The sequence below is a fragment of the Panthera pardus genome, unplaced genomic scaffold (genome assembly GCF_024362965.1).
Source record: "Panthera pardus isolate Hobbes unplaced genomic scaffold, ASM2436296v1 HiC_scaffold_20, whole genome shotgun sequence".
In the NCBI taxonomy this organism is placed as follows: domain Eukaryota; kingdom Metazoa; phylum Chordata; class Mammalia; order Carnivora; family Felidae; genus Panthera; species Panthera pardus.
Window position 1 is genome coordinate 60,284,186 of NW_026526766.1, and position 60,948 is coordinate 60,345,133.

Here is a 60,948-nt window from a genome sequence, read left to right on the forward strand (position 1 = left end):
CGGGCTGTGAATGGAGAGGAGACCACAGGTGCAGGGCTCAGGAAAAAGGCCTTGGTAGATGGGAGCTGGGCCTGGGACAGAAGCCTAACCAACACTGGGGAGGCACTGTCACCCAGGAAGACACACCCTGCATGCATAGGACCCTAGCTCCTCAGGGACCCAGGAGGGGGGCTGGCCCTGCAGAGACATCCAAGGAAACAGAATCCACGGATGTCCCACACCGGGTAGGCCCTAGTGATGGGACACCCTGGAGACCTGGGCCCACCCAGGAAGTTGGTTACTGGGAATCATTAAGCTTCCAAAGCTTGTCAATTAATTCTAATGTTTATATTGTTTTATATAGACAAAATTTAAGGAATGTTCAAGGTTACCCTAGAAGACAGCATTCTTGCTCGTCTATGTGCTAAAGTGCTCTGTGGAAGAAGCAAGAAAGGGCTGGCATCCCTGGGTATGTGCTCATGAGGGGATGACCCAACCAAAGGCTTCCCAGCAGACGATGTTCTGATGGCGAGACCGAAGCCCAGAGAGGGGAAGGGACTTGCCCAGCACAACGTGGTGATGGGGCTCACGGGCTGGACCACCACGCCATGGCCATCCATCCTCCTGGGGGCCTGTCAGCCAAGAGGGAAAAAGGGCTTTGGGGAGGGCAGGTGGCCAAGTCAGGCCTCGCCCTCCACCTCGTCCTCACTGGCGCAGTCCTCCGGCACCACTGGGGCTTGTGAGTTCCGAGTCTCCAAGTACTCGGCCTTCAGCCGCTCCAGCTCACGCAGCTCAGGCTCCAGCCGCTCCCGGTGGGCTGTCCGCAGCTGCCGCAGCTGTTTCATAGGAAAAGGGTTCATGTCGTTGAAGGCGATGTTCATCAGCTTCCTGCAGGGGAGAGCACAGTCAGCCCAGAGCCCAGCGCCCCACTGGGCCTACACTCACCCGGCCTTCCCAGGCACCCTGGCATTCATTCTGTCCATGTGGCTGAGGCCCTGGCCCCCACCTGCAGGGAGCTCACCTTCCCAGAAGGAAACAGTGAATAAGAAGCCAACTTCCACCCAGAGTGATGTGTACTGGGGCAGGAGAAAGCTTAGGACTATGGGAGCTCTAACCCAGTAAGGAAAGGTTGGTCAAGGAAGGCTTCTTGGAAGAGGTGACATGTGAGCTGAGTTTTGAAGAATGAGTAGAAGTTGGCCAGGCAAATGTGGTGGTGGTGCAGGTGGCAGGAAGGCCGTCTAAGCAGAAGAAACTGCAAGACCAAAAAGCCCAGAGGTGGCTGTTGTCCTAGGAACTCAAATAATTCTGTTTGGCAGGATTGTAGGGCATGGCAAGTATTAGGGGCAGGAAAAGGTGGGAAGGAAATGAAATTGCATGGAGGCTTTGAATGCCATGTTAAGGGGCAGACAGACCACTGAGGCAGTGGAACGTCCCTAAAGTTTTCTAAGCCGTAACGGAGCATCAGCAGCCCTAACGAATCGGCACTCAGCAAACACCAGCATACCCTCTGCTACGTGTCCTGGGGGCATGTGAGGGTGGGAGGACTGCTGGACCGGCAGGGGTGGGGGCAGAAAAGGGTTCTCACTGGCTGTTGCAAATGGTCTTGGTGAAGAAGCGCAGGTACTGGTAGATCTCTAGGCCATCGTGCAGCCTCAGGATCTCCTCCTCGTTGTACTTGAAAATGGCCAAGGCATAGCGGAATACCACCTGGGGGCAAAGCGGGGGGCTCAGGTGGGGCACGGGGGGGGGGCAGGCAGGTAATCCCCAGGGGGAGGAGAACCCACACACCCAGACAGTGTGGGGCTCCCAGGACAGGCTTCAGGGTTGAAAGCCTGGAGGCAACATGTGTGCAAGGAGGCCAAAGGGGGTGGGCAGACTGTGGACCCCAAGGGGAGAGAGCACAGCTTGGAATCCGGAGATGGGGACGGAGTTCTGGCTCTGTCCTGACTTGTCCCGGGACCCTGGGTGAGCTGCTACCCTGTTGGGCCTGAGGGGGGTGATACTGTCTCTACATGGGGCATCAGCAGGAATTGACTGGACTAACAGATCCAAAGGTGCTCTGTAATCTGCGGTGTGGTATGTCATCAACCACCATGCGGACACTGGGGTGGGGTGTGGGGAGGGCCTGCCTAGGGTCTCCTAGAAAGGCGAGGGGCAAAGCTGGGACCACACCCAAATGGGGGGGGGGAGAGAAGGGGGGACCCACATGACTGGATGGGCAGTGGATGGAATAGGGATGGGCCTCCCGGATCATGGTCGTGCCTCCTCCCTAGGGAAAGGAAATCCCCCCAACTTCTCTTCTCCTCACGTGTGCAAAACACTTCAGTTTACAAAGCCATGCTCCCACGAGGGGTCCTCAACAGCCCTGACAGGGGAGCACCGTCTTCCCATTCTCCGGGGGCGGAACTGAGCCCAAGAGGGCCTTGCTCGGGACTGTCCTGCTCACCCCTGGCAGCGCCCCACCTTGATGCCCTCATACAGGAAGGCGTCCCAGACCCGGAGAAGGATGTTGCTGATGAGACTGTCTGCAAAGACCACGAGGAACCAGTTGAAGGTGATGAAGGAGAGATCCACGCGGTGCTGCGCCAGGTGAGCCATCAGCCTGGGCAGCTTCTCCGAAAGTAGGTCCTGGAGCACCCGCTGGTCCACCTGGGAGCCGGGAGACAGGGCTCGTTGGCCGCCACCCTAGGGAAGGGGCCGCCGCCCTCCCTAGAGAGCCAGTCCACACACAGTCGTGGAGTCACCCCCCACCGGCCCGGGGGCGCGAGTGCCTGGACGAGCCGGAGCCCTCCGTGGCCAGGAGACGGGCACGCGGCACACCGCTCTGCTGCTCCCAGCACAGGCAGGCAGTCTTCCGAGCTGGAGCGCTGGGCTTTGACGCGGAGGTCTCTGTGGGCTACGTTCTTGGCCAGTGAACCTGAAGCCCTCCTGAACCTGAGGCCAAGCAGTTCAGGCTTGTATTGGCCTCAACGCTACATCCATTTGGGGTCTGACACGCAAGGTGCTCGGTGCGTCCAGCTCCAGACCTCGGGTAACTCACTGAGCCTAAGGAGCCACTGAACCTGAAGGACTCCTAGATCAACGGATGTGACGTCTGGGATTTGTCTCACCGGGGATGGGTGGGAGTAGAGACGGAACAGCACCTGGGTGCCTGTGTTGATAATTATTCAAACTAGGTCATAGATACATGGAGGTTCATATACTATTTTCTCTATTTTTTGTACATTCAAAATTTTCTTTCTTTTTTTTTTTTAACTTTTACATTTCATGAGACAGTGGAGCAAAGTGAGGTTTTTGCATTTGAAATTTTCTATACAGAGAGAGAGAGAGAGAGAGAGAGAGAGAAACCTTCCAACAACCCCACCACAGTACACTGGTTACACAACACACCTTGATTTCGGAGGTGTTAAAACATGAAAATAAAATATGGAACATTTCCCAGCCTGTCTTTCGGCAAGTGGTGCCTTGTGATAGAGTTCTGACCAATAAGGTATAACCAGCAACTGCTGGGCGGGAGCTGTTTGTAGGGGAGACAGCCCTTGCCTTCTACCCTCTGCTTCTTCCAGAGCTGGACCATGGCTTCAGTGCCAGAGGTGGTGCGGCTGTCTTGTGACCACGAGGGTACAGCCATCTTGTGACCATGAGCAGGGGGCTGAAAGCAATATGCCAGGGATGGCAAAGCAGAGAGCTTGAAGGGGACTTCAAGAAAGAAGGAAGGAAGGAAGGAAGGAAGGAAGGAAAGAAAGAAAGAAAGAAAGAAAGAAAGAAAGAAAGAAAGAAAGAAACAGACCAACCATTCCTAGTGACATCGTGTCACCACTGGAATAACAAGTCTGTCCCGTGGGCAGGGCCCCAACAACTCTAAAGGGCCATCACCTCACCAGAGCCTCCCAGGAGTCCCAGGGAGGGGTTACTGGCCCCTGTACAGAGGGAGAAATGGAGGCCTGAGAGGTTCCTGATTTTTCTGATTCACTGGCTTGAAGGAACCACTCAAGGAGCACCAACCTGTGTGGCCTCCAAGTCCCATCTGCCCCTGCTCTGCTCACCTGGGATGATGTGAGTGTCTTGCTGTAGTAGTCAGCTGGCATGATGGTCTCCACAATGGCCACCAGGCACCAGAAGGCACACTCCTCTTCCTCCAGGACCAGCAGAGCAATGGCCGCTAGCCTGGAAGGGGAAGAAAGGAGGCTTAGGGTGATGTGCAGAAGTCACAGCCAGGCAGAGGGTGGCAGAGGTCGCTTCCCGGATCCCAGGGGGTTGTCGTGTCTAACCCTAACCAGTCTAGTGTTCTGGCACCTGGGGTGAGAGGAACTTGCTTTTGGGGACTACACAGGGATTTCCAGACCAATGGGGAGATCTGAGTCTCTAGGGAGGGGCTCTGGAGTCCTGTTGCCTAGGTGTGATTCTGCACCTGCTGCTTCCTTGCTGGAAGCAAGTTCCTAAACCTCTTTGAGCCTCAACCTCTTCATAATAATCACAGGACTATTATGAGGGTGAATGACATTAACAAGAGATGAATGCCCAGCATAGCACCTGACATGTAGTGGAGCACTTTATGAATGTTAGTTATCCTTATCTTAATATCCACAGGCTTTGAGACCTTGGCAAGTGTGCTAACCTCTCTGAGCCTTACTTTGATCATCTGTAAAGTGGGATTAACAATCTCTACCTCCTAGGGCTGTGAGGCATTTTGAGCAAGAAGACAGAATTACAGTGTCTTGCTAACCGTCTGGCATATAGCAGGTGCTCATTACACAAAATTCTTTCTCTCATTTGCTTCCCCTTCCCCTAAAGTTACCATGAAGCTCTAATGAGATCATGGGAAGAAAGGAAAAAGTCCACAGTGCTGAGCAGGGATGTCAGCCTGGAAGAAGTATTGTTTTCTCTACCTCTCCCATCCTTCCTGGCAGGTCTCACCCAGGGCCAATCCAGGAATACATTTTCCAAGATGCAATGGTCTCTCAAGATGCTAGGTGAACACAAGGTCCCAAATTCAAAGATGTTTGGGAAATGCTGCATACTCTAGCCCCTTTTTAGAGGCCAGTGATATACAACATCTTAGTAAAAGCCTCTTAGAAATTCTGCAGTGACAAAACCCCATGTGACCCTAGCCCAGGACTGTCCATTGGGGCTGTAGAGCCCCTTTTGTACAGTGCACCCACTGAACACCCTTAGGGAGATGCCACCTTACAGTATCATGAAGCCTCACACACTTGATGGGCTTAAAAAACACATTTCATTGTCTAGCTATTTATCCTTCTCTGAGCTCTTACAAGATTGGATTCATGACCTCCAACCTCTTCTGAGGTTCATATTGTTTAGAGAAATAAGGCCAATTCTCAAAAGAAAAAAGAAACCCCTTTTCTCTCCCCAATAGATTGGGAAGGAATTTCTTTTCGCTCTGGCTAAACCATCTGTACAAATTCTCCTGAGTCTAAGCTGAGTGGATGAAGAGAAGAGTCAAAGGTCTTTTTGGAAATAGGAAGCTCTGCCCTCTCAGAGCTGGGGAAGGGGTGCCTTCTGAGGTCATTTAGTTCAGGGATAGCAAACGTGTGAAACACGGGCCACCACTCTTTAGTCTATGCCCAGAGCAGACATAACTAATCAATCATGACACCATTCCCTTTGTCTATGCCCAGGGCAGACATAACTAATTCATCATTGTTCTCTTTCCCACTGACTCTGGAGGCTGCCTCAGAAACTCTCACCAGAGAAGGCTCTAGACAGATGCTTCCTACTGGTCATCCTGGGTCTAGATAAACTTATTGCAGAGATGGGAAGACCCGAGTCCTGGAAAGGAGAAATGACTTGCTCAGGGTCACACAGTCAGCTGGTGGTAGAGTGGCTCCCAAAGTCCCAGGCTGGTGTTCTCTCCACCCTACCCCATTCCACTGGAGCCTCAGGACATGCTCAGTCCAGGAGCTGGCTGCTGGCACCAGCTTAGATCTCTCTACACATTAAAAAGATCAGTAATGAGAGGCTGTTGGTACCAATTAGGGCCCACCAAGTGCTCAGGGCTACAACCAGACTCCGACTTAAGGCCTTCAGGCTCAAGTGGGTCTGCAAAGGAAGTAGCATGGTGATGTGGGAAACAGCTACTTTTAAAGCACTCCATTTATGTTCTAAAGGGAAATAGCTTTAACGTTTTTGCCCTAAATCTGCAGTGTATTATTACCATGATACCTGTCATCCTCTAAACAGGTTGATTTGTTGCATAGAAGCAGGGTGTGTCCTCTTTTGACACCATGCATGCAGTTCTATCAGTTGCCACTAGATGGTGGCAGTCAGACAAGTGAAAGGGGCCTGCAAGGTGGGGTTTAAGGGCCGCACTCTCCACGTATGAAGGGGCTCTTCCCATTACAAATAACTTTCGATTTTAAGCAATAATATGGATGTGTGCCTAAACACTAATTATCAGTAAGAAAAAAAGTATTCAGAGAAAGAATTAAAGAAATATTCTTGGGTGTCACCTCCTTCTCCGTCTGTTATTCCTACATACCCTTCCACAGCCTTTGTGCTGCCTCTATCCACACAGGGAACAGTTTCTTTCCTTCTAGGTTTATCTCAAGATCCTTCCCACTATAGGATTTCCCCCGCCCCTTCAGCGCAGATTAGCTGTGCTGTGGTTTAACTCTGAATTCCCAGTAACTGAACATGTATATATGCTCAATTTCACCCAATTTAGGCTGGAAATCAAGTATCAAAAATATCTACCCTTAGGAACCATTCAAATTTGAGTAGGGACGCTGTGAATGTTCATTCTGTGTTAAAGAAATGTCACACACCACCTATTTTGAAAAAAACACCAGAAGGTCTTATGTAAATTTTGCTCGAGTGTATGCGTGTTTAAATTAAATTGAGTCAAAGGGGTGCCTGTGTGGCTCCATCCATTGAGCTTTTGACTTTGGCTCAGGTCGCGATCTCACAGTTCGTGAGTGCCAGCCCCACATTGGACTCTCTGCTGTCAGTGCAGAGCCCGCTTCAAATCCTCTGTCCCCCTCTCTGTGCCCCTCCCCCACTCACACACACTCTCTCTCTCTCTCTCTCTCTCTCAAAAATAAACCTTAAAAAAAAAACTTTAAAAATAAATAGAGTCAAAACTTGCTTTGGGAAATATCTGAGATTACATAACCTCTATCGGGATAGCTAAGGGCATCCATGAGAGTCCTCCACAGTCCTGAAGGGGGCAGCCCTACCAGTCACCACCCCCCCTCCACCCCCAATCCCTTATCTCCTGCTGTTGCACCAGAAGCAGAACCGACTCCAGGCTGGCCCGGCTGCATTCTTTCCTTTGGGAATTTAGGCCTGCGGCAAGAGGGTATCGACAAGTGGGATGACTTGCTGACAAAGCTCCAGACTCAGGGGCTGAGTTCTCCGTTCTGAACAGAACAGCCTCAATGGGCCTTAAATGTCCAAAGAATGATGGACCGAGGCTGGTCTGCTGAAAGCAAGAGAGTCCAGAGACTGTGAGGCCCCATAAAGGCTGCAGAAGAGTAGGGTGTGGTGCTGCACAGTGTCGGGACCTGGCCCCACGGACTATGGCGCGATTGGCACCCCTGGGGTTGTGTGGTGCTGTGGCCCTGCTAGAGACAGGAGATGCCGCGGTTTCTAATGACCATGGGGTCTCGTCCTCTCTTTTCTTTTCCTGGTTGTTAGGAGCTTCCCTGTAACATTTACAAATTCTCTTTCTCTTGGGTTCCTCTGAATGGATTTTGTCTGAAGCAAATGAGCCTTGACCCACAGTTCTGCAATGTGTGAGCTGAGCTGTGCACACTACAAAATCCCAGGAGACCATTCCCGATGCTTCCTACATGGGTGGCCCCACCCTGAGCACAGATCAAAGCAGAGAGCACGGCATGAGGAGCTACCGCGGTCTTGAACCTGTCCTTGTCCCCATCTTGAACATGTCCATATTGTCCTCATCTGTACAGTGGGAATCAAGCCTCCTGGGCTCCCCTCTCCATGTTCCTGGGAGACTCCAAAGAGACAGAGAGGTGCTCTAGAGAACAAGGGCTGTGCCCTCACTAGAGCCATGACACTCACCTGTTGAGGCCCTGGCAGTAGCCGATGGTGGGGTTTTGCCAGGAGAAGGCCAGCAGCACCCGGCGTAGCTTGTCGGGGTAGCTGGAGGCGGGGCAGGTGAAGTGCTTGTTGTTGGGGAAGGTGCGGTTCAGGTCCAGCTCAATTTGGCGGGCTGCAGGGTGCTCGTGAACCTGACCCCGGCTCAGCAGCTCCTGGTAGCGGCCGGGGCTCCACAGGTGCTGGACGCGGAGGTGGACCAGCCACCTCCAGACACGCGGCCGGTGCTCTCGGGGCACACCTGCCCGCAGCAGCTGCTTGAGCTCGACCGAGGGCGTGAGATCACCCAGGGCAGCCCAACGCTCCCGAAGAGGCCGCTCCACAGCCTCATGGGCCAGCAGGTGGTGGGAGTGCACCTCTAGTGCCTGGATCTTGGCCAGCAGCTTCAGGTCTTCCATCTCGTAGTTGGGCACCGTCAGGAAGCCATACTCGTCATACTCGCTGTCAGCAAAAATGCACATTAGCAACACCTTGCAGAGTCCTTCCCTGGAGAAGGGGCAGTGGGCAGGGGCTGGACCCCAGGCAAGGTTCTTGCCGGGGCTTCACTGCGGGTTAGCCATGCAGCTTTGGGCAGGTGACTTCAGTTCTCCGAACTTCAGTTTGCTCATCTGTACCAGGGGTAGGATTCCTGCTCTGCCCCATGGAGACCCATTGACATTGACATCCCCTGTTGTAAAATGCTGGGGGCCTAGACAGTGTCTGGGACATGGTAAGTGCATAGTAAGTGGATTCTGTGAAGATATAAAGAACCCTCTTCTTACCCCATGAGGCCTTAGGCTCAAGGAGTCCTGCACTGCTGATATAGAATCCCACTCCCACGAGACAGTAAGCCCAAGGATGGATGGGGAACAGACAGCATCACTGACAAGCAAGATGGGTGAGCTGGGGATCCATTCCACATAGCTTTTCGTTGATCTAACATTTATTTGCCCTGTGTGCTCTGCATGTGCGGTCTCATTTGGTCCTACTGATCCTGCAAAGCAGCAATCTTAGCCCACATCTGATGGAGGCTGTATATGTGGCCCAGAAAGGTAAAGTGACTTGTCCAAGGTCACATGGTGACACGGCCAGGGGTGGCTCCAAAGCCTGGGCTCCTTCCACCGAGCCTCCCAGCCTCGGGGGCCTTTGGACCCCAGCCACAGCCCCTTTTGTTATATTTAACTGCCCATGTCCACTGGGCTCAGCAAGGGCTTTGCTTGGGGAAGGCAGCTGGCTTGTCTCTCCTCCTCCCCTCTCTGACAAGTATCTCTGGGAGCCTGGAGAAGTGGAGAAAACAGAGCTTCAGAGGCAGACCCAGGTCAGCTGCACTAGTATGCTGCATGGCCTTGGGGAAGGGGCTGCCTCCTCTGAGCCTACGCCACCTCGTCTTACAGCTGGGGTGTAAGTGTAAGTGACGCCACCTCAGCCGTAAGAGGGGGCTCATCGCAACCACATGCTCAATACCTGAAGATATGAGAAAGTAAGGGATGCACAGTGCTCGTACACGGTCAGCAGGAACCAGCAGCAGAGCAGCTGGGGCTCCCCAGGTCAGGCAGACCAAGACCTTCCCTTGCTGCCTGCGGGGCTCACCTGACAGGGCTCAGCTCCATGCCTTCTGCCGAGGCCTCGCTGGCCTCCCACTGCAGTGCCTCCTGGATGAGCTGCCTCAGCAGCTCTGAGCAGTCATTCGCCTCGCCCCCCATGGTCTCCTGCAGCCTCCGCAGCCCCGCCAGGTACTTGCTCTCTACCTGGCAGTTCTTGGCTTGGAGGTAGGCACACTGTGGAGGGAGGGGTGGGGCTGTCAGGCCACCTGGTTGGGCTTGGGCCACCCTAGAGGCCTGAGCAGCTACAGGCAGCAAAGCTCTTCTCCCATCTCATCTTGCATCCCCTCCCCACCCCCCAGCCCATCGTATAAGGGAAAGGAGATGGGCCCCAAACCCAAGGGTTTATAGCAAGGCAGTGAAGGCTTCAGGCAAGAGAGCCAGGCCCAGGGCTGGGCTGGATTCAGAAGAAAGAGAGGAAAGGTGGACAGGGGCAGTGCAGGTTCTTGCATAGCCTGCAGTCCCATCCTGGTTCGGCCACTGCTGGCTGGGTGAGCTACGGCAAGTTACTTAACTGCTCTGTGCCCTAGCTTGTTCATTTAACCAATGGAACTCATATGGATTCTGGTGAGGATTACATGAGCTGATGTGTGTAAAGTCCCTCTCAGGGCACCTAGCCTAGAGCAGTTCTCTGCAGGTGGTATTACTGAGCAGCACCCAGGAGATGGCCATGAGGCTCCGGACACTGCCCTTGGGCCTCCTGCTGCCACAACACTGGCTCCTTCCATTCCTGCTACGCATCATTCTCTCCCATCGGTGGCCTTCCTGCACGCTCCCTGCCCCTCCCTGCCCGTCTTGAACTTTTGTATTTCTATTTACACAAACTGAGTGTTCTGAACAAGTCTCGTCACTTTCCTAGGCCCATTTTCCTTCTTTGTAAGCTGGACAGGAAAAATCGACCTCATAGTATTGCTGTGACCTCTGGGCCAGCCTGGCTCCTGTTTCATCCTGGGGTGGCAGAGTGGGAGCTTCCTGGCCAAGGGTGCCCATCTGCTGCACCTCTACCCAGATTACCATCTCCAAACGTTGGCTAAGCACCAACTCCAGGCCATCGGGTGAGCCGGCCCTCCTCCCCAACCCAGGCGGCTCCCACTTCCATGTCCCTCTGCCTGCAAGACTGCTTCCCGAGTCCCCTCCCAGTAGTCTTCCCAGGCACTTCTGAGACCCCCGAATCTCCTGCTCTCCAGCCCACCTCTGTAAGCCCAATGAGCCCCTGGCTTTCTCAAAACATAAATCTGATTGAGCACCACCCCCCACCCCCACCCCCGACTGCCCCACTCAAAACCCTTCTACAACTGCCAGTTTCCTCAGAGAACGTCCCAACATTTCCCCCCTTCAGCCTCACGTCTCCTTTCTCACCTTCCCCCTTCCTCTCAATCCATAGGTCTTGACCATGCTGTCTCTTTTCTTGAAAGGCCTTTCTCCACTGTTTGTCTGGATAACACCAACTCACTTTTAGGACTCAGCTCAAGAAGGCACCTCCACCAGGAAGTCCTCCCTGACTTTCTTTCCTCCTTTGGGCCCCAAAGAATCCTGCGTGCCCAACTGCATCTTGATTGTGTTTGATCCTCACTAGTCTGCACACACCCTCTTTGAAAAGTCTTAGAAGGCCTTTTGTCAGTTCTTCTTTAAATGTTCATTAGAATCCGTCAGTAAAGCCATCAGGTCCAGGGCTTTTCTTTGTTGAGAGATTTCTGATTGCTAACTCAGTCTCCTTACTAGTTATACAGGCTATTCAGGTTTTCTATTTCTTCATGATTTAGTCTTGGTAGGCTTTATGTTTCCAGGGATTTGTCCATTTCATTTGGTGATTCAATTTGTTGGTATACAACTGTTCATAGTACTTTTTTAAAAATTTATTTTTATTTTTTTATTAAAAAATTTTTTTAATGTTTATTTTTGAGAGAGAGAGAGAGAGAGAGAGAGAGAGAGACAGACAGAGAGCGCGAGCATGAGAGCATGAGTGGGGGAGGGGCTGAGAGGAAGACACAGAATCCGAAGCAGGCTCCAAGCTCTGAGCTGTCAGCACAGGGCCCAGCTCGGGGCTCAAACCTACAAGCTGTGAAATCATGACCTGAGCTGAAGTCACATGCTTAACCAACCCAGCCACCCAGGCGCCCCTGTTCATAGTACTCTTATAATCCTTTTTATTTCTGTAAAATCAGTAGTAATGTTCCCACTTTCATTTCTGACTTTGAATTTTCTTTTTTTCCTTAGTTCACTTAGCCCAAGGTTTGTCGATTTTGTTCATCTTTTCAAAAAAATCACTTTTGGTTTCATTGATTTTCTCTATTACTTTTCTGTTATCTATTTCATTTATTTCTGCTCTAATCTTTATTATTTTCTTCTATCAGCCAGCTTGGGTTTAGTTCTTCTAGTTCCTCAAGTTGTAAAGTTAGGCTGTTGATTTGAGATCTTTCTTGTTTTTTAAAGAAAGTGTTTATAGCTATAAATTCCCTCCTCAGCTCAGAGCCTGGAGTCTGCTTTGGATTCTGTCTCACTCTCTCTCTGCCCCTCCCTGCTCATGCTCTGTCTCTCTTGCTGTCAAAAATAAACATAAAAAAAAATTTCTTCCTCAGCATGGCTTTTGCTGTGTCCCGTAAGTTTTGACATGTCTTCTTTTTCATTTGCCTTTAAGTATTTTCGAATTTCCCTTGTAATTTCTTCTTTGATTCATTGTTTCAAAGTATGTTGCTTAATTTCTACAAGTTTGTGAATTTTCCAGTTTGACTTCTGTTTTTGGTTTCTAGCTTCATCCCATTCCAGTTGGAGAAGATACCTGTCTCCTTAAATCTACTGAGATATAATTTGTGGCCTAACATATGGTTTGTCCTGGAAAATGAGGAGAATGCATGTGCTGTTGTTGCTGGGTAGAGTGTTCTGTGTTATACCTGTTAGATCTAGTTGGTGTATTGTGTTGTTCAAGGCCACTAGTTCCTTACTTATCATCTGTCTGGTTATTTTACCCATTACCGAGAGTGGGGTACTAAAATTTACAACTATTATTGTAGAATTATCTATTTCTCCCTTCAGTTCTGTCATTTTTGGTTCCTATAGTTTGCTGGTCTGGTATCAAGTATATAAATGTTTATAATTGCTGTATCTTCTCACTGTCTTGAACCTTTTATTAACATATAATGTCTTTCTTGGTCTCTTGTAACTTTAAAAACTTTAAAGTCACTCCAGTCTGATATTAGCAAAGCCACCCTGCTCTCTGTTGGTTATTATTTCATGGAATATCTTTTTCCAACCTTTCATTTTCAATCTATTTGTGTCTCTGAATATAAAGCGAGTCTCCTGTACACAGCATATAGTTGGATCATTTTTTTTTAATCCATTTTGTCAAACTCTTTTAATTGGAGAGTTTAACCCATTTACATTTAAAGTAATTATTGATAAGGGATGTCTGTCCTTTTGCTATTTATTTGCTGACTTATACCATTTTTGTCCCTTGTTTCCTGCATTACTGTGTTTTTTGTGGTGAAATGTTTAAATTCCTGTTCTGTTTCCTTTTGTGTATATTCTATAGCTTCTTTCTTTATGGTTACCATGGGGATTAATTTAAAATTCTAAAGTTATAACATTCTAATTTGAATTTATATCAGCTTAACTTCAATAACATGCAGAAACTCTGTTCCTTTATAGTTCCATCCCTACCCTTTTGGTTGTTGATGTCACCAAATTACATCTTTATACATCGTGAGCCCCAAAACATAATGTAATGATTCTTTTAAATGCAAAATTAGGTAGAAAACAAAATGTGGAGTTATAAACCAAAGTTGTAATAATACTAGCTTTTAGATTAATCATTAAAAAAATGTATTAGTCTCTTAAATCATATAGAAAACAAAAGTGGAATTATAAACCATTTTTACCATAATACTAGGTTTTATAATTGCCCATGTATTTACCTCTACTGAGATTTGTATACCTTCAAACACCTCTGAGTTACTGCCTAGTGTACCTCCATTGCACCCCGCAGGACTGTGCAAGCACTTCTTGTGGGCAGATCTAATGGGAATGAAGTTTCTCAACTTTCGTTTCTCTGAATTTCTCCCTCATTTTTGGAAGAAGGTTTTGCCAGATATAAATTCTTTTGCTTTGCTTTTTGTTTGTCTTTGTTTTTAGCATTTTGGCCTCCAAGGTTTCTGATGAGAAATCTGCTCATAATCTTCTTGAGAATTCCTTGTATGTGATGAGTTACTTCTCTTTCTGCTTGCAAGCAGTTGCTTTGTATTTGGCATTCAAAAGATTGATAGTAATGTGTCTCAGTGTAGATCTCTTGGAATTTATTTTACTTGATGTTTGTTGAGCTTCTTGGACATTTTTATTCATGTCTTTCATCAAATTTGGGAAATTTTCAGCCTTTATTCACATATTCTCTCTGCCCCTCTCTCTCTCTCTCTTCTCCTTCTGGGACTCCCCTGCTATAATGGGTATGTTGGTCTGCTTAATGGTGTCTCACACATCACTTAGGCTCTGTTCACTTTTCTTCCATCTTTTTTTCTTTCTGTTTCTCAGACTTAATAATTTTCACTATCTTATTTTCAAGTCCACTGATTCCTTCTGCCTGCTTGAATCTACCTCTGAATCCCTCTAGTGGATTTTTCATTTTGGGTATTGTTCTTTTCAATTCCAGAATTTCTTCTTGATTTCTTTGTAGGTTTTCTATCTCTTTATTGATATTTCTTTTTTCTTCATACATTGCTTTCTTGACTCTCTACATCTTCTTTTCGTTCTCTGAACATCTTTAAGACAACTGTTTTAAAATCTTTGTCTAGTATTATCTAGCATCAGGTCTTTGTCAGGGGCAGTTTCTACTAATTTATGTTTTTCCTTTGAATGGGCCATACTTTTATATATCTTTGTACGCCTTGTGATTATTATGTTGAAAACTAGACATCTGAATCTAATAATGTGGTAGTAGTGGAATCAGATTCTCCCAATTTAAGAAAAAATTGTTTTTGTTTTTTGGCTGTTATAGGCTGTCTCTGGGCCAAGAGAGGTCATCTCTTTTCTGAGTCTTTCCCTGGGTATGCATGGCCACTTTCTAATTTCCTCATCTATGCAGTTGTGTTTGAATGTCTAGTCTTCAAGCTCTAGCTCCCAAAAGGGGAAAAGAGAAAAATGAAGTGGGGCAGCCCTTTGAATCCTCTGGCAGTTACTCTAGCCCGGAGGGGAGGTACAACAATGGCCGCCTGTCCCTTCCTCTGTACTTCTGTGATCAGAAGCAGCAATCAGAGCACAGATGCCTGAGGCAGAAAGGCAGTTTTTAAATGGCACAGTCCAGAGGCAGGGCAGGCAGGTGATAAGGACAGAGCGATACAGGGCGGAGAAGGTAAGGGACTGAAGGGTGACTGGGCATGTAGACGGACTCTGCCTCTTACCTTCATCAGGAGGGCCCTCTCCTTCTCAGCCACCCTTCTCCAGATCTTTGTGACTTGGTGGATCTCGGAGTTTAGGAAGCGGTTCTGGGTCCGATATGCTTCTATGTCATCCTGGAGAAGAGAGCAAAACATCTGATGAATTGCCATCTCCCTGATCCTCACCCTCCGCATGAGCTGTTGGTGCCAACACTTCCTTCCTTTAGAAATTTCTAATGACAACAGAAAAGAAAGTCTTCAAGAAGTAGTATTACAGACAGTCCCCTTCTCTAGTCTTGATCTCACATGATACAGTAGAGAGAGCATCAAGTCTGGAGTTCACGTCTTGGCTCTGACTTCCTGGATGCGAGGCTTCACTGAACAACTGTGACCCTCTGTTTTGTCATCTGTAAAAGGGGCAAATACTAACTATTCCACTAGGCAGCTGGGAGACTATGTGAGGTAACACGTCTCATAACATTAAGTACAGAGACCAGGGGCGCCTGGGTGGCTCAGTCAGTTAAGCACCCGACTTCAGCTCAGGTCATGATCTCACGGTTAGTGGGTTCGAGCCCTGCATCAGGCTCTGTGCTGACAGCTCAGAGCCTGGAGCCTGCTTTGGATTCTGTGTCTCCCTCTCTCTGTTCCTCCCCTGCTCGCACTTTGTCTCTCTCTCTCTCAAAAATAAAGATTAAAAAAATTAAAAAAAAAAAAGTACAGAGACCAAAACAAACATCCAAGTAGTGTTTGTTTTAAAAATAAACATATGTTGGGGCGCCTGGGTGGCGCAGTCGGTTAAGCGTCCGACTTCAGCCAGGTCACGATCTCGCGGTCCGTGAGTTCGAGCCCCGCGTCAGGCTCTGGGCTGATGGCTCGGAGCCTGGAGCCTGTTTCCGATTCTGTGTCTCCCTCTCTCTCTGCCCCTCCCCCGTTCATGCTCTGTCTCTCTCTGTCCCAAAAATAAATAAAAAACGTTGAAAAAAAAATTAAAAAAAATAAAAAATAAAAAAAAATAAACATATGTTGCTGTTATATATTTGCAATCATACTGAACAATTTTGGGTGGAAAATTTTTATTTAAGTCACTTTGTAAATATGCAGTTGACCCTTCAACAACACTGGGGTTTGGGCACCAACCCCCCTGCATAGTTAAAAATCTGTGTATAACTTTTGACTCCCTCCAAATTTAACTGCTAATAACCTGCTGTTGACCAAAGTCTTACTGATAACATAAAGAGCACCTATTTCATATGCCATGTGTATTATATACCGTATTCTTACAATAAAGTAAGCTAGAGAAAATACATTTACATTACTATACTGTATTTATCAGAAAAAATCTGCCTGTAAGTGGACCCATGCAATTCAAATCCGTGTTGTTCAAGGGTCTACTGTACTTTTCTATGTTGCTACATAAACTTCCCAATGATCATTCTTAATGTCTGATGACTATTCTGTTGGGTGAATTTATTATAACATAGTTATAATCCCTCTGTTATTTTTTATTTGAGTCCTGAGTGTTTTTTGGTTTGTTTTTGATTATGAATAATGCTGTGATGCACATCTCTGAGCCTAGAGTTTTCCTTTTGCAAGCTGTCCAGTGACAGAATATGATCATGCTGCTGCGGCATTCGAGGAGAAGCTGGCCAAACGCTGGGGAGGTTCAAGCAGGAGTCTGAGCCTCAGAAAGGAGCAGACACAGCACTGGCTCTCAACCTTCATTCTGCTGGGATGGACATTACAGAAGCAATGGACAGCACACGCTCACAGCTATACCTACCAATTCCAGGACATTCACTAGCTGAAACTCAACCCCTTTTGCTCCCACTCTAGCAATGTGCTGGGCTGTAGGTGAATGTGAGAGACACTATTGCGGGCATGACTTTGGATAGGCCCTGATTTATCTGGAAATTAAGAGCATCACGCCTGTGATGCCCTTGGCACCTCATTATCAGGGATGTGTCACTTGTGCACAGCTCACAGGCCATCCTGACCCTCCCTGGGTGGGCCTGCATTCTGGCCAAGATCCTTCCCAGCCCAGAAGCTCCAATTCATACCCAGGCTCTACTGCCTTCTCCCTAGATGGTTGACACAGTGGGAGGGCCACACACTCCCAGGGCTCCTTAGCTGGAAATCAAAGCCCCAGGCTGACTGCATCCCTTGGCCTGTCACCACTCAGCTGGGCTCTCTGGCTCTCCGTGGGGTCTCTAACCCCAGACACGCCTGCTTTCGCACCCCCCCCCCCCCCCCCCCGTGTCCAGGGTGCAAGGCTGTGTGTACTCAGGCTGAGTTTGCTTCTGCTCTCTCTGCCTGGCCTGGACCCAGGTAGTTCCAACTCCCAGCCTGTACTTCCTCTTACACTCCAACTGTGTCTGTCCTACAGCAAACTCTGGGCTCCCTTTTCTCAGGGGGTGCCAGCTGCTGTTTTGCACAAGTGTCCACCTGCTTCTTCTCCATGACCCCCATTTCCTTATCCTTATGTGGAGGGGCAGTGAGCTCGGTGTGAATCTGCATGTTTGCAGCATGAGGACCAACCTCCTGTGAGCATCAGAATTCTCCAGGGCTGCTCTCGCTGCCCGCAATATTCTTCCGTTTTGGTGTCCGGAGATTTGGTAGACTTAGGAACACAGAGGCTGTGTGGGCTCCCTGCACCATCATCACCCCCTGCCTCCACCCCGCACTGAGCACACCATCCCATTCAATCCCTCCAGTGGTCCTGAAAGTCTCAGAGGCTCTGAAAAGGACAAGCCCGTTGCCTGAGGTCACACAGCTGTACTAGACAGGGTGTGACTGAGCCCAGGGCTGTCGGATTCGGATTCGAAAGCCAAGTCCAAGCACTGTACTTACTGCCTAGACATTCCCTATGCTCTGTCCCCGCTGCAATCCACCCGGACGCCAAAACTCTAGTCCGTCCTTCAAGGGTTGGGATCAGTAGTCTGGCTGAGCGTGCATACGCTTGTCTGACCTCTCCGGCTCAAGTTTAATCACAACACATCAAAGATGCAGGCGTTGCCGAGTGCCGGCGTTGCCTGGTGGTCAGGGGGTGGACTCTGGGGCCGTGCTGCCTGGATATAAACCCTGCCTCCACCGCTGAGCCCCAGCACAAGTGCCTCATCCCCTCATCTGGAAGTCAGAGTAACAGTGCTGCCTCAGGCACTGCTGGGAGTCAGTGCTGCAAAGGCTGAGGATGGTGGGCCAAGTGGTGAATACAAAGCAGGCGTCACCTCCCTGTCCAGGCTCTCACCCCCTGCCTTCCTCCTGCGTTCTGCTGAGACGCTTCCCACTGCTGCTCTTGTGCCTTCTTCCCAAATGCCTGGGAGAATACAACAAGTTTCTGGGAGAATACAACAAGCTTCCAGGCACGGGAGGAATAGAGCTACCAGTCATTGCCTGAGTCCCTGCTATGGCCAGACCCGTTTCCCTGACACATGTCACTGCGTGTAATTTATCCACACAATGCTGTGGGATGGGTACTAAAGAATATTGTTCCCATTTTACAGATGAGGAAACAGTACAGAGAGGGTAAGTCCTCCTCGTCATGGGCTAGAACACAAGAGAGGCGGGATCCAAATCCAGGTGTGTTCACCAGGTGTGTTCAGCAGGAATCGAAAACTACTGCTGGGTGAAAGTGCACCACCGCCTTTCTGCCTCCTGGCACCGTCCCTCTCTCCTCGGTCCAGGCCCAGAAGATGCTCACTGGCGTCTCCAAGGCTTTGGACATGTTGCGTGGGGCAGCCTGCCTCCAGCCCAGTCAGGGAGGGTGGGAGTGCGCACCCTTGGAGCGGCAGTGGGGTGGCCTCTGGGCAGCACCTTCCCATTCGGCTTGTCGCCCTACCTTGAGTGCTCTTCTTGGCTCAGAACTGTAGGGAGGAAAAAGAGAGAGCTCAGAGAAGAGAATGCCACACGACAGTCGCCAATAAGCAAAGGAGGAAAACACAACTGGAGAAAGGGGACAGGAAGAAGAGAGTCTGCCTGTTTGCCTTCATAGGGATCAGGAGCCTGGGAATTTTCTCTGGGAAATGCTGCATGGACTAGCCCTTGTGCTAGTGGGGAAGACAGTGGGTCGGGTGTGGGGAGACCTGGGGTCTAGCCCAAACCTGCTGCTTGGGCTGTGTGACCCTGGGCCGGTCCTTTCCCCTGTCCAGGGGTCAGCCGTCCCTGCCAGAAAATGAGATCTCTGCGTCTCCCAGCTCTGCTACTCAAGAGGTCGATGATTCTGTTCTCAAATTGACACCTTCAACAAGGGGGCACTTTGTTAAAGTTGCATGTCACACGGCAAGCAAGTGAACATGCTCTGTCCCCAGACCGAAAGACAGTGGATTTTTGATGAGTGTTCTATTTTTTTCTAGATCGGACACGTTAAAGGCTAACAAATGAGGAATTCTAGAACTTGCAATTCTTTCTAGCACAAATGCTGGGCCTCTGAGGATCAGCTACAAGGCACAGTTGGTTGATTGTGAATCTCCCCATATCTGGGCTCACTGATAAATTCCTGAACATGCAAATCCAGGGGCATTCTCAGTCTCCTAGGTGAGTCCACGCTTCCAGTCAATTCTCGGGGGCAGTCTAGAGGCACCCAACGGATCTATTTCTCTGACCCCAGAGCTGCTTTATAGGGTCTTCAACTGTAGATCCTTGCAAGATGGGCACAGAGAAGACTCTTAGCAGGGCGGAGGAGGGTAGGGAAGCAATCTTTATTTTTTAATATGAAATTTATTGTCAAATTGGTTTCCATACAACACCCAGTGTTCATCCCAACAGGTGCCCTCCTCAATGCCCATCACCCACCCTCCCCTCCCTCCCACCCTCCATCAACCCTCAGTTTGTTCTCAGTTTTTAAGTCTCTTATGGTTTGGCTCCCTCCCTCTCTTTTTTTTTTCTTCCTTCCCCTCCCCCATGGTCTTCTGTTAAATTTCTCAGGATCCACATAAGAGTGAAAACATATGGTATCTGTCTTTCTCTGCCTGACTTATTTCACTTAGCATAACACTCTCCAGTTCCATCCATGTTGCTACAAAGGGCCATATTTCATTCTTTCTCATTGCCAAGTAGTATTCCATTGTGTATATAAACCACAATTTCTTTATCCATTCATCAGTTGATGGACATTTAGGCTCTTTACATAATTTGGGTATTGTTGAAAGTGTTGCTATAAACATTAGGGTACAAGTGCCCCTAGGCATCAGCACTCCTGCATCCCTTGGGTAAATTCCTAGCAGTGCTATTGCTGGGTCATAGGGTAGATCTATTTTTAATTTTTTGAGGAACCTCCACACTGTTTTCCAGAGCGGCTGCACCAGTTTGCATTCCCACCAACAGTGCAAGAGGGTTCCCGTTTCTCCACATCCTCTCCAGCATCTATAGTCTCCTGATTTGTTCATTTTAGCCACTCTGACTGGCGTGAGGTGATATCTCAGTGTGGTTTTGATTTGTATTTCCCTGATGAGGAGTGACGTTAAGCATCTTTTCATGTGCCTGTTGGCCATCTGGATGTCTTCTTTAGAGAAGTGTCTATTCATGTTTTCTGCCCATTTCTTCACTGGATTATTTGTTTTTTAGGTGTGGAGTTTGGAGAGTTCTTTATAGATTTTGGATACTAGCCCTTTGTCTGATATATCATTTGCAAATATCTTTTCCCATTTCGTCAGTTGCCTTTACAATCCCAGACTTCAGCCTCTACTACAAAGTTGTAATCAAGACAGCATGGTATTGGCACAAAAACAGACACATCGACCAATGGAAGAGAATAGAGACTCCAGAATTGGACCCACAAAAGTATGGCCAACTAATCTTTGACAAAGCAGGAAAGAATATCCAAAGGAAAAAAGACAGTCTCTTTAACAAATGGTGCTGGGAGAACTGGATACCAACATGCAGAAGAATGAAACTAGACCACTTTCTTACACCATTCACAAAAATAAACAAAATGGATAAAGGACCTGAATGTGAGACAGGAAACCATCAAAACCCTAGAGGAGAAAGCAGGAAAAAACCTCTCTGACCTCAGCTGCAGCAATTTCTTACTTGACACATCTCCAAAGGCAAGGGAATTAAAAGCGAAAATGAACTATCGGGACCTCATCAAAATAAAAAGCTTCTACACTGCAAAGGAAACAATCAACAAAACTAAGAGGGTAGGGAAGCAATCTGATGGAAGCAATTTCCCAGCCCTGAGAGCATTCTAACAACTTAAGTCCATCTGCATTTGAAAAGATTTTGTTTTCATTCTGAACTCAAAAGAATCTCTGGTCTTAAAGGAAAAAGATTCAGAGACTGGTTATGTGGTTTGTTCATGCTGAAGGAAACTGGAAGGGAATCTGGGTTTCATGTTATCTTCCTTTACCCTGCCATCAACCATGTGAGTAAGAACAGTTAGGCCATTTTTTAGGGAGGTGAGGGGACCTACCCAAGGTCAAGGTCACATAGCTAGTAAGAGGCAGAGCCTGGATCCAAACACAGGTTTGCCTGACTTCAGAGCTGGGGCAGGGACCACTGTACCACTGCCCACTGGTCTTGCAAAAGCTTCTGGATTTTTCTTTTTTCCTTCTGTTTCCCCTCTTCCAGTAGCAGTGCTTCGGTCCCATGGCACAGGAGCTCCCACAGTTATACGTATGTATACACGTGTGGCTGTGTGTGGCGGGTTTGGGGCAGGACTGGCCCCGGTTATACAGCTGCCTTTAAGGACAGTGGGGGCTATGATCGCCGATCCCCAGCCTCAGGCCCCTGGGAGGTCTGGCAGGTCCTGTCACCATGTCCTGGAGAGGACACCGCAGTCCACGGCAGGCATCACACCTAAAATCAAGTTCCTGCTCTCTGCGCCGCAGTGGGTCTCTGTGGGAGCCACAAGCCTGGGTAAGGAAGGCAGGGAGGGCGGCAGTAGCTGAAAGGCCCAAAGAGACCAGAAGGCGGCAGAACAGACACTAGTCAGAGAGTTCCACGTTCACACCTCCTCAGCACGGGGCCCCTTGTCAGCCTCAGCCTTCGTGCACGTGGTGGGGGGCACAGAGTGACAGCCTCACAGGGCTGATGGAGCATCAGGTGAGGTGATGCAAGCAGGGCACTTGGGATAGTGGCCGCCACACAACAGACAGTCTCACAGAGGAGCAGCGAGTACTGCCATCGTTATGAGCAAGTCACAGCCAGCCACACATTACACACACCTACTGTGTGCCGGGGGAGGCCGCCAGGCACCTTGGGGGCTTCTGAGGGCGTCACCGTGGCACTTAGCTGCCGTGGCACTCAGGAGTTCTGACCTCATCTTGTGCTCTTCCATTGCTAATGATAATCTCGAGATCCCTTCCCTTTCCAGCCTGGGATATCAGGAAGAGATCAAATTGCACAGGGCCTTCTGGTTAAGAAAGAAACAGCAATATTTCCACCAAGATCTATTTCAAACACGAATATTCCAGTATTGAGGGCTATCCCTGCTCTATCTAGGAAACCCTCAGGGTTGCGAACAGTGCCCTCCCAGAGGGCCCAGGGCCTGGGGGGAGGGGCCCCTACCTTCAGGTGCTCCATCTTCTCCTGCTGGCTCAGGACGTCTCTGTCGGCAGTCCCTGAGGGCACAGAGGGCTGGGGAGGCGGGCGCATGAAGGTCTGGGTGACCTGCTCAGAGAGCTTGCAGATGACCTGCTGTTTGGCCTGGTTCTTGTCCATGAGCAGCTGCACGTGCTGCTGCAGCTCCCGCACCTGCTGTTCCTGCAGGCTTGCTGTCTGTGCCAGGCTCTCCCGCTCCCGCTCCAGGGCCTCCAGCCGCCTGCCCAGCTCTGCGATCTGCCGCACTTGGTGCCGCACCAGCTCCAGCCGGTCCTTGTCCTCGGCCGCCAGGTACGCGCTGGACGCCCTCTTCTCCTGCTGGGCAGCCTCTAGCGCCTTGTGCAGGATCCTCACCAGCTCCTGGGCGGGGGAAGGGAAGCGCTCTGTGAACTCGGGGAAGGCCCGTGAGGTGCCAGAGACTCGGCACTGGCTACCCCCGGTTCTCCTAACAGCCCTGGGCGCTGGCTAGCATCATCCTCTCGGCCACCTCATTTTCTCTTTTTCTGTCCAAGAAAGTTTTACCCAGATACATGGTTCCCCAGCTAAAGGCTATGTTCGTAGCCAGGCTTATGGCTAAGTGTAGCCTAGCATCTGTTCCGCTTAAGCGCGATTTGAGAAATTAGGTGGGTGGCTTGTGGGTCCTGCCTTTGAAACCACTACCCATGTGCTCCCCTGGTCTGGGTGCCCTTTCTTCTGGCTGGGAAATGGCAAGAACTAGAGCAGCCACCTTGGGCTCATAAGCGGATGGTGTATGTTGAGGACGGCAGTTGCCCTACCAGCTCAGAACTGCTCACTTACCTCTCTGGATTCTCTGTGAGAAGATAGGAGAGAAATAAACTTCCAAACTGTTTTAGGCAATAGTGGTCTGAGGCTTCTCTGTTACAGCAGCCGAGCCTGTGCCCTGACTAATTAATCCATGTCCATTTCAGAAGTGAGAAAACTGATGCCCTGCAGAGTAGGGTGCAGTTTCATCCCAAATCCTAAGTCTGCACTTGGTCAGTAATGAAGGCAGGGGCAGCAGCAAAGTGACAGGCCAGCACTTCTCTCTCTCGCTCCCAGGCAGACCTTACTAATTAAGCTCCCTATTCCTTCCTGCTAAGCCTCACTGAGGCCTCAGAATCCTGAATACAGCAAACAGTAGTCACTACCAATGGAGCTGGGAAAGCACTGGGGAGGAAACACATGGGCAATCCTCACATTAAACCACACAGAGAGCCTCATTCAGTCCACTGTGCCCGGCCTCTTAGGCCACCAAGCAATGCCTGGAGGGCTGGTGCAAGAAAGCCTGAGAGAGCTCAGAAGCAAAGACCTCTATTTACCCCGTGAAGGGGTACTGGACTCAGAATGAAACTCAAGGTCTGCTTGGCTCCCCACATCTTCAAACCCCCAATCTCCCCAGGACCTGTGCTGCCCCAAAGCAAGGATATGGATTCATTTAAGACCAGGGTCAGAATATCAGAAGCCAGGAGGCCCAGTGGCCAGTCCCATGTGAACCTCAGAGCCTGGTAGGCAGGGGAGGGGTTTGGGGCCGTTGCTATGCTCCATGCCAGTCTCATCTGGAAAAACATGGTTTCTAGAGACCAGTTACCTGTATCCATGCCAAAGTATTTAACTAGATGAATCAGCTGGATAGGATTACTGCTGAGAACAATTCCATTTTGGAAGAGAACTGCACCAAACCATGGCTTCATATGAGAAATTAATGGCGAGATCAAATTAGCACGCATCTTCTGAAACCTCGGAACCGTGGACTGTCTCTCTTCTGGTTCTCTCCCTTCCCTCCCTCCATCCAAACTTTACGAAGCCCTACTCAGTGCCAGGCCCTGGGGTGGGTGCTGGGGCTTAGATGGGGATTGGTCAAGAACCACCAAGGCTGGTGGGAGTGAAGGTGAAACACTGTAATGCAGTGATTTACTACAAGAGGGAAGCAAGGGTGTTTGTGGGGACACAGAGCAGACAGCAAGGACTTTTGCCTGGGGTGGAGGTGGGGGAAGACCAGTATATTCTATAGAAAGGCAGAACAGTTTGAACTCATTCGTGAAAAATAAGAAGGGCCAGAGACGGCCAAGCAGCAAGTAGGAGATGAGGGTCGGAAGGGCTTTCCACACTTGCTGAGTCAACAGCTCAAGCAAAGGCCCACAGGAAGGAAAGAGCCCATGTGGGGTTGTGGGCATCGTTGGGCGTGGCTGGAAGGTGGGTGGGGAGGTGGTTGCAAACCAAATCGGAATGTTTGGAATGAATTAGCTTCTCAGGCTCTGCGGAGAGAGCTCACCATTCCTGTGGTTCCAGGATAACTGAGAAGCTGAAACCATTTTCTGGTTCGGCTGAGATGTGGAGATTACCCTGGGAACTGCCGGGTGAAATAACCAGCAGACCACTGTTCAGACTTGTCTGAGGCTCAGAATCAGGCAGGTATCCTTCTGCCAACTTTGGGAGAGTCAACTCTGAAGCCCATTTCATTATGTCCAGGTGCCTCCCCATTCCTACCTCCAGCCCAGGAGGCCCTTCGCCCACCCCAGAATCCCCACAACAGAATGAGACAGGGAGAAAGGAACCAGGGAAGGGACAGAGTGGGAGCAGGAAGCACAAGATGAGGAGTGTGAATGGACCTCGGATTCAGAAAACTTGGAGGCTGGCAGGCCTGGGGGGAGACCACCTGGTCAGGTCGCCTTGCTGTCATGTGAGGGCACTAAAGACCAAGAAAGGAGAAGGAAGAGGACTACAGGGACTTGGTGGATCCCCACAGGTGGGAAAACACACCATAAGTGAGGACCCCCAACTCCTAATCTAGGGTCTTCCACTTCTCCATGATGGGTAGTTAATAGATTTTGCACTGAAACACTTCTTCCAATTTCCTTAAAAATAGAAATAGCCCATGTTCGTAGCAGCATTATTCCCCCAGCACCCAAGAGATTGGGAATAACCCATATGCCCACTGACGGTGAGCGGGTAAACAAAATGTTGCATATGCGTATGATGGAATAAACTCTGCCTGAAAAAGGGAGGAAATCCTGTTATAGGCTACCTCATGGACGAACCTGGGGCCATTATGTCACAAAAATGTACATACATACTACATAGAAATATTAAAAACAAAAACGGAAGCTTGTGATACATCTTCTTCTGAAGCTTCTCTGGGCCTTATGATATGCTACAGCACCTCTCCAAGCTGTCAGTATGGAGCAACACCATCACTTGCAACAGTGCAAGGGTACTCCTTGTATGGACACACAGTTCCCTTATCCCACCCGCAAGGAGGGACATCCAGGTTGTTTCCAATTCCCACAATTATAAGCAGTGCTTTAGAACCAATTCTTAGAAATAGAAGAGCTGATCAAATGGCACTTTTAATATACATACGTAGTTTATTTTTTCAGAGAGAGACAGAGAGCATGGAGGGGAGGGGCAGAGAGAGAGGGAGAGAAAGAGAATCCCAGGCAGGCTCTGCACTGTCAGTGCAGAGCCCAATGTAGGGCTCAAACTCACCAACCGTGAGATTATGACCTGAGCTGAAATCAAGAGTCAGATGCTTAACCGACTGAGCCACCCAGGCGCTCTGCTACTTAAAAAAAAAAAAAAAAAAAAAAAAAAAAAAATTAATGTTTATTTATTTGAGAGAGAGAGAGAGAGAGAGAGAGAGAGAGAGAGCGAGCGAGCAGGGAGGGGCAGAGAGAGTGAGACACAGAATCCGAAGCAGGTGCCAGGGTCTGAGCTGTCAGCACAGAGCCCGACGCGAGGCTCGAACTCACAGACTGTGAGATCATGACCTGAGCTGAAGTAGGACGCTCAATTGACTGAGCCACCCAGGCGCCCCATTTTTTTTTTAATGTTTATTTACTTTTGAGAGAGAGAGACAGAAAGAGAGAGAGAGAGAGAGAGAGAGAGCGCATGAGCAGGGAAGGGGCGGAGAGAGACAGAGACACAGAATACGAAGCAGGCTTCAGGCTCCAAGCCGTCGGCACAGAATCCGATGCGGGGCTCAAACTCACGAACCATGAGATCATGACCTAAGCCAGAGTCAGAGGCTCAACTGACTGAGCCACCCAGGTGCCCCGCCCTGCTTTTAATATTTCTTAATCAAATCAATGTTTGGTCCATTTCAGACTTTGATAACTGGCTGCAAGTTGTCATTCTATTAAAAAATTTTTTTTTTAATTGCAGGAGAGTTGATTGTTTAAATTTTTAAAATCCAACAAATCATCTTTTAAAAAAGTAATCCTTTACCTTATTAAATAATGAGCTGATACTTTCATCACTCGCTAAAATCAAGGTGGATGGGCCCAACAATGCTGGGGAAAGAGCACTGGACTGAGAGTCTGGCACTCCAGCCACTGACCCTTAAGAGGCTGGGCGCTAGCAGGGTGCAGATGAAGGAGCACTGGAGTCACAGAGGCCTTGGCTCTATTCCAGGTCCATGGAGGGGTATCTAATGAGGGTGTTTCAGAAAAATGAACTTTGGCTTTGTCATATGTAAAGTGGAGATCATGATCCCTACACCTCGGAGAGCCACTGAAAGGAGGAGAGAAAAAGGGTGGCAAGTGTCTCTCCCCAAGCGGAAGCTACAGCCAGGGTCCCTCTCGACCCTCCCTCTATGCTGAAATCTTTGAACTCTGTACTCTGTATAAGGGGAGTGTACATTGAGGTTCCTGGCTGGGGTTCTAGGGAAGTACATGGTTGCACTTTGCCCCCAACAAGTTTTCTAAACAAATTACCCTGAGGGAGCTAAGTTGACCCCAGGTAGGGCCTGGGAGGGGTTCATCATTCCCAGCAGTCGACAGATGGCCAACATCACTACAAACAATGGGCTTCCCTCTGCCAGAGCAGACAGCCTTCAGGCTGGGTGCAGTTTTGTGAACTCTGAGAGCCACCCGGCCAACCAGCCATCTGGTGCTATCTCCCAGAGTCCAAATCTCTTGTGGGGCCAGCTACAAGGGCCTGGGACAGATAATAGCTCAACAGGTACTGGAGTGGCCCTATAGTTTAATATGACACCAGATACAAGGACTGTGTTCATATTTTCTCAAGAGCAGTTACGGTGCTCTCATGCTGGGCTATACCTGGAGAACATGGAGGAGGTGGTTGGGCTGGGATGAGTCCTGGATTGGGGGAAGGAGGCCAGGGTCTCAGTCTTGGCTCCTTCAGCTGTGTGACCTCAGGCCAGTCACCTACCTTCTCTGAGATCCTTAAGCATGGCATGGTAAAAAGGGAAAAATCTCTAGAAGCAGACAGACCAGAGTGTGAAACCTATCTTGGCCGCTGAGAGACCCTGGGCATTCAGAACCTCTCAGAACCTCAGTTTCCTTGGGGAAAAGGGGGCTAATAACTGTAGTATTAGAGATAATGCATGGAAAGCCCCAGCACAGAGCTGCGGCCACACTTAACACCAGTCATGCGTGCTCTTACCTGCTCTTCCTTACCCAAGGGCAGGGAGCCAGTGTACCTCTGTGTCCTCCACGGCGTCCAACAGACTTTGAGATACAAATTCTTAAAGAATCACAATTGCTATTGGCAATGGCCACCTGGGTGGCTGAGCCAGGACAAGACCCACTTCCCCCTTCCAGTTCCCACATCCTCCTGCACCCTCAGGCAGAAAGAGAGTACCTCCCAAGAAGAGACACAGGAAAGCATCTTGCAGATGTGAGCCCAGGACATCCAAGGGATTGCTTCCCCAGCTGAAGAACTGGGCTCAGAGAGTCTCAGATGGACAGTGGCCCTCTGATTGGCATTTCTGCGTGTCCGGGGCACTGCTGGGCGCCCCAAGGTTTTGCAGGCCTCGTCTATCCTACCTCTGGGCCAAGAATTGATCTTTTCTCCTTCCCCTCTTTGGTTTTGGTATCTGGGCTGGAGTTAAAAACCTGAGTCGGTAAAGCTAGGGCTCCCCCCGCCTGATGTGGGGTTAAGACTTGACCCTCGCCTATCACTGCTAGGCCACTCACTTCTTGGAGGTCCTCACGGGTGCCTGTCTGTCTTCCCAGAGCCCCTCAGAGGAACATGTCACTTCTTGTAAGGCCACTAGGAATCAATAAGGAGGGCAGGGAATACTGCAGTAACAGCCCAAACCAACAAAGCCTGCATCTGCTGGGCGGCTGCTGGCTGCCAGACACCAGGCTTTACAAATCCGGACACAGGCTTCTCCAGTAAGCCCAGCTGTACACGTACAGAGGAGGAAGCTGAGGCTATGCAAGGTTAAGAAACTTCTTCGGCCAGAACTGCGGCCTATACCTTCTGTGCTCAGTCTCCCACGTTTGGGAGATGGGCAGGAGAACACAGAAAACACTCATCCCATGAGTCAAAAGTGAAACTGCAAGACTCTCCCCTTCTGATTGTCTGTCCCAGGCCAGGAAAGTGAACAGTAAGAAAGTCCAGGTTCTTGGGGGTGGCTGGGTGGCTCAGTGGGTTGAGCGTCCAACTTGGTCTCAGGTCATGATCTCGCAGTTTGTGAGTTAGAGCCCCGCATTAGGCTCTGTGCTGACAGCTCAGAGTCTGCAGCCTGCTTTGGATCCTGTGTCTTCCTCTCTCTCTGCCCCTGCCCTGCTCGCACTCTGTCTCTCCCTCTCAAAAATAAATATTTAAAAAAAGATATAAAGTCCAGGTCCTTTAATGCTTGAACAACTTCCTCCTGCCATTTTCACTCTGATGGCAGGGGAGCTGTCAGCAGCCTGGGTGGGCCTTACTGATCTCCAAGAGCTTAACTTCATTTACTGAAGAATGCCACACTCTCCAGGGTAGCACAGATGTTGGGGGCAAACCTCACTGAAATCTAGGTCTCCTGGGCCTCTCTTCTTCATTCAATGATTCCCGACACCTTCAAAGCAAAGGCCAAGCCACAGGAGGCTGCCCATATTTCCTAGAAAGAAGGGGAAGGTGTGATGAAGGGAGAGGCAGAGGTCACATCCAGATTTCTTTTCCTGGCCAGGTTCAGCCTGGAACTTATGCTGTACTGGTCCAGGGATCAGGCAGCTGCTCCCACCCAGCTGCATGCTCTCTTAGCTCTCAGGACCGCTGGCCGCCCCGCGACGGGAACGGGGGACGATGGGAGGAGAAGAGAGCTGGGCTGCTAAGTGATAGCAGAGGGGACTTCACACGCCGTGATGATGTATGTGGGTGTTCGCGGGCTTACCGCCTGTCTCTGCCATGAAATGTAAGCCCTGCAGGGGAGGGGCCTGCGTCTCTTCTCACCGTCCCCAGCACCTAGAATACCGCGTGCACGCCACAGGTCCTCAACAAGGACTTGACACAAAAACAAATGGATTGAGAACATGTAAACGGATGAGCTTCCTCCCTTGAGACCTTCAGTCAAGGCCTGCTTCATTAAATGTATCTGCTGATCTGCCAGGAGTGAAGCTTCTGCTACTTGCCTTGGTATCAGCTTAGGGCAAGAAAGGGCAGAGGAGGGGCAAAATTAGGCAGGGAGAGCATATTTCTAGGCTGTCTTCTCCAAACACAGAGCAGCAGAAAGGAGAAGACATGTGAAAGGAGACTATTCAGAGGTAAATACAGTGTACCCCCCTCTTCCCCAGAAGCAAGAGCCGGGAGACAAAGCAGAAAAAGACTCAGGGCAGCCAAAGCACAAAATGAAAACTTAGGCCTTCTTCTCGGAGGAAGAGAAGTGTGGGTTCTCAGTGGGGCCCAGTGAGGCATCACCAGGCACCACCCTTGAGGTTTTCAGTAACGACTGCACTAACTTAACCACTTTTATTGTGCCAAAAAGAGCCCAGTGTTGCAGTCCCTCTCACCCCCTGCCTTGGGACTCTCACTACTTCACAGAGTCACCCCAGAATGTGAACACGACTTACTCTCTGGGTTGTAGGATTTGGGGATGATTTGAATGTCTGGGTATGTGTGCGATCTGTGTTCTACAATGACCATGTGACTCTTTCTTTTCTTAACTGCTATAATTAATTTCTCTATTAAGCCTAAGTCTTCCTCATCACTGTCCTCTTTCGGGCCTGCTTGAGCCCTAGAGCCACACAGACCTGCCTGCTCTCTCTGTCCTCTGACAGTCCTTCAGGGAGCTGCACCGTTACCAGCTGCCGGTTCCTTCAGCAGCCCCTCCCAGGACCTTGCATCCAGACCCCCCTCCTCCGAATGCTATCCCCCTTCAGTGTGGGGACGGGCCATGCACAGTCCTCCAGGAGGAGTCCAAGAGCAATTACAAAGTAAGTTCCAGAGACCTGCCCTTGAGGGTCTTCCGACACCCAGTCTGAGTGTCCACATGTCCCTTAGTAATTAACAGCACAGCATTTTCAACCACCAGCAGTTTGGCTGGTAAGGACCACAGACTGCCATATGCCCGGCTGGGCTGACGTGCCGGGTCTAGTTCAAAGGCTCCAGGCCCAGAGGGGTCCACTGGAGCCTGGGGCCTCTCTGGGGACAGAGCTCACCTTCTGAGACTTTAACTCCTTGGTGAGCATGAGAACCTGCTGCTCCAAGGCCAACACTTTTTCCTGGGCAGTTCGGTTCCGTGTGAGTCCTTCGGCAAAGAGTGGGAAGGTGTTGTTCTGGCGCTTGGCTTTCTGAAGGAGATTGGCGGTCAGAGAAGACTTGGGCGTAGGCTTTGGAGAATCCGCTGGATCTTTCAAAAGGAGGAACACAGAGGTTATGATCAGTGTCCTCAGTGGTTCTCAAACTTGAGCTTGCTGCAGAAGCACCTGGAAGGCTTGCTAAAACACAGACTGTGGGACCCTACTCCCAGACTTTTCATCAACAGGCCTGGGGCAGGGCTTGATAATTTGCATTTCTAAGAGATTCTTAGGTGATGCCAATGCAACTAGCCCAGGGCTCACACTTTGAGAACCATCAGACTCTAAAAACATTATTTACACTGTACTGGCTGGTCCTTCAGCCCATCCTCTAAAGTGTGCCTGTCCTGTGCTCTTGGATCCCTGCCTGCATGGGTGATCTCCTAGGACACCGCTGGTGCAGGCGGCCATCTCCTCAGGCACAAGCCCTGGCAGGATGTCTTGCTTCTTATCTCAGGATCCCACCTCTACCCTGTGGGCAAGTTCCAAAGTACACACAACTGTTCAAGATAGGAGTATCGAGTATCTGTACTCTGCATTCTTGCCCCAGAGAGTAACTCAAACTCTTGTTTGACTCCTTTTAATTAATTAATTATTTGAGAGAGAGAGAGAGAGAGAGAGAGAGCAAGCGAGCAATGAGCAGGGGAGAGGCAGAGGGAGAGAAAGAGAGAATCTTAAGCAGGCTCCACACTCAGTGTGGAGCCGGACACAGGGCTTGGTCCCACGACCCTGGAATCATGACCTGAGCCAAAATCAAGAGTCAGACGCTCAACCAACCGAGCCACCCACACGCCCCTCTTGTTTGATTCTTATTACAAGCTAAGTTAGGACACATATTTCCCATAGTTGATCGTCCCAAGGCTGCACAGTTCTTTTATTTCCTCTACAGCCAGGATCAGCAAACACTGGCTCATGGGCCAAATCCAGTCTACAGGCCAAATCTAGCCCACAGCCTGCTTCTGTAAATAAAGTTTTATTGGAACACGGCCACACTCATTTGTTTGTGCATTGTCTGTGCTGCTTTCGCTCCATAAGGGCAGAGTTGAGTGTGGCAACGGAGACCGTATGTCCCACAACGCCTCCAACATTTACTCTCTGGCCCTTTGTAGAAAACATTTGCCAACCATTGCTGAATTTCTTATTTCATTTGATTTTTATCTTATTTTATTCTTCATTCAAATCCAACATCAGAGTCAGTCACCTATGCTGCCTTGTTCTGTCTATCCTTTAGTAAAGGATCTGCCATCAGCCTGCATCCAGGGACATTTTTCATTTTCAGTGTTTTATTTATTTATTTATTTATTTATTTATTTATTTATTTATTTATTATGTTCACTTATTATTTATTATATAAGTCCATTATCTTTAAATGAATTGACATATAAATACTTAATATTTTCTCAGTTGTAATTTCTAGTACAGTGAATAATAGTAGATATAACCCACATTAACAAAAGCTCTTTGGGGTCTTCAGTTACTTTCTTTTTTTTGTGGTTTCTATTTTTTTTTTTTTTTTTTTTTTAATTTACATCCAAATTAGTTAGCATATAGTGCAACAATGATTTCAGGAGTAGATCCCTTAGTGCCCCTTAGCCATCCCCCCTCCCACAACCCCTCCAGTAACCCTCAGTTTGTTCTCCATATTTATGAGTCTCTTGTTTTGTCCCCCTCCCTGTTTTTATATTATTTTTGTTTCCCTTCCTTATGTTCATCTGTTTTGTCTCTTAAAGTTCTCATATGAGTGAAGTCATATGATTTTTGTCTTTCTCTGACTAATTTTGCTTAGCATAATACCCTCCAGTTCCATTCACGGAGTTGCAAATGGCAAGATTTCATTCGTTTTGATTGCCGAGTAATACTCCATTGTATATATATACCACATCTTCTTTGCCCATTCATCCATCGATGGACATTTGGGCTCTTTCCATACTTTGGCTATTGTTGACAGTGCTGCTATAAACACGGGGGTGCATGTGTCCCTTGGAAACAGCACACCTGTATCCCTTGGATAAATGCCTAGTAGTACAATTGCTGGGTCGTAGGGTAGTTCTATTTTTAGTTTTTTGAGGAACCTCCATACTGTTTTCCAGAGTGGCTGCACCAGCTTGCATTCCCAATGTTTTATTTATTTTTGAGAGAGTGCAAGCAGAAAAGGGACAGAGAGAGAGGGACAGGGCAGAGAGAGAGGGACAGAGGATCTGAAGCAGGCTCTGCGCTGACAGCAGCGAGCCCAGTGTGGGGCTTGAACTCACGAACCGTGAGATCATGACCCGAGCTGAAGTCGGACGCTCTCCCAACTGAGCCATCCACAGCTCCCAGTGCCAGAAAAGGTTTGCTTCTTCCAAGAAAATATATGTTTATTCTTAGGGATGCTGGAAATCATCTAACAGTTGCATTTCCCTCTTTGCCTTGGCTGCTGAGAAGCTCAGACACACTGCTGCCCACTCTTTGCTACTCTATAGGATATCTTGATCTTATTTAAATTTCCTAACCCAGATGACTCATTGTCTTTCCCCTGATGTGTATTTTAATAAGCTATCCCCGATCCTTTTGGGACTAGTGTGTTAAACGTAAGGACGTGGTATGGGATCCCAGGTGAGGGCTTAGAGGAAGAGCCGAATAATTTACCACGTTTCTTCTGGGGCCAGCCAAACAATCTTGAACAGATAAAAAACTACTCGAGGGGCGCCTGGGTGGCGCAGTCGGTTAAGCGTCCGACTTCAGCCAGGTCACGATCTCGCGGTCCGTGAGTTCGAGCCCCGCGTCAGGCTCTGGGCTGATGGCTCGGAGCCTGGAGCCTGTTTCCGATTCTGTGTCTCCCTCTCTCTCTGCCCCTCCCCCGTTCATGCTCTGTCTCTCTCTGTCCCAAAAATAAATAAAAAACGTTGAAAAAAAAAATTAAAAAAAAAAAACAAAACAAAAAACTACTCGAGTAGGTGACGGGAACCAGAAACTCCCTGACCTTGTTGGGTACAAGAACAGAATGGTCTTGTTCTAGACTTGAAAGAAATCTGGTTGCACTGCGTACAAATCAGACCGCAGAGCTCCGAAAAATGCAGTGTCTCTTTCTCTTTCCTGCCACGGGGTATAGAAGAGCAGGGGGGCTCGCTGTAGCCCTGTTGCCCTCTGATAACAATACTGCCCACTCACCCTGAGGGCAGGCAAGGTAGGGGTCACTATGCCCATTTCACAGTTGGAGAAAATGAGGCCCAGGAGGGTGGTTTTTCAATCAGTGCTGTAGGATTTCATGGGAGGGTGGCAGAGCTGACTGGGAGGGACGGGTGGGGAGCCAAGGGGAGCCCAGACTCCCACCGATGCCTCAAGTCTGCTGTGGTCTGCATTGTATATTAGATTTTGTTTATGGGGGTCAAGGAGTCATGGCGAGACAAATGTAGTCTGAAAAATCACCGCTTTAGAAAATGAGGCTTGAGGTGGTATGGGGCCAGAGTGCTGGGCCTGAACCCTAGTTCTGCACCCACTGTGCGGCCATGAGCGAGTCACTCCACTTTTCCATCCTCAGTTCCCTTATTTAGTAAATGAGAACAACAACGGTATGTAGTAACCGCTCGGGATGTTGGAAGGGTCGAAGAGGTTAATGCAGGTGCTTAGTGCACGTGGAAGAAGATTCTGGTAAGTGACAGGAGCCAGTCCTGAAGGACCAGATATTTCAGATTCCATTTATATGAACGATCCAGAGCAGGCAAATCTACAGAGACAGAAAGTCGAACGGTAGTTGCCAAGAGCTGGAGGATGCAAGGTTTCTTGGGATAATAAGCATGCTCTAAAATTGATTATGGTGAGGGGCGCCTGGCTGGCTCAGTCAGTGAAGCCTCTGACTCTTGAGTTCCACTCAGGTCATGATCTTACGGTTCATGGGTTTGAGGCCAGCATCGAGCTCCATGCTGACAGTGCAGAGCCTGCTTGGGATTCTCTTTCTCTGTCTCTCTCTCTGTCCCTCCCCACTCATGCTCTTCCTGTCTGTCTTTCAAAATAAATAAATAAACTTTAAAAAATAAAGTAAAATAGATTATGGTGAACTGTACACTTCGAATGGGTGAATTGTTTGATATGTGAATTATCTCTTAATAAAACCATTACCAAAGGGAAAAAAGTGCTTAGAGTAGCCCTGGCACAGAGTAGGTGCTAGATGTGGGTGCTGGTTTTATTACCGTTGATTTGAGAGAGCACCGGTCCCCTCTCAGACTGTTCACTGTGACTGGCGTGGCCTCACCAGACGCTGCTCCAAAGGGGAGATTTCTCTGGAGGCACTGCTCCACAGGGCAGGGGTCCCCCCTGCCAGAAGCCCGCACAGGGCTGCCTCAGCTGGTTTTCTTCCATTTCTAGGTTACGGTATGTCTTGGGTTGGGGGGGCACCCATGCTAATTGCAAAGGAAGCCCAACCCCCACGGCGGTGTGGGCCACTCACATTTTGTGCAATAATTAAGTGCTATGGAGGAGCCGGGATAGACACGTAGAGGTCATCTGCTCTGCTTCTTCAGGCAGAGATCTGATTTTGCTCAGCCCACACAGGCATTTTCATATCCTTTCCTTATAAATTAAAAAAAGTAAGAAAGAAGAAGTGAGAGATATTTTCATTACTTCAAGAATCACTGCAGGAGTGTCAGTTTGGGAAGACGAGGAAGAGTTCTGGAAGTGGGTGATGGCAGTGGTCGACGTGAGTGTGCTTAATGCTACTGCACTATACACTTAAAATGGGTTAATGTGGTAAATTTTATGTATATTTTACCACAACGCTATTACTAAAAAAAGGAGTCACTGCTACCAGACCCATAGAAACAAGGAGTGACCCGGAGAGTGTCCTATTGGACACACACAAGCGTAGATGTTGGTTTTGGGGGAGGAAAGAGGGCACTCGCTTGGCCTCTGAAGGCCCAGCTCAAACCTGGGCAGAGCTCACCTGGGGTGCTGGGGTCAGAGGGCAAAGGCTGCTCTGCCCTGTGAGGTTCCCCGCTCAGTGGAGAATCTTCCCCTGGAGGTCCGTGGCCTGTTCCTGAGGCCTGCCTGTTGCCCCGAATATTGTACATCGTGTTTCTGAAAGGAAAACAGAGGAGCATGAGGCTGCCATCCTCAGCCCCAGTCATGCCCGGAGCGGTCTGCCACACTCCAGGCACCCTGCAAGATGCATCCCGCCCGAGCGCTCCCCACCCGCCTCGCCCGTCTTTTCATGTTCTCATTGTACTTACCGCCTTCCACACATGATATTGCTAATAACAGAAGCTTGATTCCCCCACCCCCAAACCCACTGCTGGAGTGTAAGTTCTCTTGAGTGCAGGGATGTTTGCCTGTTTTGTTCACTAAGATATTTTGTGTTTTTGTGTGTGTGTTTTTTAAATGTTTATTTTTGAGAGACAGAGAGAGACAGACCGTGAGCAGGGGAGGGGCAGAGAGAGAGGGAGACACAGAATCCAAAGCAGGCTCCAGACTCTGAGCTGTCAGCACAGAGCCCAGGGCTCAAACTCATGAACCATGAGATCTTGACCTGAGCCAAAGTAGGATGCTCAACTGACTGAGCCACGCAGGTGTCCTGTAATATTTTGTGTTTCTTAAGTTTATTTATTTTTGGGAGAGAGAGAGAGCACGCGTGTGCGTGCGCATGAATATGGGCAGGGGAGGGGCAGAGGAAGGGGAGGGGCAGAGAGAGGGAGAGAGAGAGAGAGAATCCCAAGCAGACTCTGCACTGTCAGCCCAACACGGGGTTCGATCCCACGAACTGTGAGATCATGACCTGAGCTGAAGTCAAGAGTCAGACGCTCAACAGACTGAGCCACCCAGGTGCCCCCATGCATGCCTAGCATAGTGCCTGCAGCATTGAGGGCGCTTACAGTATACGTGCTGAATGAATGCTGAATGAACTTGCCAAAGGAACTTCCTGAAACTTTCATCTGGCTTTATAACTACTTGCTCAAAAATCATCAGTAGCTCCCTACTTCTGCTGAGCAAAGTTCCAAACCGCTCCTGGATCCTTCTCCCCTTGCACTCTTTCCCCACTTAGATCTGTTCTCCCTTGAGGCCTTCACTAATCATCTGGTCTCCAAGGAGCTTACTGCACTTTGTGAATGGGCTACCCTTTGACCAAGTACTTGTCTAGGCTGAATAATGGTGTCATTTCTTCAAGAGCTGGACAGTAACCTACCTGCATGTCTGTGGCACCTGGTACTGGGCTGCACATGCCCAGTGTGCAGGCTCAAGACACTTTGGGTTTGTAGGAAGGAACTAGGTAGCACCAAAGGCTGGCCTAGGACCACAGCCACAGAAAAATTCATAATGAGGCAGATAAAAGGACATTCAACTGAGTTTATTTTCCCTTTAAAAAGATACGAAAGTAGATGTATTCCAAAATTATTATTATTTTTTTTTTTTGAGAGGGAGAGAATGTGAGCAGGGGAGAGGCAGAGAGAGAGAAGAGAGAGAGAATCCCAAGCAGGTTCCACACTCAGCACAGAGCCTGATGTGGGGCTCAGTCCCATGACTGTGAGATCATGACCTGAGCTGAAATCAAGAGTCAGACACTTAACTGACTGAGCCACCCAGGTGCCCCAACATATTCCAAAATTAACAACAAGGGAGAGGAAATGATTAAAAGAGTTCACCAGGTCAGCATTTTCTGAATGGCAGGTTCTGAACTATTGGTAGATTATAAAATCAGTTTAGTATCATAACCAGCATTTAAAATATGGAATGGAAAATATCAGAATGCACCCCACTTTGAAAGAGTTAATATTTTGTAAGTTTTACTGAGCTATATATGTGTACTGAGCTATAAAACTCACAGTTTGAAAACAATGCACTAGGGGGTCATTTACTTAAAAGGAAGCAATAGCGTGGTCAAAAAAGAAGGGGACATGAAGGTCTACAGATCTGTGATGGAGTCCTGGCTCTGCTGCCACCTCTATGTACAACATATACTTCTAGCAGTAAGATGGAAAAATTACCCTGAAAAACCCTTATTCACAAACACCTAGATGCTAGGTAAACACCAAGCATATTTCAAAAATATTTAGCTAAATTTCCAATAAAGGAAGGGAAATTCTTGGGGCCTAAACGTGAATTCAAGTGAGAAGGTGATTACGTAGATTAGATTAGTCCTCAGCAAACATTCACTCCTTTCCCACCACCTCCGTAGGAGCAGAGTACTTCTTCCCTCTCCTGTGGGCTCAGGCAAGGCATGTGATTTGCTTTGGCCAAAGGGATGTTAGCAGATGTGATCTAAACATAGGCTTAAAACGTCCTCGCATATAGGGCTAGTCCTCTTCAAGAACGAGTCTCAGGCAGCTGCTGGTCTGTGGCAGATGAGAAATACGAGAAGCAGACCTAGATCTTACCAACAGCTTAGAGTTAAGACCAAGTGAACCTAGCCTATATCAGCTGAATCCAGATGTGTGAGAAATGATCATATGACACTGAATTCTGAAGTGTGTTTGTAGCATTATTGCTGTGAAAATTGACTTAGGATATGAGTTTGCTCTGGGGTCAACTGTTTTGTTTTTTTGAGATATAACTGACACATAACATTCATTTCAGGTGTACAACAAATTTATCCAATCTAGTGTGAAATTATCACCATGATATGTCTATTGAAGATCCATCACCACGCATGGCCACAAGATGTTTTTCATGGATCAACTGTTGGTTCCAGATGCCTAGAACCTTGGCTGTTGCAAGAGAAGAAAGAAAGCATTTGGACCCAGAGTGCAGAGTTGAAATTGAAATTCTTACATACAGCTGGGAGTCCCAAGATGAGGTGAGTTAGGAAAAAACACGCCTGCTGGCAAAATCAACACAAGGAAATTCTAGGTGAAGGCTCTGGGCATTCAAAAATTTTTCTTGTGATATCTTTGTTAGGTTTTGGTATCAAGATAATATTGGCTTGACAGAATGAATTGGGGAAGTGTTCCCTCCTTTTCTTTTTTGGAAGGAAGATTTTGTGAAGAATTGGTATTGATTCTTTTTTAAATGTTTGGTAGAATTCACTAGTGAAGTTATCTGGTCCTAGGGTTTTTCGTCTGTATGGGCGGGGGGTAGTTTTTTTTTTTATTATTATTATTAATTTAATCTGCTTACATGGTATAGGTCTATTCAGATTTTCTCTTTCCTCTTGCATCGGTTTTGGTAATTTGTGTCTCTCTAAGAATTTGTCCCTTTCTTCATTTGTTGGCATAAAACTGTTCATAGTATCCCTTTATAATGTTTTTTATTTCTGTTAGCTTGGTAGTAATGTTCCATCTTTTGATCCTGACTTCAGTAATTTGAGTCTCATGTCTTTTTCTTGGTCTGTCTGGCTAGAGGGTTGTCAATTTTGTTGATCTTTTCAAAGAACCATCATTTGATCTGAAATTTGTTTTTAAAACAAAATCCAGTCTTTTGGTACAGTTGGGTCCAGAGAAAGATAGAAAATTGTACTTTAATGGAGAGTATAGCTGACTCATGGAGGGAAAATCAATCTGTTAAGAATAGAGAAGAAATTAGAACTCAGCATTCCAAATGCTTGACTTTGAAATTTGGTCTTTGATTGCTTTTGTTCTGTTGTTGTTGTTGTTGTTGTTATTATTATTAAGTTTTATTTGTTCATTTTGAGAGAGAGTGAGAGAGAGCATGAGCAAAGGGACAGAGAGAGAGGGAGAGAGAGGATCCCAAGCAGGCTCTGTATCATCAGCCCAGAGCCTGACAAGGGGCTAGAACCCACAAACTGAGAGTATGTGAGCCAAAATCAAGAGCTAGATGCCCAACTGAGTCACCCAGGCGCCCTCTTGTCTGTTGTTATTAAGATTCTATTGTAAGATGCCTCTGACTCTTTGACCTAGTCACCTCCCCTTCCCAGTTCTTACTTTCCTCATCTACAAATAAAAGGGTAGTGGTCATATTAAAAAGAAAATGGTGGTCCTGAGGAGCACTATTTACTGAGTACCACTTTGTGCTGGGTCCTGTGCTGAGCCCCATTACATGCATCTCACAAATCACAGCCACACAATTGGAGAGGACTCAGGAACACATTCCTATAGCCAGAGGCACTTGCTGGGTGGGTGACCATCATTGCTGCCTACATGTCCCCTTGTCTCCCCTATGTGTCTAGGGGCTCACAAGAGTCATTCCTGGGGTAGGGGAGGGTACAGAAACCCTGACTCCGGGGCAGCAAAGGGCCTCCTAAGCTCTAGCACACATCACCTCTGGAGATAGATGCTCATTAACTACTGACGCAGCCCAGGTGGCCACTACCTAGCTGAACTACTGCACTTGGAAGAGGTATCTCCATTCCATAAATTTATTGACCTTGTATGGAGCAGTTCATAGGTCATTTTCTGTGCAGGATTAGCTCCAGGTCTGAAGGGCCTGGTCAGCATGGGTGGAGCGGTCATAAAGACTTGCTCTGGAAGGATAACCTTGGGCAAGCCATTTATCCTCCCAGAGGCTGGCTTTCCTTGTCTGCAATGGGGATAAGGAACATGTCCACAACAGACAATGACTGGACCCTTCCATGGGCCAGACGCTAAGCTAACACTAGTCATTCAACTCATTTAATCCTCCGCACAGCCCAGTGAAGTACTAGTACCAGCTTCATTGTAGGGAGAGGAGAACTGAGATTTGGCAAGGCTAAGTAACCAAAGCCATGGAGCCAGCGAGTGGAGGGACTGAGCATTAGACCTGGACGTCTAACTCTATGGTCTGAGAATTAGCCATTCTGACACCACCTCACAGGCTTGTTCAGACAACTCAGCGCCAGTGCCACGTGCACCTAGCACAGCGCTCTGGAATACCTTGACTTCCTTTCCCAGAGTATGACCCGGGCTCATGACAGAGCTCACAGCAAGCTGTAAGAACAGCCAGGGCCCAGGATGCGGGAGACAAAAGCAACCCCAATCTTATGGGGGCTCGCAACAGCCCAGGGCAAGTAGCCCATTTCTTGCACTTTTCCCTCATGTTTTCTGTGGGTTATTACAAATGTCAGGACGGAAGTCACCAACTGATCCTCTGAAACTTCCTTCCTTTCTGTCTCTGCATGTTCTCTCTTCCACTTCTGCTGTTTGTGGCCTTCATCAGGCACTGATCTGGCTTAAGCTTGGTGAGACCCCCCTGGATACACCCTGGCTGGATGGCTGGACTCCCCTCCACCGCCCCAACAGGCTCCCAGCACATCCAGTTCCCTCCAGCTCCCCCTGAGGGAAAATCCCCTGCAGGCCACCTTCTTTGTCTACTCACACCAGGGGGCTCACCCATTACACCTCCTAAGTCTCTCTCTGCAGCTCATATGTCTCTCCTGAGTTTCCAGGTCCTTCCATCCAAATGTCTCTTGGGCTACTTTTACCTCCAGCCAGCAGGCCTAGAGGACACTTATCGTCTTTCCCCTAAAACCTGCTTCTGTCCTGGCATCAGTATCACTACACTCCTAGTTACTTGAGAGAATTCAAACGCTGAAGCCGACAGGGAAATTCTGTAAAGGAGCCACACAGAGCCAGGGGTCTCTAATCCAAGTCCAGGTAACAATCTAGTCTGCTTCCTAAAACATCCCTGTCTGTCTGAAGTCCACACAGAAAATAAGCACCACAACAGATCAGTATTGGATACAGTATGAATTCCCAAAAGCTTCCTTCTCTTTGGTTAGACAAATGATAATAGCAGCATGTAGGGGATAAGCTTAGGAATTCCTCGGGCTTACACCCATGGGTTAACAAGACATAAAGAAATACAAAGTCATAAAACGCTCAATCCTGAGTTTGGGCAAATCAGACTGGCACCCCAAGAATAGGGGGGTGTAAAGGCACCCCGAGAATAGGAAGGTGCAAAGGTGCCAGGAATAGGAAGGTGCAAAGGCACCCCAAAATAGAGAGGGGGTGCAGAGCCCCCAGAATAGAGAGGGAGAGGCAAAGGCCTAAAATAGGAATGGCACAAAGATGCCCAATACATAGGTATATGAAATAAACAAGATTAGATATTCAGGGTGGAAGCACCCCAATTTAGTACTATAGCAGAAAAGCCACTTTCACAGGAGAATAGGGCCAGGTTAGGTAAATCGGTGAATTGGACTATGGACCACTGCGTTGCAGACAAAGCAGCCCAGAATGGAGATGGTTAACAAAAGAAGAAGTACCTTACTAACCCTGAGGTTACTCCCCCTACCTGTCTCATCCCCTAGGCTAAGATAAACAGAGGTGCACTCTCGTGTCTGCTGTAAACAACCTTCCTCCTGGTACCCAGATTTTGTTTTGTATTAACCCAAACCCCTCACCCCAAATATTCTCAAGGCTCCCTTTCCCTCATGTCCACAAGTTAATGTTCACAGATTCATTGTCCCTTTGTGCACGTCCATCGCCATGTTTGTAAGCCTTCTGATCCTAATAAAAACGGGGCAAGGACCCTTATTCGGGGCTCTTGTCTTTTCCCAGACATTAGCCACCTCTTGCTTTAATCCTACATCCCGCTTTTTTCCTAGACAAGAGAGAACTTTAGACCCAGAGTCTATGACAGCAGCAAACAATATTTATAAAGTACTAAGCACAGTTCTAAAGCAGTTTGCATGCATTAACCCATTTAACTCCCACACTAATCTTGTAGGGCAAGCACTATTGTATTCACTTTTACTAAAAACTTAAGTGAAACAGAGAAATCAAACAAGATGCTTAGGACAGCACAGCCCATGACTGGTGGAGCCAGGATACAAATCCATGCAGTCAGCCTCTAAAATTCAGGCCATATTACTATCTTCTTAAAAACTATTTAAATCAAATCCTGCTAGTGGGAAATTGTATATACATGAATAATAAATGAAAAAGTAGCTGAGAAATGATCAACATACAGTAAATTAAACATATTAAAATTGAATTAAAAAAAAAAAACTAAAGGTATGAAATTCCAGACTTCAAGTTTTATTACAAAGTGGCAATAATTAAAACAGTATGGTACTGGCATAAAAATAGACACATAGATCAATGGAACAGAATAGAAAACCCAGAAACAAACCCACAGTTATATGGTCAATTAATCTTCGACAAAGAATGAATGAGTATACAATGGGAAAAAGACAGTCTCTTCAACAAATAGTGTTGGAAAAACTGGACTGCTACATGCCAAGGAATGAAACTGGATCACTGAATTAAAGACCTAAATGTGAGACCTGAAACCATAAAAATCCTTGAAGAGAGCACAAGCAGTAATCTCTCTGACATTGGCTGTAACAACATTTTTCTAGATATGTCTCCTGAGGCAAGGGAAATAAAAGCAAAAATAAACTATTGGTACTATATCAAGACAAAAAGCTTCTGCACAGTGAGGGAAACAATCAACAAAACTAAAAGGCAACCTATGGAAGGTACTTGAGAAGATACTTGCAAATGACATGTCCAATAAAGGATTGGTATCCAAAACATATAAAGAACAGATACAACTCAATACCCCAAAACCAAATAATCCTATTACAAATGGCAGAAGACATGACACTTCTCCAAAGAAGACATCCAGATGTCCAACAGACACATGAAAAAATGCTCAACATCAGTGATTATCAGGGAAATGCAAATCAAAATTACAATAAGATATCACCTCACAAGCCTGTCAGAATGGCTAAAATAAAAAACACAAGAAATAAGTGTTGGTGAGGATGTGGAGAAAAAGGAACCCTCTTGTGCTGCTGGTGGGAATGTAAACCGGTACAGCCACTGTGGAAGACAGTATAGAGTTTCCTCAAGAAATTAAAAATAGAACTACCCTACAATCTAGTAATCATGCTACTAGGTATTTACCCAAAAAATACAAAAACATTAATTCAAAGGGATACATGCATCCCTATATTTATTGCAGCATTATTTACCAAATTACGGAAGTAGACCAAGTATCCATCAATAGATGAATGGATAAATAAGAGGTGGTATACACACACACACACACACACACACACACACACAATGGAATATTATTCAGCCATAAGAAGAATGAAATCTTGGCATTTGCAGTAAGATGGATGGAGCTAGAGAGTATAATGCTAAGTGAAATAAATCAGTCAGAAAAAGACAAATGCCATTATGATTTCACTCATATGTTTAAGAAACAAAACAAATGAGCAAAGGGAAAAAAGAGAGAGAAAGACAAACCAAGAAATAGACTGTTAACTATAGAAAACAAACTGACGGTTACCAGAGGGGAGAAGCGGGGGGTGGGGGGAGGGGAATGGGTGAAATAGGGGATGGAACTTAAAGAGTACACTTATCGAGATGAAAAATAAAATGAAACTCAGGTAAAAAATTTTTAAAAAGTAGGTTGCAGGGGCGCCTGGGTGGCTCAGTCAGTTAAGTATGCCACTTTTGATTTCCACTCAGGTCATGATCTCATGGATTCGTGAGTTTAGGCTCCACATCGGGTTGTGCATTGGCAGCACAGAGCCTGCTTGGGATTCCCTCTCTCCCTCTCTCTCTCTCTCTCTGACCCTCCCCCGCTGTGCATGTGCAAATTCTCTCTTAAATAAATAAAAAAAAAAGTAGGTCGTATACAATCACTCTGGAAAAAAAAAGTTAACAATTTGATGCGTTTCACATATGAGGACACTTGTGACACGATCATCACATTACATTCAATATGATCTCAGTTATGCGTATACCTGTATCGACAATGAAGAGGAAAGAGATATACCACATGCTAAGAATGCTGTCTGGGAGACGGGATCATGGGTAACTGAAAACCTATACCTTTCTAGATGTTTCTAATTTCCTACAAAGAATATGCACTACTTTAACAATCAGAAGCACAAATGTAGTATTTTAAAGAAATGATGTGACGAATTAAAAATAAAGCCCCTCATCCTCTCCCCAGGACCACATCCCTGCAGGGATCACACCAGATCACTGTAAGCTCCAAAGAAGGGGCTGTCTGCAACGTGGCCGGCCCCTCGGTCCCACTGCACTTACTGTATTTCGGTTCCCAGATGCTTGAGGGAAATATTCTGAAGGGCTAAGGGCATGGCAGGCACCGGCTGCAAGGCGGCTGCCACACCCACGAGCCCAGGGGGCGTTTGCACAGGGCACAGGAACTCCTCCAGCTCCACTTCCTCTTGCTCTGCGGAACAGAGAAACAGGGTAATCATCCACCTGGGTCGCTGCACTTGTACATACGAGACAGAGGCGCACTGGGCTGGGTTCCCACTGGGAGCAAGTGGGAGTCAGTGGGCTGCCTGAGCAAGCCTTCTTTGGAAGGTTAAGAGCAGCCAAAGAGGCAGGCTTTTCATTAAATGTTCTTCCAGGAAAATGATGCATCTTACTGAGAAAGTCTTCCTGAAAACCTTGTTAAAATATGCAGAACTGCTGATACTTCTACATCTGAGAATCTACCCTAAAAACGTTACCTGACATGCAGACAAAGCTTTATGAGCCAAGGGGTTCATCCTGGCACCGTCTGTCCTCACACTGGAAATAACTCCCTCAAACTAGAAGTAAAGTTCTGGGGAGGGGTTAAACAAATCATGATGCCTTCTGAAAATAGGATATTACTCAGCCGTTTAAAACAATACTAATGAAGAATGCTTAAAATCATGAGGAACAGGTGTGGGATATAAAAACAGCTAGTAAAAAAATTGGGTTAGAGCATCATGATCTCAACTGTAGAGAAAGTCTCACAGAAATACACTCTGTGGTATGGACAGAGGTCAGAAGTGCATGGTGGGATCAGAAGCAGGCTGCCCTCATTATCGCTTCGTGTTTTTGCCCAAATTGTCTATGCTAAACATGGGTTATTTTTTATAAACAGAAAGATAATGTTTACTCATCAAAAGTAGAAGTTTATGAACAGATTTTATGACATGGAGGCATTAGGGTCACAATACGTAGTACCGTAGAGCAAGGTAGGGTGTTTGTATTATTATATGATCTGAAATACGTTTAAATAAAAGGCAAGTGGGGGTCATAATGTAATGTGAACACTGGCTGTCTCTGGGTGATAGGATTATGGCTACTTTTTCTTCCACTTTTCTACTTTTTGTAAATGTTCTGCAACGATTCTTATACAGTGAGTGCTTCAAAACACTTAACATTAAGGAACGTTTTGAGGCTAAGGTAACATTATTTGAAGTATAAGAGAGAGGAGGTGAAATACTCAGAAGTTAGTTTTGAGTGTTACAAAAAGCAGGGGAGGATTAAGACCACCTATTGGGCGGCAGGATCTGGATCAGGCAGCTCCTGAGACACGGAGGGCAGCAGGCCCTCCACTGGCCTTCCACTGGAGCCCTCTTACTGAGAGGGTGAAATGTAGGGGAAGAAGGAATTTTACCTTTGCACTCCATTTTCAAACAGGGTGCAGGTGCAAAAACATTGACTACAACCGCAGGGGCGGGGGAGCTGTTCCATCTACTCACAAACAGACTTTGCAATCAATATATTTAATTCCTAATAGGCCCTGTCACATCCGGCAGATGGGCCACGACTTGGCCCAAGTCATTCTTTTGAGCTCCCTGTCTTCAATTCACTCTCTCACCAAACACTTCTGGCATCTGCCCTGAGGTTTCTGGTGGAGCTGGAGAAAGTTAGATAATCAAAGGCATAGGAAGCTCCCAGCTTAAGGAGCAGGGAGAAGTGTGCACTTCAGGAAGACCAAGTGAGTAGAAGATGGAGGGCAGGCCAGGCAAGGTGCGGGCGAGTTCTGGGAGATGAAGACAGATTGTTTCACCACAAGTCAGGAAAGGCTTCCTGGAGGAAGGGCACTCGAGCAGGGCCTAGAGGGCTGGAAAGGATTTTGAACTGCTAAAGGAGTGAAGGAGGATGCCAAGAGGGAACAGAGGAGATGGGGCTGGGAAGGACAAATGGGCAGGAGGGGGCTAATAGGGGATCTCATCTGGCTGGACCCACGGGACCCCTGAGCGTTTCAGCAAAAGCTCCAAAGAACCTGGGTTACAGCTGTGGTGTTGGAAGAACCGAAGCCAATCCACGTTTCTGTTAGAAGGGTGCTGTGACCAGACTGGAAATCGCATTTTCTCTTCTGGCCCCAGGTTCCCCATTTTTAAATTAAAAAAAAAAAAAATTTTTTTTTAATGTTTATTTATTTTTGAGAGACAGAGAGAGCGAGCAAGCTGGGGAGGGGCAGACACAGAATCCGAAGTAGGCTCCAGGCTCTGAGCAGTCAGCACAGAGCTGGATGCGGGGCTCGAACCCACGAACGATGAGATCACGACCTGGGCCGAAGTCAGATGCTCAACTGACTGAGCCACTCGGGCGCTGCATGGTTCCGCATTTTTAAAATGGGAAGGATACTCTCCATCCTGTCTCCTTCGGAGGTAAAGTATATCAAAATATTTAGGAAACCATAAAAGCCCCATTCTGTGGACTTGCATCTTTCTTTTTTTTTTTTTTAATTTTTTTTTTAACGTTTATTTATTTTTGAGACAGAGAGAGACAGAACATGATTGGGGGAGGGTCAGAGAGAGGGAGACACAGAATCTGAAACAGGCTCCAGGCTCTGAGCTGTCAGCACAGAGCCCGACACGGGGCTCGAACTCACAGACTGTGAGATCGTGACCTGAGCCAAAGCCGGTCGCTTAACCAACTGAGCCACCCAGGCGCCCCATGGACTTGCATCTTTCAAAAGTAGTCTTTAATCCAGACTTTGAGCTGATTCAAAATAATTACGGTTTTCTTGTTTATCAATACTTTAACCATCTTTAATCTCCCTCATGCAGAAGAAACAAAAAATGTACAATTTGCCTAAGATTTTTAATGTCTTGGCAAGTACTTCCCTAACTGCCAATATCTGTTCTCCTTTAATGTCCACCTTTGGCCCTAAATCCACCCTGAGGCCACACGAACTAAGCCTTGGGGGTGAATGTCACCCACTGGCTGGATTCACCAGTGAGGAAACAGTGGCTCAGGAGGATTTTCGTGGCCAGGGTCACACAGCCGGTAGCAGAGCCACGCACTCAAACACAGTTCCTTGCTTGTCCACTAAAACCACGTGGCTTGTCAGAGCAGGTTTTGTGGCAGGCGGACAGTTCCAAGATGAGAGGGGCTGCCCGGGAAGGCCCAGTGGGAAGGCCCCCAGCGCGAGGTGTTTGAGAGATGGGTGGCACGTGACAGTGATGTCACAGTGAAGGTTAGCACTTCCTGTGGGTAAGAGGATTGGTCTGGGGCCTCTGGGCCTCTCTCCAAGGCCGCACAAGGAATTCTCAGCAGCGTTCATCCGAATTCTCCCTTTGCCTGAGCTGCAGGGGCTGCTCCACCACCAGTAGGAAGTCACTGCCCAACCAAAGGGCCTGGGCCAGCCAGTCACTTCCCTGCAGGGCCCTGGACATGGTGGTGGCCTCCTCGGCATAAGGAGGGGGTTATGAGCCTGCAGATTCGGGTTCAAATTTCAGTGCGGACATTTTCTTGCTCTGCTACCTTGACCAGGTAGGTCCACTGGCCTCTGGGGGCCTCAGTTTCTTCTTCTGTAAAATGGGTACAACACTACCTCATAAGATTGATGTGAGGATTAGATGACATGAAAGAAACACGTAAAGTGTTAGAAACGGTGTAAGTGGTATGCATGTTTTTACAACAATATATTCTTACCTAAGTGCTATTTTGTGTAAATCGTGTCCTACTTTGGCAACATATTATCATTAATCTGCTGGTTTGCCCTTGATCTTTCTCAGCTCTTGTGGAGACCAATGTTTAGGTAAAGCATGAAATAATGGTGTAAACGCTTAAAAGCTGCAGACAACATGCCTTGCAGATTGCTCAACAGCAGTGATAGGACACTTTTTACCAGATGAAGTGTCTGTGACTCAAAGGCAGATGTGAGTCAGTTGGCTTTCAGTGTCCCGGAGCCGGCTCTGCTTCCTCCCAGAAAGGGTGGGGACCGGCTGTGGGGCAACCTGCTCCAGACAGCAAATCCAGGTCGCTCACAGCTCCACAAATGTCCTTCTGGGTGGGCCGGGAAAGGTTCGCAGGGGACATGATCCGGAGGGTAAAGGCCCACATCCCAGCTTCCTGCATCTCCTACCAGGGTCCTCCTTGGGAGACTGGTGTCCTGGTCATTATGACAACTGCTCTCTCCCTCCTCCACCCCCCGGCCCCCCGCCACGTCTCCAGTAGGAGCTGGCCCCGGAGAGGCTCACTAAATGTAGTAAACCAAAGCCACAGAATTCAAGAACCTGGAAAGGATTCAGCACAGCAGAAGAACCTGTGGGATCCCAAAGCCAGTTCAGTTCCAATTTCAGTTCCGGACACACCAGAATTCTGTCATCAGGAGGGTTTCTTGTCACTGCAAATCTGAGGCTGATCTCGGCCAATTGTGCCAACTCAGGCTGCAGTTTCCCACACCAGGCAGGGCTGTCTGGCTCTCTGGCGGAGAGAGGGTGGGTTGCAAGTGCAGACGCACAAACAAACGCTTCCCCAGAGAAAGCCCTTACTCACATGAAACACCCAGAAGGTTCTCGGAAGAAATGACTGATAATTACTAGTAACAACTGAAAAGAGCAGTTATGTTAAGAGTAGTAATGTACACATACACATATAACAACAAGTTATTAGAACAGTTACTATGTATTGAGCACTTACCGTGTGCCTGGCATTAGTCTAAGGGCTTTACCTTCCTTTCCTCATTTAATTATAGAATCCAATGCAATCGCTCACAAATATCCAATGTGCCAGGTAGGGCACCTGGTACTGGGACACAAGTGACAAAGATATGGTCCCCACCCGAGGGCAGGGACCTACAAGGATGCTGTAAGGAGAACACAGCGTGACAGGCCTTGTTAGAACCATGCGAAAAAAGCGTCGAGGGCTCATACAGAGTCCAGCCAGCCTAGCACTGGGAGGCTTCCAAGGGGAGCCTGGCAGGAGTAGGAGGCGACACTGGAGCGTGGCTATGAAGAATAAGCGGGAATTTGCCAGGCAGACAAGGCTCTGGTGCTGCTGAAGCGCACACGGCGTGAGGCGGGCACTGGGGGAGCAGGCAGAGGTGAGCCGAGGGAGGATGAGCCCTAGGCACCGGGCTAAAAAGCTGGGCCTCGGTCACAGGTGGGGGGGCTCCAGCGCTGACTTTAGAAAGTCCGCTCGGCCTGCAGTGGGGAGGATGGGTCTGAGGTGGCGGGCCGGTTCACGGGCACGGGTGAGGAGGCTACTGTGGTTTTCCAGCCAGGGGCTATGAGGCCAGAGCCAAGGTACAGCAGCGAGGAGGGGCCGGCCTGGTGCGGACACCAGAGGGCGGACACAGCCAACATGGTGACCGACCGGCCTGGCCAGCCCAGACTGCCGAAGGGGCGAGGGCAGCGCCCTGTTACCGGACAGCCGGGTGAATAAAAGGCCATTTAACGACGGGAAAGAAACTGGGGGAGCAGATGGTCAAGGGCAGAAGAGCTCGGTTTGGGACACGGAAAACACTTGGGTACAGAGTTCTAGAGGTGCCTGGCCACAAGTCGCGCCCTTGCCTATTCGGTCTCCCTGCTAACCGAGGATGAGGCGTTACAGACATGCTGCAGCTCTGAGCTGGGACAAGGCTCCGAGCCCTTACAGGGGCAGCTGGGGGTGGTCTGTCCTGATTCTCTACCTGCCAACCATATGGCTGGCTGCAGCGTGGGGGTGGGAGGGTGTGATCTCCAGGACTCTTCCATACTTGGATGTTCTAGGATTTGGGATCAAGCAACTTCCTTTGTAGGCCACGTGGAGGTGAAGGATTCCGCCTTAAGGGAATACTACGGGTAAAATCACTGACCTACCCAACGCACACACAGAAGCATTTGTGTAGGAGGCAGCAACAATAACTGCGTGTTCTCATTACCCTTCTGCACAGCAACCCCGTGAGAGTCTCATTTCTTCGGACCTTCCCATGGCAGTCATCGTAACAGTAGCTGACGCTTATTGCGCTCTGACAACGTGCGGCATGCTTCCAACCACTTAAGGTGTATGGACTCATTTGATTTTCATAACAACCCTAAGAAGTAGGTATAGTTTATCACGCTCATTTTATACGGAAGGAAACGGAAGCTCAGGAAGATCAAGCAACTGACTTTTAAGACCACACAGGATTAGGATTTGAACCCAGACGTCCTGGCCTCAGGGCCCGTATTCTTGCCCTTGACACTACACTGTGCCCTAACTGATCCTGAGTCACATCCCTGGCTCTTTGCTTCTTTAGCAGAGGCTCCTCCCACTCACTCCCAACAGGAGGGGAAAGGCTTGGTCACCAAGACCCCTGGGTGTGTGTGCAGGAGGCGAACCCATTGGGTACCTAGCTCGAGGCGCAGGGCGGGCCCATTCCCAGCCAGGGTGGCATCAGGGGCGACGGGAGGTGCAGGCGGGCTGTTGTGGAACTCCCAGCGCTTCATCTGCAGCTGCTGCAGCCAGTACAGCATCACTTGCTTGGTGGCGGCCTGAGAAGCACAGGGGTTAATTGGTATGGCCCTGTGCCCTCAGCGTGGCACTGGGTGTGGGGTGCAGGAAGGTCATGGGAGGCTTAGTGACTCTCTCCCTCCCAGGGAAAACAACTATCACTGCAGATGGGTGCCTGCTTCTGAAACACCACCTGCTTCTTGGCCCCAGAAGAGAATCAGGTATCAGTCCCAAACTTACAGGTTCCTTAACCTTTCTGGGTCTCAGTTTTCCCATCTGTACTATGGTGAAGATACCACTCATGTCCTGGGGCAGTTATGAGGATGAAATGAGGTAAGGGAAGTGAAATGCCCAGCATAGTACCAGACACACTGGAGGTGCTCAAAATGTGCTCACTGGACAAAGGAATTTGGAGGGGATAAGAGAGGGAAAGAACTTTGAAATTCTGACCTGAGTGGGGCCCCAGCACCTCATTGTGCAACATCGCAATGTCTTAACTGACTGTGATATTGCGATTTATAAGAAACGTATATTTGATCATTCAAATGACCCAGATATATTTCTCATATGTATTTGATCTTTGTCCATGGTTTCTGGCTCACAGCTCCTAAAGCCCTTGGAACTTCCTGGGATAAGGGCGATAAAGCTGACTTTTGTTGTGTTCATACGTTAACTCTTGGAAAGCCCTTAGGGAACCTAATGAGGGGGACTGGTTGCCAGGAGAACCAAACATGTGATTAGAGGCTTGGAACTTTCAGTAGGCTTTATACCCTGCATAGAGCCCAACTCAGACCTTGAACTCAGGGCCCTGAGATCAAGACCTGAGCTGAGATCAAGAATCAGATGCTTAATCCATTGAGCCACCCTGAGATGCCCTAAGGCTTGGAACTTTCAGTCCCACCCCTACCCCCCAGAAAGAAAGAGGCTGAACCAGAGACTAGCCAATGACTTAGTCAGTCATGACTATGTAATGAAGCCTCCATAAAAACCCAAAGGACTGGGTTTGGAGAGCTTTTGAGTTGGTGAACATGGAGATGTGGGGAGAGTGGCATAGCTGGAGAGGGCATGGAAGCTCCTACCCCTTCCCCATACCTTGCCCAATACACTTCTTCATCTGGCTATTGATTGGTATCCTTTATCATATCCTTTAATAAACTGGTAAACATAAGTGTTACCCTGGGGGTTCTGGGAGCCCCTCTAGCAAAATAATCAAACCTAAGGAGGAGGTCACTGGAAACTCCAATTTGTAGCCTGCTGTCAGCAGCACAAGTAACAGCCTGGGGCTTGTGACTGGCATCTGAAGTGAGGTGTGGAAGTGAGGTGGGAAGTCTCGTAGGACTGAGCCCTTAACCCATGGGATCTGATGCTGTCTCCGGGTAGACAGTGTTAGAATTAAGTTGAATTCTAGGACACCAGCTGGTGCCTGCGAATTGCTTGGTGTTGTGGGGGGATCCATGCCCCATGTTTGAATTGGGTCCAAGAATCCTAAAAGACTGACTTTTTATGGAACAGAGAGAATCCTTCCTCTGCTTTGGGGATGCACTGAAATCATGGATTTGGTTGGGGACTGGAAAGCCATATGCACACAGTAACAACATAGTGGCACCCTCCAGGCACCCCAAACAAGGTAATGGTTGATACTGGTCATTCATTTCCCAGCACTGGATGGTCCAAATACCTACTTTCACATCTATTACATTGTTGGATCCTCCAGGAGGGAGGCAGGGCAGGAGTGATCAGCCTTCAACAGATGGAGAAACTAAGGCTCTGAAGTTGCCCAGGCAGGTGGTGGTAGAGCTGGTCCCGGATCCCGGGTCTCCCCTTTTAGACCAGAGCTTTGTGGCAATTTATGGCCAGGGGACTGTGGCTTACACAGAGAAAGGCTGAGATCACCTGGGCCACAGCAGCCGGGCAGCTCACTGGGAGTGGATGGTGAACTTCACAGAGTTGCCCACAATCAAGGCCAGGTGAGAACACCAGCAGGCAGCAGGCTATGGGCAACCAGGGCAAAGCTCCCCCTTCTAAGTGATCCACAGATGATGGGTGCATGAGGCCAGGGGCTCCATGAGAGAGGACCTGGGCCTGTCAGGAGGTGTCACATGAGATAAAATAATGCCTACCAGTCTTCTCTTTCCATACACTCTCCCTAAGAGACCTCAGTGCTACCCAGGCCTTCACCATGACCCTGTGCTGACAAGCTCCCAGCCCATACCCAAATACCTCATTTTAGTAATTCATTGGACAAGTGTATATTGAGCACCTACTATTCATGTCATGGCCCCATCCTCTTAGAACTTAAGAGTCTACCAAAGGGGTGTCCTACGGCCTCCCCAGCCTGGGTTCCCTAGGTCGTGGCTGGCCCGACTAAGCAGTCAGCCACCCCTCCCTTGCGTTCCTCCTCCCTCACATCCCTAGTCACCCCCATCGGTCTTCCTCCCCCGTCACAGCTCTAGCTCAGCCACCATTCTCTCTCGATCACCTCCAGATGGACTCCCTGCTCAGCAACCTTGCCTTCTCATTTTTTCTCTACCCAACAGCCACACTGAACCTTCTAAACATTCTAATCTCACAGGGCTTCCTTGCTTAAAGTTCTTCAACAATCTCCCACAACCTATAGGACAAAGTCCAAGCTCCCAGGCCTACCTCACAAATGCCCCACGCTTGGGCCTCCACTCTCCCACTCCATCTTTTGGGCCCCTCTGTACCCCAGGCTCCTGTGATCTGCCTGGACACTCTGGGCTGTATCCTGTTTCTTGTCTTTGCTCATGGGGCTCTCTCGGCCAGGAATGCCCTTCTTCCTCTTGTCTGTTCATAGAAAACCGAATCCCTTTTTCAGGACTCAGATGTCATCCCCTCTGTGCTGCGCTCCTGGATGGACCCTTCCACTCAGTGGAACTGACCCTCCTGTTCACCATACTTGTCTGGTACAGACTTATCAGGGCGTCTCTAAGGAACATTTCATGTGTGTGCCAGGCCCCCTGTGAGTTCTCTCACCAGACCTTAAGCTGTTTGAGAACCAGGGGGCAGGTCTGATTTGGCTCCATACCCTGGTGCTTAGCACCGAGCCAGGCACACACATAGATCAATGGAACAGTAAAAGCCATGTGTTCAAGACTCTGTAGACAGCAGTTAGCCTGTGGGAGGAAACACATGACCCGTAAACCACCTGATCTCTAAAATGCCTGCCTTCCCTGGCCTGGAATTCCTGGTTTGCATTATTTTGTCTGATTTTCCCAGCCTGGTCACTGGCCAGGCCCAGCCATCAAAGGGGAACTGAAGCTGTGGGCTACACACAGGGCGCTCAGTAGATTCCCAGTTGGCTGGAAGTGGGGGTCAAGGAGCAGGAAGACGGGGTGGGGTTGGGGAGGCTGTCTCCTGGCACACTGTTCTCTGGGGTGTGTGAATCCTGGAATTCTTAACCCAGATCTGTCTTTCCACTTAAGTTCTGGGGCAACTCCTCCGGAAATGAACATTAGGACCTCAGTTCTATTACCATGTGGGTTCATTAAACAAACATTTATGGAGCACCCACTCGGGTGCTAGGCTGTATTCTAGATGCTGGGATTAATTCAATTTGTAGGTCCTGGATGCTTACACATCTTGTTTTAAATCTCACAAACTACCTAGATTCTGGGAGATTAAGTAGCCCAGGGTTACACAGCTAGTTAATAGTAGTTGATGTAAAATTTGAATCCAAGCCTGTCTGATTTCAAAGCATATGGCCTTACCACTGTTTCAGGCATTCTCAGTTAAAGACGATAATAAAACAAAACCTACTAATGGTGAAACACATTGAGATAAGCCTGTATGAACCTTCTAGGCCGATCAGTGAAACCTAAGTATTTTATCTCCCAATCCCTGCCAATGTTTGCTCAGCATTCAATTCCCTCCGCCAAAATATCAAGAAAAGTGATTCAGAGTCCTTGTCTTGAGAGGACTGCACAGCTCATATCTTTACTATCCTTCGGCCCCAAGTAAGAAAGTTAATGTAACTGCATTGTTAAGGCACACCAAAAAGTAAAAGTTTTGAAACAGTACTGAGAGGTACAAAGACTAAGGGATTTCAAGTGTGGGTTACACCACTCACTAGATGCCTGACCTCTGAAGTAACTGGCTGGTTACTTCATCTCTCCAAGACTCTGTTTCTTGATTCTAATGTGGGTACATCATTCCTGCCTGTTATGGGAGCTCAATGAGAAAATGGGTGCAAATGCGTCTTGGAATGCACCAAATCCTGGGCACCCACGGTTCACTGGGGGAGATCAGGGTCTGTAATACTCGTTCCAGTAAATTTACTGTGACCACCCACACGTGCCAGGCTGTGCCCTGGGAACTCATCCCGGCTTTAAAAGGAAAAAAAAAAAAAAAACAAAAAACTGCCCCATTTACCTTCAGGGTAATAATTCGGCTGGGAGTCTTGATTTCAAAAGTCCCCTCCTCGGCGTCTGCCTTGCAGTCAAAGACCGCACTGGAGAGGTCGATGCTGTCCAAGGGATTGGCATCCTGCGCGGTCCGTGAATAATACAGGCGACGTTTCTTCTCGTCGTAGAAGAACCAGCGGGATTTCCAACCCCGGATGGGCCCTTTGCCGCCAAATTTATTTAAATAACCACAGAGTTTCTTGGGGGCCGCCTCCAGGGAACGGGAGCAGCTCTCCGACTCCTCCTGAGGCAACACCTCTGGGCCCCTGGCAGGCTCTTCGGACCTGAGGACCGAGGAGCTAGACTCTGCGGGATTCTCCTGGGCGCCCTCCATCTCCACTAAAGACCGTCGAGGCACTGGAGGTCCGCAGCCAACTCTGGCCAAATCCCAGAGACTCAGCGGGTAACTCCTAAGAGCGAGAAATCTGGGCGGGGGCGGGGCCACGGGTGACGCGCCCCCCTGGAAACCGCAGGAATGCGGATGGCTACAGTAAGTTAACCTTTGACGGCAAACTCAGGTGGGGCGGTTGGCCACGCCCCTCCCAAGCTCTCCGCAGCCAGGCCACACCCCGACACGCCCTCGGCCGGCTCTCCCCATCCCACCCGCTTCCGGCTTTCAGGCTCCGCCAAGTCAGCCATATTTAGTGAGGGCAGCTGCAGGGCGTGTGGGGGCCCTCAGGTTGAAAACACGGTGACACTGAGCAAAGTTAACTGGCGGCAGGGAAGCGGGAAGAGATGCCTGTCTCTGACTAGACTGCCTTGGTAACTCGTGTAATAAGGTAGAAGGATGGTTCTTCTTGCGTCTTAAGGGCAGTCCGCCTTTACCCCGCAGGTGCCGCGCGGGTTACCGTCGGACGGCGCATTCCGGGGCCATTGGCTGAGAGGGACGCCGGCTCGGTGACGCCACTTCCGGCGCAGCTCGGGGCGCTCTAGGTCTAGGGCTCTGTCCGCAGGCTTGTATCCCGCGTTACTTTAGCGCCGCAGTGACTCCCCCCTGACTTCCCCGGCTTACCCCGGTACTGTTCCCAACTTCCACTCACCACCCAACGGCTCTGGTCGGGTTGTGTAGGGCGATCAGGCTTGGCTGCTGCTAAATAATGATGCTAAAATCCTAAATAAAATATTTTACAAATCAATTCTAGTATTTTACGAAGAATTACATGCTACACCTAGAAGGAGTTATTTTAGGGATATTTTAATAACAATAAAAAAATTACACCTGCAGTGCAAAAAATATGAGCATCTTAATATTTTCTAAAAAGGTATTTGATCAAATTCAACATCATTTCTGAAGTTTAACACTATTATTATGGAAATAATGTTTCAAAATTTCTTAATAAATCAGACATCTTGTTCTAGATTTTCTAGCTAAATAATGATAGGTATTTGAAGGAACAATTATAATAATTTCAAATATATGCCTTACATCTGAAAAACTAAAGAGGTCTTCCCACTAATGTTCCAGGAGCTAATCCAGGATTCCACATTTGCTCATCATGTTTCCTTAGTCTCCTGTGAACTATGACATATTTCAGGTTTTCCTTGTTTTTTATGACCTGACAGTTTTGAAGGGTATCAGTCAACTATTTTGTAGAATATTGTGAATTTAGGTTTGTCTGGTGTTTTCTCATGATGAGAGGGGGGTGATAGGTTTTGGAGGAGACCAGGACAGAGGGGAAGTGCCTCTCTCATCACCTAATATCCAACTATGTGATACACACATGGTGATGGTAACCTCTGTCCCTTGGTTAAGATGGTTTCTGCCAGATTCCTTGGCTATAAAGTTACCATTTTCCCCTTTCAACACTCTGTTCCTTGGAATAGAGTCCCTGAATCTCTACCACAAGAAGCTCCACTTTCTGGGGGTTGGGGACGGTTGGTAGCATTTTCATTTTGTATAGCCTATTAGAATGATTCTGAAGCTTATTTCCAAGGGTGAGCAGGTGAGAACAGCCAAAAAAATTTTTTTTAATTTTTTTTTTTACATTTATTTATTTGTGAGAGACAGAGAGAGACAGCATGAGCAGGAGAGGGGCAGAGAGAGAGGGAGAGACAGAATCAGAAGCAGCGTCCAGGCTCCAAGCTGTCAGCACAGAGCCCGATGTGGGGCTCGAATCCACAAACTGTGAGATCGTGACCTGAGCCGAAGTCAGACGCTTAACCAACTGAGCCATCCAGGCACCCCAAGAATAGCCAAAATTTTGAAGAAAAAGAGCAATTAGGATCTGGCCTACTACATACACAAATGTATTGATTCAACCAAAAAGTATTTAGTGGGCACCTACTGCCAGGTACCATTTAAAATACAGGGCTGCAGTGATGAATGGGACAAGGTCCCAGATCCCATGGGGCTGTCACCGTAGTCCAAGGAGACAGGCCATAGACAGGTAAGCAAGTAAATGAACATGGTGACTTCAGATTGTCATACTTTCTGGGAAGAAAATAAACAGAATTATAAGAACAACAGAATGCAGTATTTCTGGTCCAGGGGCAGGCACATAAATGGAGCAAAGTAAATTCAGAAAAACATACAAATAAGTGTAGAAATGTAGCACAGGGAAGGGTTTCAAACTTTTTTTTTCTTATTATCCCTAAAGGAGCCTTTTCAGGCTTTTCCCCCTGATCATCACCTCCCGTAAAATTTTAACACCATAAATATAATATGAATCTCTTAATGAACTGCATGTATATCTGTGATTTATATATACAAAGAGTAGGATTTTTCTTTTGTACCCCAAGAACCAATTTTGAACCCCTTGGGGTGATATTGTCCTTATTGAGAATGCATGTGATTGGAGTATAAGATAAAGTTAGAATTTCAAAACATTGGGGGACATGATAAGCTATTTATTTAGTAAGTTAGTTTAGGTATTCACCTAATATTGTGTATAAAAATAGTGTTTATGTAGATTAGAACATAATGCATAAAAACGAAACAATAATATATACACAATGGAGTGTTATTCAGCCTTAAAAAGGAAGAAAATTCTGATGCATGCTATAACATGGATTAACCTTGAAAATATTCTGCTAAGTGAAATAAACAAGACCCCAAAGGGCAAATGTTGAATAGTTCCCCTTACATGAGGTATCTAGAAAAGGAAAATTCACGGAGAAAGAAAGTATAATTGAAATTACTAGGGGTTGGGGAAGGGAGAAATGGGGAATTATTGTTTAATGGGTACAGAGTTTCTGTTTGGGATGATGAAGAACTTCTAGAAATGTAGAGTGATGATGGTTGTAGAATACTATGAATGTACTTGAGGCCACTGAATTGTACACTTAAAAATAGTTAAAATGGTAAATTTTATTATGTATAATTTTACCACAATAAAATTTTTTAAGTGAAACCATAAGTATTTGAAGAAAATAAAGGCAAATGTATATGTAATCTTGGTTTGAGGGAAGGAAGCCTTTATAAGCATAACATGAAAAAGAGCACACAGAAAGCTAAAGATTGCTAGACTGTCCTTAGGCATATTCCAAATGTGTGTACCAGAAAATATCAGGAACCACCTGAAAAGACAAGTGCAAGGTGAGAAAATTATCTGAAACACATTTGTAACACATATGATGCAGGGTTAATATTTATAAGCTGCACACACAAGTCAGTAAGTCAAAGAAGCAATGAAAATAATGGACAAATCAACAATCCATTCACGAAAGAAAAGACTAAATGTGTAAAGAGCAAAACCTTTTAACCACTCCAGTAATTTTGACCTATAATTAATATTGGTCAGCTTTTTTTTTTTTTTTTTTTTTGTATGTAATCTGTCCCTTGAATGGGGGCACATCAGTCTCCTAGAGGAGGGATCAGAGGAGAGTGATGTAAATTGGGACAAGGAACACAGAAAATAACTTGGCAGCTAGGTCAAAAGTCCTGGAACTTTGTGTGTCCTGTGGTTTAAAGTTCCATCTCTAAGAATTTGTCATAAGAAAAAAATCATACATGCTTACAAATATGTTCATCACAGTATTACTTATTACTTCAAAAATTTGAATCAATATAAATGTCCCAAAATCTGAAGTTGGTTAGGTAACTGATTAATTACTTTTTGCAGGAGGATATGAAATGATATGGAAAATATTAGGTTAGGGGCACCTGGGTGGCTCAGTTGGTTAAGCGTCTGACTTCAGCTCAGGTCATGATCTCATGGTCCGTGAGTTCGAGTCCCGTGTCAGGCTCTGTGCTGACAGCTCGGAGCCTGGAGCCTGCTTCAGATTCTGTGTCTCCCTCTCTCTGACCCTCCCCTGTTCATGCTCTGTCTCTCTCTATCTCAAAAATAAATAAACGTAAAAAAAAAATTAAAATAAAGGAAAATATTAGGTTAACAAAGCAGACCACAAAACCATTTTCACAAAACTTACTATTGGTAAATATATTATATATATATATATATATATATATATATATATATATATATATATATTACATATTTACATATGTATGGTGTATTATGTATATGTATAAAAGATTGGAAACATGCATAATATTAGTAGCATTTTCTCTAGGGGTGGGATTAAAAATAATTTTCATTTTCTTCTTTTTTGCTTTCTGTATTTTCCACAGTTAAAAAAATATGTAATTTAAATCTTAAATAAAATGTACTTGTGGGGCACCTGGGTGGCTCAGTCTGTTGAGTATCCGACTCTTGATCTCTGCTCAGGTCATGATCTTATGGTTCGTGAGTTGGAGCCCCGCATAGGGCTCTGCACTAACAGTGTGGAGCCTGCTTGGGATTCTCTCTCTCCCTTTCTCTCTGCCTCTCTCCTGCTCTCTCTCTCTTTCAAAATAAATAAACTTCAAAAAAATGTACTTGTAAGTACACAACTGTTCCTGTTTTTAAGTTGCTCCAAAGTTGAATATAATTCTTACTTGAAGAACGGGGATCATACAGACTTCTGGATGTAAAATAAAGAAGTCCCAGGGATGGAGGTACAGTATGGGGAATATCATCAATAGTGTTGTAATAACTTTGTATGCTGACACATGGTAACTACCCTTATTGTGGAGAGCATTAAAGAAAAAAGTAAAAGAATGGAGATCATAAACCTGTTCTTCGAGCTCCACTCCCATAGGAAACAATCAAGAAAATTACATACAAAAACAAGATTAATTAAGGAGCTTTCTAGAGAAAGAAATACATAACATCCAACTCTCCAGAGTTGTA

The 60,948-nt window shown here is 47.7% G+C and overlaps 1 protein-coding gene across 5 annotated transcripts; it reads right to left on the minus strand.

The window, feature by feature from the left end:
* Nucleotides 1–312: 312 nt before the first annotated feature.
* Nucleotides 313–56,325, minus strand: TBC1D2 (TBC1 domain family member 2). Of its 5 annotated transcripts, XM_019454380.2 has the most exons (13): nucleotides 55,746–56,323; nucleotides 51,256–51,397; nucleotides 44,970–45,117; nucleotides 35,978–36,111; nucleotides 30,922–31,112; nucleotides 22,505–22,897; nucleotides 15,026–15,136; nucleotides 9,628–9,815; nucleotides 8,023–8,499; nucleotides 4,026–4,146; nucleotides 2,443–2,628; nucleotides 1,565–1,686; nucleotides 313–867 (listed from the first exon to the last, which is right to left on the minus strand). In XM_019454380.2, exons 1-13 carry the CDS (start codon nucleotides 56,109–56,111, stop codon nucleotides 660–662), a joined length of 2,787 nt encoding a protein of 928 aa, XP_019309925.2. In that variant the 5' UTR covers nucleotides 56,112–56,323; the 3' UTR covers nucleotides 313–659. The 5 variants fall into 5 exon arrangements, with proteins under 5 accessions (XP_019309925.2, XP_019309929.2, XP_019309930.2 ...); XM_019454384.2 differs by lacking the exon at nucleotides 51,256–51,397 and having other exon boundaries at nucleotides 55,746–55,858; XM_019454381.2 differs by lacking the exon at nucleotides 1,565–1,686 and having other exon boundaries at nucleotides 660–867; nucleotides 55,746–56,324.
* Nucleotides 56,326–60,948: the final 4,623 nt, after the last annotated feature.

Bases quoted from the DNA above. Each gene is read 5' to 3' on its own strand.
- TBC1D2 (XM_019454380.2), bottom strand. From the start codon at position 56,111: ATGGAGGGCGCCCAGGAGAATCCCGCAGAGTCTAGCTCCTCGGTCCTC. The intron at 22,898-30,921 runs GTGAGCTCTGTC...TCCCCCGCCCAG, and splicing joins AGGAGTTAAAGTCTCAGAAG to GAGCTGGTGAGGATCCTGCA. The intron at 8,500-9,627 runs GTGAGCCCCGCA...TTTTGCTGACAG, and splicing joins ATGGAGCTGAGCCCTGTCAG to CGAGTATGACGAGTATGGCT.